The following is a 72089-nucleotide window of genomic DNA, read 5'->3' as shown; positions in this document are numbered from 1 at the left end:
AAAGAGCTGAGATTAGAGGTCTCACACACACACACAGGTGTGGGTTGTAGATGACGGAGTGGCTTTAGGTGTGTGTTTCTGATTTCTGGCTCTGGTGTTAGTCTAAAGTCCACACTGAGTCTTTGCCAGAACCCATAAACTCCTTGGCCCTCCGTCGAGCTCTCAGGTAATGTTGCTTGTAATTGGGAGAGCCGATGATCATGATGCAGCGTTTTCTCCCAGCTGGGACACACCTTTTCTCGTGTTGAACATTTGACCCACTGAGCTTTTCATGCTGTCATCATCCGCCTGCTGAGAGTCGGTGGAGCCTGGATCCTGCCTCGGCCTTCAGGTGGTCTAAAAGACTTGAAGGTGGGAATTAAAACCATCACATCAAAAGTTGACATCAAGAGAAGTAAATGATCCCTGGGCTGCTTCATTTTTGAAGCTTTAAAAATAACTAGGACCTGTTTTATTATTGGATCTGCAGCGTGGGAGATGCCTTCAGTTTTTATTCAGCCCCTGAATCACCTGAGACTCCTGCGGCTTCGTGAGAATCACTCCCTTGAAGGCATATTTGTTCATTTTTAAGGGTTTCGGGGTTTAAGATGATGCAATTTTACCTTTTGTAGACAGCTTCCTGAACAGCCTCTGTTTAGAGAAATAGCGCTGACACCAGAACTTCCAGAATTCCAACTTCACTAGAATTTCCAGTAACCGTCAGTTTGACAGCAGCCATTTTGGCCATTAAATGCAGGCTGGTGATGACAGGAACAAAACGGTTCAAGTGTATTATTAATTAACTCTTTATGGATGTGTGAACCTAATAATGAGGTATGGAAATATCCTTTTAATCCAAACCTTGAAAAGAAGTCTCCGTTGTTTGCTGGGCGACCGACATGGATCTTTTTCGTCTGACGGCTTGTGGGAAACAAAGACAAAAACAACCGTGTTTTTGGACACATTATTTTATGGAAATTCTAACCCAAATAAAGAACAAACAGAAATAGGAAAAGCCCGGAGATCCATCTGACTAAAGTTATTACATCCAAATATGAAAACAGTCAAAACGACAGAGTTCTAGTGTTAAAGCTGCAATGACCAATTAGCCTAAAAATGGTTTTCATGCCTCCTAACGTTCTACATGAATGAATATGTTTATTTAAGTGTCATGCACAACACGTGCCCAGACCAGACAGGCTCATAAGACACTTTTAAACATAAAGAAGTGGCCGTACATTTACACAACCTTTATTTTACATCAGGGGTGGAGTAAGGGAGGCACTTATGGGGCTTAAGCCCAAGCTGTTTTTGCAGAAGCCCTGTGTCTTTTGTGATGCATGGCCATCTTGTTTTCCATCAGTTCCAGTTCTGAAGTCCTGCTTTTGAACCAATACCATTTCAGTCCTGGTGTTTGATGTTTTCTTTTCATTCATGATGGTTTGCCTTAACAGTCCTATTACGGATCAGCACCTCCAAATCTGAGGCCATGGTCCTCGACCGGAAAAGGGTGGCTTGCCAACTCCGGGTCGGGAGAGAGGTCCTACCTCAAGTGGAGGAGTTTAAGTATCTCGGGGTCTTGTTCACGAGTGAGGGTAGGAGGGATCGGGAGATCGACAGGCGGATTGGTTCGGCGTCTGCAGTGATGCGGACGCTGAGCTGATCTGTCGTGGTGAAGAGGGAGCTGAGCCAGAAAGCCAGGCTCTCGATTTACCGGTCGATCTACGTCCCAATCCTCACCTATGGTCATGAGCTTTGGGTAATGACCGAAAGAACGAGACCGCGGATACAAGCGGCCGAAATAAGTTTCCTCCGTAGGGTGGCCGGGCTCAGCCTTAGAGATAGGGTGAGGAGCTCGGACATTCGGGAGGGACTCGGAGTAGAACCGCTGCTCCTCCACATCGAAAGGAGTCAGTTGAGGTGGTTTGGGCATCTGGTCAGGATGCCTCCTGGACGCCTCCCTGGGGAGGTGTTTCGGGCATGTCCTGCCGGCAGGAGGCCCCCGGGTCGACCCAGGACACGGTGGAGAGGTTGCATCTCCAATTTGGTCCGGGAACGCCTTGAAGTCCTGCCGGAGGAGCTGGTGGAGGTGAACGGGGAGAGGACGGTCTGGAGCTCCCTAGTTGGGATGCTGCCCCCACGACCTGGACCCGGATAAGCGGAGGAAGACGACGACGAGTCCTATTGCATTCACATTAGCCACTGGATAATAGCCAGCGTCAGGGCTAAGCCCCGGGTGAATGGAATATCTGGCTCCTCCTCTGTTTTCCATAGCAGGATAAAGTACCATTTGTCTGTTTCCACGCTCTCTATAAATTTTGCTAATGTTAAAATTTCTTGGTCAAAAAGCCAACTTAACATTTCACCATCTGCAGAACAAATGAGGATTTTTACTCTGGATCTTTTCCAACAGGGACATTCTTAGATCGTTATGTGATGGACTATAAAACAAGAAATGAAATTGAACTAAGTCACATAAAACACACTGACGTCGCACCTCCGCTAACCCTTGGTGTCGCCCCACTTCAATAGAAAGAGGCTGGTGTCACGGAGTGTGCAGGTGAGTGCAGCGGAGGTGAGGATCCAAAATGCGGGCAAGAAGGCAATTTTAAAGAGTTTATTAATCATGAACACACGGGGCATGCAAACAATAGACAGACAAGGAACACAGAAGTGGGAGGGTTTAACTCTGAATGAACTGCCAAATGAAAACAGGTGCTTCTTTAAATTATTAAATTATTAGATGAAATATTAAAGCTGAGATGGTCCTAAACTAAGCAAACGAGACAAACGATGAGTTCTGAAATCAACAACCTTTCTTCCTCAAATAAATTCAGTTCAGCGACAAAATAAAGTCTCAAAGCCCTGATCTGACGAACTTATCATAACGTACAAAGTAGCAAAGAAGGTGGAAAACAAAGCCGATGCCCACTTCCGGTGTTGCTATGGAAACAGCGTAAACACGTGTCACTACCCGATCCGTACCGGAAATCCGATCGGTACCACGCATGCGTGAATGTTACGTCATTTCCTCTCTTTGCCAACCTTGCGACAGTTACCGACGGCGGAGGGGGGGGCAAGATGGCGGACTAAGCAGTCGCATCCGTCTGAACTCCTCACTGAAGTCCCGATGTTTTAATCTTGAAGTTATAAAATCCACTCCTTTGAGCTATATTGACGACGTTTCAGCCCGAACATGAAGAAAACCAACAACACGAAACCTCCGGCAGTGAAAAACCTCCCTTTTACAACCCAGAGAAACAGCAAGCATGACTACCCAGCTCCGATGGAAACGGCTGATTCCAGCAGCAACAAGAGGGACAGACTGTTAACAACCCCTGATAATACTCCTGAGAAACCACATATGGAGAAAAAAGCAAAAGGTACGGCTAGTGATAATGACTCCAACACATCCACTGACACTATACTGAAAGCTATTGAGAGTCTTGGAAAACGTGTTGATGACCGCATGGACGAAGTTAGCAAACAAATTCAACAACATAGCGCCATGCTGGCTTCCATCGCTAAATCAGTGCAGTTTAATTCAGAGGAGCTGCAAGAATGCAAAAAGAAAATAAAACACCTGGAAAAAGAGATGGAATCAATCAAAAAAGATAATGACGATATTAAGGATCGTGTATTGAGCCAGGAAAGATACAAAAGAAGATGGTGTCTTCGTATCAAAGGGAAAAAGGAGAAAACAAATGAAAATATCAGAGAAGAAGTGGTGGAACTTCTAGGAAGGATTGCTCCGGACCTAAAGATGAAGATGGAAGAAGCAGTTGATGTTGTCCACAGAGTGGGAAGAGCGGTGGAGAATAAGCATCGACAAATCATCATTCTGTTTGTGAGACGTGCCGTGAGAGATGATATCTGGAGGCGAACAAAGGCTTCTCCCGTGTGCAAAGAAGAAGGCATCCGCTTTGCTGAAGACCTGACCCCAGAGGACTGGAGAGCCAGACAAGCGTTGTGGCCAAAAATCGACCAGGCTCGGAAGGAAGGCAAGGCTGCAGGCTTCAGGGGCCCTTTTGGTTTCATAGAAGGCAAACGTATCAGGGTAGAGACTCCAGGTACGGGCTGACATCTGACTACGAAAGGAATATACAGTGGAACATTTCGGATGATGGGACTTTTACCTCAAGATTTTCCTACTCCATCTCCTAAACTTCCTCTTTAAAGCTTTTCATGTGTTCCGTGTTCCAACTAAAAACTAATATTTCTTTTTTTTCCTTTAACACAAGGGGACTTAAAGACTCAATTAAGCGCAAAGCTGTTTTTCTGTTCTGCAAGGGGCAACAGGCAAATTGTTTTTTTCTCCAGGAAACTCATTCTGAGGAATCTGATGTGAAATTTTGGTCACAACAATGGGGAGATAAAATTTATTTTAGTCATGGTACAAACAGGTCAGCTGGGGTTGCTATTTGTTTCAACAGATGTCCTGGAAGATTTTTGTGCAACATGGCAGACAAAAATGGACATTGGGTTGCCTGTGTGTTAAATACTGATAATACTCTGATTATTTTGGTTAATGTTTATGGATACAACAATGATCAAGAGAATAAGAACCTGCTGCATCAAATTTCTACAGTTATAAAGGAACTTTATACCAAATTCCCTACTGATTATATAGTAGTGGGAGGTGATTTCAATGTGACTCCTGATGAATGGTTGGATAGATGGCCTTCAAAGTTTTCAAGAGAACGTATAAACCCAATATTTGAAAAACTCATTAATGATACTAAATTAATAGATGTATGGAGAGTGTTAAACAAAGATGTAAAACAATTCACCTGGCACAAACCTAATGGTCAAAGCAGGTCACGTATTGATTATTGGTTGGTATCCAATTCAATTTTACAATATGTTAAGGAAACAGTCATCTCTAACAGTCCCTTAAGTGACCATTGCGCCATTACTTCTGAGACTACAAAGCAAAGACCAAAACAACACATTTAAGGATTATTGGAAATTTAATTGTCAGTTGCTGAGAAATGAGGAGTATTGTAATTCTATTAAAAAATTAATTTTAGATATCCAGAATGATGAAGCCATCAATACACCGATACTCAAATGGGAATACAGTATCTTAAATTTAGAATCAGAAAAACCTCAATTGCATTTGGTAAAAAGTTAAACAGACAAAGAAAAGAAGAGGAATCAAATGTAGTAAAAGAACTTATGAATCTGTATGGCAAAGTGAATTGGACTGAGGAAGAAAAAGGGAAAATTAATAATTTACAATCTAAGTTGGACGAAATGTACCTTTATAGAGCCAAGGCTGCTTATTTGCGATCCAAAGCCAAGTGGATAGAAGAGGGTGAAAAGAACACTGCCTATTTTTGCAATCTAGAAACACGTAGACAAGAATATAACTCAATATGTAACCTAATAATCGACGGAGAGGAATGTACAGACCCTAAACGCATTTCAAATGAAGTATTTACTTTTTACAGTAACCTTTATAAGTCTTCATACTCAGAACAAAATGTCACCTCCTTCTTTGACAAAATCAGTAATTGGATTCCAGTAATTGATGATAATTTTAGAAAAATTTGTGATGAAGACCTGACTATAGAAGAATTTGATTTTGCTATTAAGAGCATGGCATCTGATCGTTCACCGGGACCAGATGGCATAACAACTAATTTCTATAAGCACTTTTGGGAAGACCTAAAATTACTATTATTCAGTGCAATAAATGAATGTATAAATCAAAAGGAGCTTATGACAACAATGAAACAGGGAGTTATAAAATTAATTCCAAAACCGGGGAAAGATAAGAAAAAACTAAGTAATCTAAGACCTATAACACTTTTAAATACAGACTACAAAGTTTTTACAAAAGTTTTAGCAACAAGACTAAAAACAGGTATTTCTGAAATAATTAGCCCGACACAATCAGGATTTCTCAAAGGACGGTTGATCCAAAATAATATCCGCTTGGTTTTGGACCTCATCGATTACAATTACCTAATTAAGGATGATGGTTTTATGTTGTTCTTGGACTTCCATAAAGCATTTGATTCTATTGAACACTCTTTTATTATTAAGACATTTAAACATTTTGGGTTTGGTGATGCATTTCTGGATATGATCACTATGTTTTATACAGATATTAATAGTTGTGTTTCTCTTTTAGAAGGCACATGTCCCAGGTTCAGGGTGGAGAGAGGTATCAGGCAGGGCTGCAGCATCTCACCTCTTTTATTTATTGTAGCCACTGAATTACTTGCTATTACTGTCATAAACTCAAACATCAAAGGATTAGACATAAATAATCACAAATTAATAATAAGTCAGCTTGCCGATGATACAACAGTCTTTCTAAAAAATAAAGAACAAATTCCATTGGCCTTAGATACAATAAAGATCTTTTCTGATGCTTCTGGACTACGCCTGAACCTGGACAAATGTGAACTCATGAGTATCCACAATTGTTCTCACTCTTCTTTGTATGATATACCTGTCAAAAATGAAATCAAATATCTTGGAATCTGGATAACTAAATGCATGGCTGATAGTGAAGAAAAGAATATTCAGAATACAATTAATAAATGCAAAAAAAACTCTGAACCATTGGCTACAGAGAGATTTAACGTTGTTCGGCAGGATAATGTTGACCAAGGTTGAATCTTTGTCCAGATTTATCTATCCAGCTTATTCCCTAGCCATCCCACCAAGAATTATAAAAGACATCAATAAGGTGAATTTTAATTTCATATGGAAAAATAAACATCATTATGTTAGTAACAGGGACTTGATAAAAGATTATGAAGAGGGGGGTTTAAAAGCAATCGATTTTGAAACAATGAATGGCATTTTAAAGATTAATTGGCTACGATCTTTCTTGAAAAATGATAATGACATCTGGTTCTTGATACCATCTCTTATTTTCAACAAAGTTGGGGGGATCCAACTCCTTTTAGTATGTGATTTTGAAATTTCTAAACTACCCATAAAACTTTCCAAATTTCATCAACAAGTTTTGTTAAATTGGAAATTAATGTTTAAACATAACTTCAGTCCCCACAATGTTCCATTGTGGAATAATAGGGTGATATTGAATCGGGGGAAATCTATGTTTGTGGAAGAATGGATGACAAAACAAATTTGGTCTGTGACACATATAATAGATGAAAATGGAGATATACTTGAATTAAACAGGCTTAATGAGAAATATAACATGAGTTGCTCGCTCGAGCTTTATAAAAAGGTTTCACAAAATATCCCAACAGTCCTTGTAAATACGGTAAAGAACAATTTTTCAAATATGCAGACTCCAAATTTACATAAAATTAAACTAGATGGTCTTGACTTGGTTGATGGAAAATGCAATAATCAGTTTTTAAGGAAGTATTTGATTAACACTTTATATCCAGGAAGGACAAAACATTCACTCATTTTTAGAGATTATAACAAATCTGAGATTTCGTTGATCAGAACCAAATATTTAACATTTCCAATTCCCCCCAAATTTAAAGAAGTCCATTTTAGAACTACAAAAAATATTTACCCCTCAAATGAATTTATGAGAGACAGATTTAAATTTGTGTTAGACAACTGTTATATTTGTAAAACAACTTCGGAAACAACAGAGCACATGTTCTATGGATGTGTGACAATCCAGAATTTATGGAAATCTCTCCATGTCCTAATATTTTCCCAGTATGGATATATTGATTTTTGGTCTTTTCAAAATATTCAAATTGGAGTAATCCTTATGGACAAAAATAGTGAGTTTTTAGTTAACAATCTCATTATTATAACAAAGTATTACATACATAAATGCTGATATGCTAAATCCCCCCCTTCATGACCTGCTCTTAAAAACGAACTCTCCCTGTTCCGTAAATCTCTTAAGCTAATAAATAAGCCCCAAGCAATCAAATTGCATAGATTTTTAGAAGAGTTTGATTTTTCTTAGCCCCTTATTTAAGTTATGTGTCTTGTCTATGGATTGGAACCTCACTTTTAGAGATTTTTGATCCCCCTTGTCTTTTTTTGTTTCTCTTCCTTGTTTTTCTTTTTTCATTTTTCATTCTTTTTTTATTCTTATTTATTTTTGTATTGGTTATTCATCTTTTTATATTATTTTATATAGATGTGTGAATATGGTTGTGTATGTACACATGTGTATATGCAAATATATGTATATATGTGTGCGTGTATATGTTTACTATTAGTTATTGTCGATCTCACTGTGATGTATAGGAGATGTGACTCTGTTCTGTTTGTTTTAATATGTCGCTTTTCTCCTTGAGATTGGTATGGAAGCCCATTCCCGCCACTCAGATAAAATTTAAAAAAAGTATTATCTCATAATTATGACTTAGCTATCTCATTATTATGAGATACTATCTCATTATTATGACTTAGTATCTCATAATAATGAGATAGCATCTCATTATTATGAGATACTATCTCATAATTATGACTTAGTATCTCATAATTATGACTTAGCTATCTCATTATTATGAGATACTATCTCATTATTATGACTTAGTATCTCATAATTATGACTTAGTATCTCATAATTATGACTTAGCTATCTCATTATTATGGGATAGTATCTCATAATTATGACTTAGTATCTCATAATTATGACTTAGCTATCTCATTATTATGAGATACTGTCTCATTATTATGACTTAGTATCTCATAATTATGACTTAGTATCTCATAATTATGACTTAGCTATCTCATTATTATGAGATACTATCTCATTATTATGACTTAGTATCTCATAATTATGACTTAGTATCTCATAATTATGACTTAGCTATCTCATTATTATGAGATAGTATCTCATAATTATGACTTAGTATTTCATAATAATGAGATAGCATCTCATTATTATGAGATACTATCTCATTATTATGAGATAGTATCTCATAATTATGACTTAGCTATCTCATATTTATGACTTAGTATCTCATAATAATGAGATAAATTCTGCTGGCCTCCACGGACTTCCGTTTTTGCACTTCCGTATTTTTCAAACTGCAGCAGCAGCGCAGCACACAACTTCGTTCGCGCTGAGTGGTCAGAATGGCTATTTGTACGCGTTTGCTGCTAGACCTCCCAAGAATAATGGTTAACGATGTACACCGAATCTTTCTTGCCTCGTCCGAAATGCCAAAATCTAGTATGGACAAAGCTTGTATTGTATGTGCCCGGCTACATACACAGCTATGAAGGTAAGCTAACAAACTTCTGCTGTGAGTTACTAAAGATGCTACACGCTAGCTCTCCACTAGCCTAAGTTAACACAATAAGGAAACGTTATTGGAGCGATAAGTAAGGTCATGCGTGTTTTTCGTGTCTGAAATTTAAAAAAAAAACAGTTTTTATGTTATTCTCAGTTTTAATCATGCAGTCAGGAGAGGTCACGGTTAGGTCCGAGTGTTTCAGGTCAATGAGGAAAAACCAGAAGCCCCACCGTCTGAGTGTAGGGAAACGTTTCCCTGCAGGTTCAGTGCAGGATTGATTCAGGTTCAAAAGAAGACTGTTCATGTTTTTAAACGTCACATTTTTGCGAGTCATATCATTGCTTTTAGTTTGATAACAGGTTAATGACATGCCTGAACTACGTGTGTCATGTGGTATCAGAGATAAAATGTGTCCCAGAAAGAATATAGTAAGTAAAGTTTGTAGCATGTCACAGAAAGTCAAACATTAGATGACTCGCAGAAGCACAACATTGTTTACAGTTATTTTATTTTTGTCCACTACTTGTTCTACTCTTCTATTTTAAAATGAGTTAAGTGAAGTTAATCATCAATGTTTGTCTCTCCTTAAATGCAGTTGTACTCTAACAAATATTCTGTGTTGTAACAGATTGTGCTAAGGGATTCAAAGCCGGTGGGGGTGCCAGTGTATGTGTGGCAGGTGCAGCCTTGTGATGTCATGTGGCAGCTCAACTCTACCAGACGGCACATTTCTCCTAGCTGAAACTTACATCGGTCCCCCCCCCCACACACACACACACACACAGTGTTCAGCTGCACAGAAACTGAACAACAGTGGCACAAAACGGGGACCAAGGTTACAATCTTTTAATGATACTATTATTATGTGTATACATATTTCTGTTATAACATTTAAACTTGTTTTTATTTGGAAACAAGGTATTAAACCAGGTCCAGTTAATGACATGGTCATCATATCAGCCAGACAAAGAGAGAAGAGACCGGTAGAATGAACAAGGTATGTTTTTCTTTCTGGACTGCACGCACACACACACATGCACACACCCCATTTGACTTTTGTTTTTCTTCCCAAGAAGCAGTTTGTAAAAAGGAGTCAGCTTCCCCGATGACAGCTTCATTCTGAAGGTGCAGGAGGCGTACCACAGACTTGGTGCAGATGAGGCTCCGGTGATGACAACCATGGCTGTCTCTGGTGATGTACCTCTGGTTGGGTCCACGTTTGGTTCGGTGCAGGAGGGAAGCGGGCCATCTTACCAACTACCAGTGAGGACGGCCCCCAGGACGCGTCCACACAAAGACAACCCTTCTCTCCCACAACTGTCTCTCTCATTATAGACTGGGACCCTCTGCATGTGCATTTGTGTTTACTGAACATCATCATTTCACATCCCTCACAACATCATTGGGGAAATCATACAAAGCTGAGAACAGAACACAATCGCAGAGTTTCTGTGTGGAGGGGCACCAACTAAGGAGATGCCACATCACTTCGTCCATTTGTAGCAGCGAATATCTCCTCGCTGTGCGTTCTCCTTTTTTAACACCTTAATCTACCAGTAGAAACGTCTCCCAGCATTCCTAGTTGTCTACTGGAGGGATTCATCACTAAATTAAACAAACCAGCTGGGTTCATAATCTAAAACTTGCAGGACAGCGGACCGGGGATGAGAAGCACTGTGTTACTCAAAAAAGTAAAAGGGGACGGGAATGCCAAACTCTAAATATAAACTGGATAAATTGCATTTCTTGTGGTAATGCTGTTTAATTGCTGACAGCTCAGCAGATCCATTGGTAACGTGTTGTGATTTTAGTGTTGGGGGCGAACTGGAGCTCCCAGAGAAAACCCCCATGCAGCACAAGGAGACAGAAATAATCTGTTTCCTGTGAAAACTTGTGCTGCAATATTTTTTATTTTGTTTAGGTTTTTTTGTACTCCGTGGTTCAAGGAGGCACTTCCTTGACGCAATCAACTACTCGGCTCTCTTCACGTAATACTAACTAGACCATTCGGCCGAGCCGCTCCTTTTGATGTATAATTAGTGGGGGTGCCCTCTGCCCTTCGAGCCACATTAACATCCGGAAGGAGAATAAAGAAGGGCTAAAAATCCTCCGGTGAATAGCAATTATAAAGAGCTCAAATCTTCTAGTGCAGAACAATACGTGGCTTTCAGGGTCAGGGCCTTGAATAAAGAGGAACAGGGAAAGAATGTTTACAGCGTTCAAATACTGAGTGAAATTCTGTAGTGTTATGGATTAGGAAGGATCAGGTTGGTCCCACTAGACCTGAGTATAACTAATAGCAGACCTTTTATCAGCGCTAACTTGTATTAAAGGGATACTAGGCAGTTATGCTTGCTTTTATCACCCCTAGTGTCCTCTTCTTTTAAACATCTTAATCTACCAGTACAAACGTCTCCCAGCGTTCCTAGTAGTCTACAAGAGGGATTCATCACTAAATAAAAAAACCAGCAGATGAAAACATTGCAAATTGTCCCTCAAAAACTCTAAAAACTAAATTGGATGTGACTTACCCTAACGGTTTGGGCCTAAAATAAGAACAAACTTGGGCAATCCTATCTGAACGCTTATTCAGTCACAACGTAAGACCCTGTTTATGGTATGGTTGTGAGTGTGGTGTACGGCATTTCAAACGAGGTTTCTGAGTTGGAGGTGTTTGACTCCGTGTGTGGGGCGATAGTGGGGGCTGTTCGGCATCTGGGGTTTAACGCACGTGATGTCAGGGCTATGGTCTCATTTGCTTAGTTTAGGTTCATCTTACTGAGCAGTTTTGCTTGCTTTTATCATCCTCTAGTGTCCATTTGTAGCAGCGAATATCTCCTCGCTGTGCGTTCTCCTTTTTTAACACCTTAATCTACCAGTAGAAACGTCTCCCAGCATTCCTAGTTGTCTACTGGAGGGATTCATCACTAAATTAAACAAACCAGCTGGGTTCATAATCTAAAACTTGCAGGACAGCGGACCGGGGATGAGAAGCACTGTGTTACTCAAAAAAGTAAAAGGGGACGGGAATGCCAAACTCTAAATATAAACTGGATAAATTGCATTTCTTGTGGTAATGCTGTTTAATTGCTGACAGCTCAGCAGATCCATTGGTAACGTGTTGTGATTTTAGTGTTGGGGGCGAACTGGAGCTCCCAGAGAAAACCCCCATGCAGCACAAGGAGACAGAAATAATCTGTTTCCTGTGAAAACTTGTGCTGCAGTATTTTTTATTTTGTTTGGGTTTTTTTGTACTCCGTGGTTCAAGGAGGCACTTCCTTGATGCAATCAACTACTCGGCTCTCTTCACATAATAATAACTAGACCATTCGGCCGAGCCGCTCCTTTTGATGTATAATTAGTGGGGGTACCAGTAGAAACGTCTCCCAGCGTTCCTAGTTGTCTACTAGAGGGATTCATCACTGAATTAAACAAACCAGCTGGGTTCACTATCTAAATCTTGCAGGAAATATCCTGAAGCCAGACAGCAGCGTCAGGAACCTCAGCTCAATTTTTTCTAAGTCTCAGCAGACCGCACCGGAAACGGTGAAGTTGCAAGTGGACTATTCTGGCCGTGGGGGGGGGGCGATAGGGGCTGGGTGGCCTTTCATTATCCCTCTAAAGGGTCACTATAGCACATAAAGGCTCAAGAAAATTATTTAAAAATACAAATTTGTTGAAAATTGTCCCTCTACTTCAACCTTGATCAAACATTCTAAAAACTAAATTGGACGCAACATACCCTAACGGTTTGGGCGTAAAATAAGAACAAACTCGGGGTGTCCTATCTGAACGCTTAGGCATTCGGTCACAACGTAAAACCCTGTTTATGGTAATAGTCTGAGTGAAGCGTTTGCTCTCTGTAAATATCGCCACAACAGTGTGATTTAACCGTCATGTGTATGCAGAGAAAATGAGCTTTCTGATTTGTGACGTTTCCACACTGTTAAATATGTTCCACCTGAGCTTTTCTACTTGATTCACTCATCCTTGCTTGGTCTTGGCTGACCGTCTTGCCCTTGCAAGTTGAAACTCTTTATGAGCCAGTTTATTCTTCAGCTCTCCATTCTCTTTCTTTAGTTCAGCGAATTCTACTATAACATCAGCGCACTCTTTCTGCAGTTCAACTTGCAATTTAATTTTCGTCAATTCAAACTGCTTTTTGAGTTCAATGATTTTATGTTCAAATGAGTTTCTGACGCTCTCCACATCTCTTTTGTGGTTATCCAGTTCATTCTGGTGGCCCTCAGACCACGTTAGAAACCTGGACAACTCTTCATCTTTGCTGTCTACATACATTCTCATTATATCCAAAAATGCTGATTTAAATTTGACTCTGCTATCTATTACTTTATGACAGCTGGTCAGATCTCGCTTCATTTTCAGAAACTCGAATTTCAGAGGCTCCACTTGTCCCAGGATTTCTGTATGTTTCTTGTGTAACTTCTGGTAGTCCTCCAGGAGCTCACGGTGTGTGCTTGAATACTTTTCCTTTTGGGCAGCTGCTTCTAAAGCCACTTTCTGTTTAGCTATTTCATTACGCAGCTGTTTCTCCGTGCGTTGAGCCTGAGCTAACTTGTTTTGGCATTCTTCCAACATTGGATTCTGTGTCATTAATTTGTCCTCAAGGATAGCAATTTTCCTTTCTTTTGTTTGGAGTTCTGTTGAATGATTGTTTCTGGTTCCTCTGAGAAAATCCAGTTCACGAAGAAGTTTTTCTATGTCTCTAGACTGGTTCAACCTAACTTCTGTCATTTGCATAATTATTTTTTCATACCTGTCCACTCTTGTGTCCAAATCTATTTTCATTTCAGACAATTCCAGCTCATATTTTTTTCTAAGAGGTCGTTCAGTCAAGACTTTCTCGTTCAGCTGTTTATTTTTATTGCGGGTTTTACTGAGAATTGTCGTTAAGTTCTTAAGTTTGGTGTCATTTATTTGAATTTTCTTTTCTTTTGACCTCTTTTCTTCTTGGCATTGTGAGGTACAATTGGTGATTTTCTGGTCCAGCTGAACCTTTAATTCTTCATTCCTTTGTTCCAATTTCATTATATTCTGCTTGGCTTCTTCAAGTTGACGTTCACAAACTCTAAACGGTGTGTTAAATCTGTCTGAATATTTTAAGTCCTGTAATTCTTTTGATAATTCTTCTACCTGCTGTGTCAGATCCTCAGTCCTCTGACGAAAACACTCATTTAATCCAGTAGATTTGTCTAAACTCTCTTTCAAACTCTCTAATGCTTTACATGAGCTTGTCTCTCTCAATGTCGTGAAGGCATTATCCAATGTCTGATATTTATTTTCCATGGCTCTGATTGTCTCCTGGAGAGTAGAAATTTGAGAAAGGAGTTTGTCTTCAGCAAGCTGTTTTTCGTCTACAACAAGCTGTTGTTCCTCTAATTTCTGTTGCAGGATTTCTACCATACGTTCAGCTTCTCCTGGATCGGAGACTTTCTTTGACCATTTCGACAAGGTCGACCCTAAAATGCGATTATATTTACGATTTATGTCTTCATATGACTTTGTGAGTTCTTCAATTTTCAAAGTCAGTTTCTGTTCTGTACTCTTTTTCTCGTCTAAAGTACGTTGCCAAGTTAAATTAGAGCATTTAGAAAGTTTCTCAGCCGTTTTCAGATCCCCTCTAAGTTTTTTAACTTCTTCATTGTGGGCCGCCTTCATCAGCGCTATTTCCTCGTTTTTCTTTTGTAAGATAGACTCCAATTCCTTTATTTTAGAAGGCATGTTTATTCCTCTTCTCTCAGCGGCTAGCTGCGAACTGTGGTGTGTGCTAGTTGTGTGCAGTCGGTAAGACGGCTGTCTTTGATGACGTCACGCGCTCTTTGCTTTAATTTGTCACGCGTCACGTGATGTACGGTCGTCCAGCGTCAGCGTAAGAAGTGATCGGTACCACGCATGCGCGACAGGCGTCTACTTCCGCTCGAAGCATTTTACGATAGTTACGGGTCAGAGTATCTGTTAAGACGTTAAAAAATAATAAGTATCTATTAAAATGTTTGCAATAGTGAAACATTTCAATATAATGTAGATAAAAAGAAAAAAAAAGAAAACGTCGGACCGTACAGATCGGGTCTACCGCGCATGTGCAGATGCTATATTCGTCTTGTGATCCGTTCAATGGCAGTTTACTCCGCAGTGTACGAGGATACTGCCACTTGCTGACCGAGCGAATAAGCCCGATTGTAAACTGAATTTGCGTTGTTACAAATCGTGTTTTTACATGCGTGTTAAATTTGATTTAGTGTGTTTATGCTTGTATGTGTGGAGACGATTGATTTGAATTATCTTGATGTTCTGTTGATAATGTTCACTGTAAATTGTCAGTAAACACTGGCTGATTAGTCTTCAGGTAACCTATTACATGTTTGTTTTTTCTCCACACAATAGGTTATATTTTCATTTAAAAGCTGAAAATATGTCACTGTGATACAGCAGATATTCTTAATTTGCACTACATGTCCTATGAATGTTTTCCCATATGAAATGTAATATATTCTTGCACAAAAGCCAATTTGGCTCATCACCTAAAATTTTACTTTCTACTTTTGTGTTAGATTTCTTAGTTTGCCACTTTGTCTTGAAATAACTTAATTCTTTGTAATACCATAGTGATCATTTTCACAATGTTGCAAAATTAATGTTTGAAAATAGTTTCTCAAGGTATTCATAGGTTAAACATGTTAAATACAGATTTAACTACACTCATGTTTATATCCATATAAAATAACACAGGTCCACTTTATAATTTCCACAGGTTTACTGTAATAATGCAGAACACAAACAACAGATTACAAGAGCATGAACAACAGAAAAAGGATTGAGAGGATGGTTACAACCCAGATTATTTGAATAAGGAGACACATATTGATGGAAATAAAAAGCTTTTTATTTTCAGCCTGTCCTTTCTGGCGGTGTGGTACTCTGAGTACCAGGTACAAGCCCAACAGATTCACTTTCTCAAACAGAGTGTTACAGTGTGTGTCCTGTCACAGTGTCCCGATTGATCATGCGCCCTGGCTACTTGATCAAGGGGATGTCCCTTTGGCTGACTGGTTAGAGTGTATGACTCTCACCCGGGAGTCTGGAGATCGAATCCCGCCCGGGCCCTCGTTTATCCACCTTGCCACAAGAGCATTACAGTTTTTGCTATAGAACTCCCAAGAAGAATGATCAAAAACTCTCACAAAGAAAAACAGGCATCAAAGCACAAACCAAGATGTGGGAGAACCACTGATGGGGAACCTGGTCACTACAACCAGTGTGGTGTGTGTGTGTTCTTGTACATACTACATACTGAGGACCATTTTGACCATTTTCCCTACAAAGTGAGGACATTTTTTGGTCCTCGCTTTTTTTAGAAGCATACCAGAAGCTTACTATACCAGTTAGAGGCATAGTGTGAATTAAGTTTTAGTTAAGGTTAGGGTTAGGAAAAGATAAGCGTTGGTTATGGTTAGGGTTGGGGTATGGGTTAGGCATGGTGAAATCACAAAAATGAATGGAAGTCAATGAAGGGTCCTCACTATGATAGAAAGACAGACGTGTGTGTGCGTGCGTGTGAGTGTGTGGTTGTGTGTGGAGACGGGGGCGGCGACAGAGCAGACACATTAATTGTTCATTTGGCTGCAAAAGTGGCTGCAGTAGCCTGGGAGCATCTCCTCCGAGTAAAGTGCCCTTAGTTCTCCTCTTTTTCCTCTGCCAACATATCCTGTAATAAAAAAAAAAAAAAAAAAATCAACCAGAGAAGAATAGGCTCCAAGTGGTATGGTTTTCATTATGTCATGCATCATTGAGATTTTTATTGTATGTATTGACAACAATATAAGATTATAGAGTGTTGCATCCCTCCGGGGCAGTGTTTGTATTGGTCTCCACATTGAAGGCAGATCTCAACAGAGTACATGTTAAAGTACTGTTCTCTGTACTGTTCTGAGAACCTGCTCCATGTGCAAACACCTGTGGAAAGCAGAAGTATAAAAACAAAATTACATTTACATACTGTCAGTGAAAAACATGTGACAACAGCAAATATAACTGTATATATAATTTCATTATTTACTGAAGTCCTCACTGTGAAGCCACTTGAAGTGTGCTCGTCTTCTGAAATATTCAGTAGACACAAGGTCTCTGAACATGGAGCACACCAGAGCCAGTTTGAAGATCGCTGTATCCCCTTCGAGAAGAACAACCTCTTCCAATATGTCCATGAGGACACGTTCTGGCAACTGTAAAATTTATGTCAGGTGACAACAGTGAAAATACAAAATTTGTCCATAAACTTTCAGAAATATGAGGACTGAAAACACATTACATTGAGTAGTGTTTCATAACTATTACTTCATTCTACTACTGAATAATGTCTCTGAAGGAGCTGCCTGTGAGTATAACTACCAATTCAGTTACATCAACAAATTAAAGAAACAGGAAAATAGATAGATTACCTCCAGTATAAGACACCTGTCAGCCTCAGCCTTTAACAGAAAACATGATTATCACATTAGACTGAAATGAAAATTACCACCATGTATGTAAAACTGCATTGTGATGAATAGTCTCAACATTGTTATCTGATTGTTGTCCTCTCTCACCGGTCTGATTAGACTTGGTGAAGGCTTGGAGGAGGTTGCCTTTGGTACCCTGAAGACAGGCTGGAGAGTCCCCTGGAGGAGAAGGGATGCTTCTTCTGTCCAGAAGGCAAATCTTTGTCCATGCCTTTAGAAAACAACGCCAGTCTGAATGGACTCTAGTTGTGTACTGCTGCTTTCTTCACTATGTTCAGTCTCAGGGTTTACAGTAAGCCACTTTCACAAACTTTTGTTTGACCTGATGTCTTGCCTGAACCAAAGCTGCAAATATGATGGTGCCAGTTTGTCTAAAGTGCCTGCCATACCCCTCAATGCCGAATCTCTCCATCAGCTGAATACACCACCACAGGCGAATTGCTGGCATTTCCTCCTGAAGACAAATATAATATAATGTTTATGAAGACTGGACACTGGTACAGATACTTTGGTGGTACTGTCTGAAAAAGCTTACCTCTGTGAAAGATGGTGGAGATGAGGTGCAGATGCAGAGAGCATACTGTAAAGTAAAATCAATCTTTAACATGTTAAAATGTTATATTCAAGTAATGGCAAGAAAATTCTCACCATCAGCATAAAGATGCCGCAGCAATTTCCCATGAACTGCTGGGGAAAGAACTGTAAAAAGAAAAATGTTTCATTAAATGAAGAGAGCTGACATGCACCTGCTAGCTGTTAATTGCATTATTATGCACCTGATGAGCTTTCAAACGTTTGCACTGAAAACATACCTCAAGGTCTCTTCCTGTTTTCTCCATCCAGAATCCAGAGTCAATAAAGGCTGCTACTCTCCTGGCATTGTAGAGAACACACATAACACACCAACCAAATGTTTGACATAAAACAAAAATAAATTCATGTTGTAGGGATGCAACAATACTTTTTCAAACCGATACGATACAGATAATTGGACCCGAGTACTTGTTGATACCAAGTACTAGTGCTAATAATTCTACCACACAATGGAATGGAATGAATCGGAAGGCAGTTTTATTTTCTTCAGTGCTTGTTACAAATAATGGTGAATTAGATTAAAAAAAACATATGAATTAAAATGACCACAAAATTCAAAGTTCAAGTGAAAAATAAACATTTTCTATGAAAGTTTTGCAGTTTCCACATATAAAGTATCGGTTCATAGTATCAGTTAACTAAACTATGCAGATACAAGTTAATTAGAACAGTATTGGCCTGGATATCAGTATTGGTGCATCCCTATCATGAAGTAGCCTTAGAACGAGGCTGCCTCCCGAATCTTTAAGCCTAAGAACGAGGCTGCTTTTAGATGATCTTTCCAAAGAACACAAGAGGCCATTGAACAAGGCCAGAAAAAAATTTCATTTTAGTGTCAACCTAAATGTGGTTCGGTAGAGATCATCTCCAAAACCATCAGGGCCAAATGAGTCCAGAAACAGTATCTGTCTCTCAGCTACCAATATAGCCTGAAATAGAAATGTTAGCATCATCCATGAAAACACGACACGTCAACCTCTGTTATTTTCTATCAGATGAAAAAACACAGAGCAAGAAAGATCAAGGGCACTCACACAGAGCAGATAATGGTCAGCTTCACCTGCCTGCCGACTCCAAGCAGGAAAAAGCAGGATGTCCTTGGACCTAAAGTTTTCCTACATGTATTGGTACAAATTAGTAAACATGCACATGCAGGAGTAAAACCAACAAAAACATACCGGCAAGCAACGCAGCAGGTTGACTTGTGGATCCTTCCAGGTGGCCACGACATAGAGGTCAGCAATGTGAACATCTTTTCCCTAATGGAAACACACACAAAACAGCAAAATCAATACACAACCACCATTCATGGCTATAACCAAAGAAAAGGTGTACCAGTACGACAGATTACATGTCTTTGTGCAGCTTCCCCCACAATCTTCAGACAAGCGTTGCCAATCTGAAAGAAATAGCAAAAAGCAATAGAATGCAGTTTCATTTACTATTCTTAAAATCTTGCATTTCATTATCTTTTCTCTGCAGTGCATTAGACTAAGTAACAAGATGTACTTACAGTAGATTCCATGGACTGTTCCAAACCCAGGCTCCAAAAGTCTTCCCGAGTTAGGCAGATTTTGTCTTCCTTCACTAGGAGTTCTCCTGGAGGTCGGTTTTGGTCCAAGACATATTCCACCTAAATGAAGAGCATTTCATGTGATTTTGCTTCAGTACAATATAGAAAATAATAAAGATTAAAAGGGCAACTACAAAATAAGGCTGGCATTGTTTCTCATACTTCAGCAATTCTAAAACTATCATCGACTTTGACTTATTGAGGTCTAACATGACTGCATAGAAATGTGCCGTACCAGACTGGACTGAAGAGGGTCCAAGTTTTTCTGCCACTTTGCTCCTGGACTGGCATACCGATGATCAATCTGCCATTCAGGAGTCCCATATAAGTGGTCCAGGAGAAACTTCCCATCAGTTGGTGGATCTGATAATATACAAATATGTGGCATGACATACAAACTTAAATCCATTTTTAACATTAAATCAATATTGAACTGTGACTTCTTATTACTTCTCATACTGTATGCTTACTTTTTGATCTGTGGTAGTTCCTCAGCCTGGACACATTTACCTTCTGGCAAGTTGCTCCCTTCACAATAGTGGCCACCCCCTTTGGTGTGATGCTGGCCACAGTGTACGGTCCCTGGTGATGGCTGGAGAATGCATCTCCCGTGCGTCTCCTTTTTGGATCTCCTGACAAAAGCACGTCATCACCTGCTTGAACAACACACTGCCTTACTAGCTTCCTTTTCCCTGTTCCAAAGGTCTTCCTCTGGGTGTCCTGTGCCCTCTCAATATTGCGAAGAACCTACAAAAAAATTACATGAAAAGCAGAGAGAGAAATATAAATATTTATTATTCACCAGGTCGCCATGGCAATGCTCATTCTGGAAATATAGAAATACAGAAAAGTTAGTTACTAAAGCAGAAAAATGTTGAATACACAATAAAAAATAAGAACTGTATTAACCACATTTCCCCTTTTTTCCCTTGACAAATCTCCTTTCCCTGTCAGTCAGCCCTCTTCAAATGTACAGACCGTTTCATTCAGAGCCGTCATCTCCTCAACTCTTGTGTCGATGTCCTCTTCTGGGTCTGCAACCTCCAAGTCGTCGTCCATGGGGCAGGTGTTCATCACAGCAGGAAGACGTGGATGTCGGTGGAAGAGCAGGAAATAGGGACTGTGGCGGGTGGAGTGCTGATCACACAAAATCTCTCCATTAATTCATTTTCTCTTGCACGTGTCAATAACTTCTTTTTTTTATAAACAAGTATAAAAACACATTCTTAAGACGATGCTACACTGTGAAGCAGCGTAAAAGTCATACAAAATGTCAAAATAGGAATACCTGCTTTGCAGTGTTGATGCCGTACACCACAGCAGCAAGGTGAACGTCCCAGTCGTCATGGTTCTGGTTCACGTACTTTCTGAGAGCACGCTTAATGTTCTGGTTGGTCCTCTCATCCTTTGAGTTGTATTGCAGAATAGATAAAGAAGCATGACTGATTTCACATGAGTTACTCAAGGTTAGATATCCAAATGCTAACCTGCCCGTTGGTCTGGGGGTGGTACGCACTGGAGACAGCATGTTTAATATTCAGCATGCTGAAAATGCTGTCGTTGAGCTGCATGAGCAGACTTGGTCTAAATACATCATCTCATATGTCAAGGTACGACTAACACTTTCACAAATTTTACCTGGTTCACAAACTCCTTTCCTTGGTCAGTGATGATCTTCCTCACCATGCCAAACATGTATAATTTAGACGTCATGACTGCAGAGACCTCAGCAGCAGTCTTAGACTTAAGAGGTTCTGCAATCACCCACTTCGTATACAGATCGGTCATGGTCAGGACATATCGGTTCCCTAGACGTGTTTCTGGGAGTGGTCCAATTAAATCCATGCCTAGCACCTCCCAAGGTTATTTTACCTGCAGGTCACAGAACTTATCAAGTGAAAATTTAAAGCTAGCCTGCAGCAGACAAGCTTATTAGCTTGAAAATTAAATGTAAATAGCTTTAAGATGTACCTTGACGGGATGTAATGTTGGTGCCACGGTCTTGATTGGGTCATTCATCTGGCAGTGATTACAACATCTGACCTGAAAGGTGTATTCCAAACAATATGTCTAGGAAAACCTAAACCAGTTGATGTAAACTGATAATAACATAAAAAGACAGAAACTAATGTTGAAATGTAAGTGTGCAAGTAAACACATTCAATTATATAGCCTACAGATGTTTTAGAAAAAATTATGACGACCCGATTTAGCTTCTTCACTCAAATAAGGCCATTACCCATTCACCGATGTCCTGGTTACATGTTGGCCAGTAACAGCCAGCAACAACCCTGTTTCGGGTACCTCTGACACCATTGTGGTTCCTGGTACCAGGGTTATTGTGGCATTCCATCAAAACAGACTTCTTCTTCTCCTCTGACATGACTACCAGGCGCATGCTCTGCATACTGGGGCCAGTGTAGAAGAGTCTGTTGTCTGGAACAAGATAAAAATGAAGAAAAAAAAAAGATGAGAGTTGCTGACTAAAGTAAATTGAAATGTCTGACAGATATTAAAGTTTGAGATCTGCACCAATATGGTACATTTACCTCCAATTGCAATTATCTTTAAAAAAAAATAAATATATATATATATATATATATATATATATATATAGGCTATATATATGATATTGTATTTACGATTTTTTAAAATCTAAAATAAGACCACACACCAAGATATAGACCTATATATAGAGTTTCGATATTACAGATGATGCTACACTGTATACACTGTACACTGATATTACTCGTTACACCATCCTGAATCAACGCAGGCGTCATGCAACTTTAGAACAATAACGGAGAGTCTGTAGCAGCCATAGACTGTACATACAGTCTATAGCAGCAAGGGCAGCTGTAGATTCAGATTCAGATTTCAGATTTATTGGCCAAGTAAAATTACATTTACAAGGAATTTGTCTTCGGTAGATGTTCGCTCTCTAAAACATACAACAACCATAATAAATGAGAATAAAAATACCTAAAGACACATAAGAACATGTATACCCACACACATGTTCATTTACGCACACACCTATATACATATATACATTCCCACACACACACGCACGCACGCGCACACACACACACACACATCCATAAGCATACTGATTAAGTATTAAAAACTATAGTAAAAGGATGGTAAAAGAATCTACAGATTCAGGAGAGAAATGGCTGAAGGAAAGAAACTGTTCTTGTGTCTGGTGGTTTTTGTGTACAGTGATCTATAGCATCTGCCAGATGGGAGGAGATGGAAGAGAGTAGATGCAGGATGTGTGGCATCTTGGACAATATTCACTGCCTTTTTCCTGATCCTGCTGATGTACAGTTCCTGGACAGAAAGCAGTTGGGCACCAAAGATTTTTCCTGCTGTTTTAATAATACGCTGTAGTCTGCATTTGTCCATTTTTGTGGCTGACCCAAACCAGACAGTGATGAATGAGCAAAGTATGGATTCGACTGCAGCAGTATAGAAGATCAGCAGCTCTTGTGGTAGGCCGTACTTCCTTAGTTGCCGTAAGAAATACATCCTCTGCTGAGCCTTTTTGAGGATGGAGTTGATGTTTGTTTCCCACTTCAGATCCCTGGAAATGATAGTTCCCAAGAACTTGAATGAGTCCACCATTGACACTGGGCTGTTGGATATTGTGAGGGGGGGCAGCACTGTGGGAAGCTTCCTAAAATCCACGACCATCTCCACAGTCTTAAGGGTGTTAAGCTCAAGACTGTGCTGACTACACCAGACCACCAGCCTCTCAACTTCTCGCTGATAAGCAGACTCATCACCATCCTGGATGAGCCCAATGACAGTGGTGTCATCTGCAAATTTCAGGATTTTTACAGCTGAGTCATTAGAGGTGCAGTCATTGGTGTACAATGAAAAGAGCAGTGGAGAAAGGACACACCCCTGTGGTGTACCGGTGCTGATCAGCCTTGTGCCAGACGTAACATTGTTCAACCGCACATGCTGGCTCCTATTTGTCAGGAAGCTGGAAATCCACTGACACATAGCAGGGGAAACAGTGAGCTGAGAAAGCTTTGAGGTGAGGATTTCTGGTATAACGGTGTTAAAAGCAGAGCTAAAATCCACAAACAATATCCTTGCGTAGGTCCTTGGTTGATCAAGATGTTCCAGGATGAAGTGCAGCCCCATGTTAATTGCATCATCCACTGACCTGTTTGCCCTATAGGCAAACTGCAGGGGATCCAGCTGGTGGCCTGTGGTGCTTTTAAGATGGGACAGCACCAAGCGCTCAAAGGACTTCATGACTACTGATGTCAAAGCCACGGGTCTGTAGTCATTCAATTCTGTAGGGGAGGATTTCTTCGGTACTGGGATGATAGTGGAGCTTTTGAAGCATGATGGAACCTCACACAGCTCCAGCGATCTGTTGAATATCGTTGTGAAGACAGGTGCTAGTTGGATAGCACAGGTCCTGAGGCAGGAAGGAGTTACTCCATCTGGGCCTGGTGCCTTCCGTACGTTCTGTCTCCTAAAGATGTTGCAGACATCCTCTTCCTTCACAAGGAACGTAGCTTGTGATTTAGAGGAAAGAGGAGCAGTGTTGCCAGATCCAAAATCCTACAGTATCGTACAGAGAGGCTTAAATTATCGTTTTTCAGTACAAATTATCGTACATTATAAATTTGATAATAACGTTCTATAAACGACTTCTCACTCCAATATAATATAACAAAGAAGGTGTTTAATATTGCCCTGTTTAAATAAACATCATTAAAACCAGTAATATAATGCCTATAAACGTGCAGAGTGTGTCGGCACCACTCCGACTTCCACACATTGACACAATATGCACATTTGCGCAGTCCTATTTATTTCATTTCTACATAGGTTTTTCTTTTAAGATTACAAGCCATTGTCTTGTCGCTCTGTCATCCTAGACTAGACTTAACTCGGCGTGCTCGCGGGCAAACAGCAAAAACTGGCGGGACACTGCCACATTATATAACCTTACAGTTTCTCGCGAGAGTAGGCCCTATCGATGTGATTGGGCTATTTATAGTACAGACCCTGAGTCAGTTTTTGTAATAGACACAATAGCATAAACCTGTAAGCACTGAGGTGAAATCTGACTTCAGAACAGTTTAAAATTATGTAATTGACTTGGGAAAGCCACAGCAAAAGACGGTGTTACTAGATGCAATGTGAAATTATCGTACATTTGAGGATTTTTGAAACTATTGATCGTACATCGTACAGAGCCCAAAATTATGGTACAAATACGATAATTATCGTACATCTGGCAACACTGAAGAGGAGTAAGAGTGTCCAGGTGAGGGGTGGCGGCTGCCGCTATGCTGGAGTGGAGGAGGGGTGTCACGTTCCTTTCCTCAAAGCGACAATAAAAGCCATTTAGCTCCTCAGCAAGGCCATGATTAGCATCAGAAATGGAGGATGGTCTCCTGTAGTTGGTAATTTGCTGAATGTTTCTCCACAATAATGTGGGGTTGTTGGCTGTAAACTGGTTTTTCAGCTTTGCTGCATAGTTAACTTTAGCAGCTCTGATCTCCTTGTTCAATGTGTTCCTGAGTGATTTGTACAGGGGCCTGTCTCCTGCCCTATAAGCCTGCTCCTTTGCCCGTCTCAAATGGCTCAGAGTTGCTGTAAACCATGGCTTGTTGTTATGGCACTAAGGTCAGGCACTGTCTTCATGATGTTGCAATGACCATTCAGATCTGATACCTTTCCAGATAGGGAGGGGCTTTGATGCCATGGCGATTTCTGGCATGACGCCATGACCTTACGTTTGATCGTAACTTCCACAAACAGCCTCCCATCTGCACGAGACTGAACATGGCAATGAACAATCATGCCCTTTAGCCAATGAGACACAAATGGTTGGTGAAATTCATATAATAACACCACAGCGCCCCCTACACACCATTAAAACTGTAATAACTCCTACAGATGAGGTCTTAACTGCACCAAACTTGGTGTGCTCAGAGGGGATGCTCAGTCAGGGTGAGGTGCGGACGAGGTGACCGTTAGCTGTTTCTGGTGTCGGGGTGGTCAAAATTTTTGTTCCGCGGACGTACCCTGGTGCCCCGGGCTGCCGGCCAGGCCGGAGCGGCGCGGAGCTGCGAGGGCCGAACGACGCTGCTTGCAGCTTTAATTCATTTTATTTGTGGTTTTTGAGGAGCTGCGACGGCTCAATAAACGTCACCGGCCTTTGTATTTAAAGTTTAAAAGTCATTTAGTCCTGTTATCTGCTAGAGTTACAAGTAGTATACTCATGATCTCCTTTTTTGCATATATCTGAATGTTAGTGATGTGACAGCCGTCGATTGAGCCAGCCCAGCAAACCCTTTTGATGGACGATGCAGTGGTCAGTGAGATGAGGCATCCAGAAGCACCCTCTGCAGACCACTCTGTCTGATGTTCCACTTGCCAACCAGAAAAGTTCAGCCACGGATCTCGGTTCCTGCACTCCATCCACCTCGATCCATGTTTAGTAGATTTAGCAACACCACCAAAGACTCCCTGCTTTCCAAGTTTACTGTATATATTTTACTTTTATCTTTACTTTTATTCCTTACAGTGTTCCCTTACAATTTATTTACTATGTTGTTACTTGTTAAAAACTGAATAATAAAACTGTTAATGATCAAAAAAGAGTTATCAATTAATAGAAATTTTATTACATTTAAACAAATAACAAAAACATTCAAACACATATATAGAACCTGAACCAGAAGAAACTAAAAGAAAAAAAACCCCATTTCTCTGCCATCCTTTCCATCAATGCTAAAAATCTGTCCATCCTTCTTTCTCTCCTCTCCTCCGCTTCCCTCTGTTGTCTCATGTCCTCCCTGATCAGGTCAAGGAGCTCATCAGCCCTTCTCCTTTTTCTCCCTGATGAGGAGTCCGGCTTCCTTCCACCACTCTCCCTGTCCTCTGTCTCACCCACTGCTGCACTTGGCCCTGGAGTGTCCTCGGGAATGGAAGCAATAAGGACAGGAGGCATAGTGGAAGGCCTCTGTCCCAACACCTCGTCCATGGGGACAAACCAGGGCCAGGTTTCAGCAGTAGGCTTTCCGCTGACTCCCTCTCCTGACCCTGGATACTTGCAGTCCTACAGACAAAGGGAATTAGAATTACAAGGCTTTATTGTCATTTAACAACAGAGAACACTGGGCATAATGACATTACAGATGCTCCTTAAAGGTACTGGTTCTGGATGAGAATAGAGAGGAATAGAAGAACAAAGTCAGATTATAAATCATAGTTGATAAAACATGCAATAAACAATATTTTAATTTATCAACATGGGAGATGAAAATTGTGTTCTGTTTTTTTCCGCCTAAAATGAAATTAAAAACATTAAATCAGTAATGTGGTTTCTTAAAAATTAACTTAAATAAACATTAAACTTAGTATTCATTATTTTTGGCGTTCGTTACATTATTGCATAAGATGCAAGCTCTTTTACGGTGAGTTTTTTCCTATTAGACTTTCAAGCAAGTTTACGGTGGGGTGTTAACCTTAAAACAAATGATGAGAAGCTTTATTCGCTAAATAAACACACACACACACGGGAATTATGACGGGACCACCATACAAGCTCGTTCTCGCTGATTTCTGCTTAAAATGTACTTATACAAACGAAGAATGTCTATAAACAGAACCGCTTTCAGCTTAGTTTTCTACCGCTATTTTCTTTTAAAAAGCCTGCTGGGATGAAGCTAGTTTACGGTGGGTTTTTCCTATTAAACATTCAAGCTGGTTTTCGGTGGGGCATGTTTTAGCCTTAAATTACATGAAAAAAACAATTTGCGGTATTAGATCGTATATAAAAAACAAACCAAAAGTGCCCAAACACGTATTTTATTTTTTTGACCGCTATTTTTTTAACTAACTTACATTTTAAGCTGTACTGCTGTCCCGCTCCGTCCGCCGTTGTTGCGAGTGTCGAGTCCAGCGGCCGGCGCGCAAAGCATGCTGGGATACCCTTGCTACTGTGAGGATCCATCAGACCCATCCTCGAAATGTGGGTGGAGCGAGGACGCGTTTGAGGACGCGAGAATGAGGATTCTTGGAATTCGGACAGTACTCGTCGCTGCGCTTTGACGTCATCGACCTCAAAATGCGCACTCACAAGCATCCTACCCCTGGATTCGGACACAGCCTCTGTCTCTTTGTGGATCATTGTTTCATTGTCCAGCGTGTGATCATTAAATACTTTTACTCGTACTGGTTTGTCTGCCTGCCTGTTTCCCTCACCTGCATGTGGATCCTTACATCTGCTTCACTCACCGCCACGTGCTGACAGTTGCAATGTTGTTGAAAGCCATGGAAAATGTTTTAAGCTTGCTTGTTTTATAGATTTGCCATTGTAGCTTTAAGATCTAGAGTAACTAAAGATTTTCATCTGTATTCAGAAAAGGAGCTGAGAGACACCTTTGCAGACAAGATGCTGACTGAAGATGAGAACTTTGTGAGTGTTTTGAGTCCTGGGCACATCCTGGCATTTGCAACAGGGAGCAGCAGGGCCCCGGGTGTTGGTTTTCATCCACTTCCTAAAATAACTTTTGTACATGATGAGACCAAAACTCATCCCATTGCACACACATGTGCAAATGAACTTCAGCTTTTTGTGAACACGAAAACAACAGCAGATGATGATGAATTTAACTACTGCTTCCTTGTTGCACTTATGAATGGTTCTTTATTTAGCACAATTTGAACACAAATGTCCCTCACATCCTCAAATACATATGGTACAGGATCTACAAATCCACAATTCATGTGATTTCCTATTTCATTGTTTAAGTTTTTTTCAGTTGCTCAGTTTACGTACTAACATTTATTTACAGAAGTTTTTCAAAAGTGTAAGTGTTACATTAGTCAGACTTAGGAGTTCATTCATACAAGTTTGTTGAAAACAAACTGCTGTGTTCTCTGAAACAATGTTTTTCCATTATCATTGTCATTTTCAAGAGGGTTGATTGTAACAGAAAGTTCTTGCATTTCCATGCTGGTCAAGGGCATGAACTCACTCTGGTCGCTTACTGAGAGGACGTCTCTTGCTGACTGTTGTGGGTTGTGGAGCCAAAAACTGTTTAGTGAGAAAAGTTGAACTGGAGTTTTGTTTCCTTCAGATGAAATAGAGTGGTTGTTATATGCTGCTTTGAATTCCTCCAATGTGCGGTTGATTCTGGGTAAATATACATAATGAAGACAGAATAAATCTGTTGGGTTTTCCAAGTTAAGACAACCTAATGACTCCAAAGCATAGAATGTTGGTGCATAAACTTTGCTACAGTTGTTGTTTAAGTCTCTATTAAAACGCTCAATTCTCTGGTTGTGGACTGAACTTCCTGTTAAAACAGAACTTTCACCCCTGATTGATTGCATATCTTCCCAAATTCTGACATTTTCTCCTCCATGGTCAGTCCTAATATGAAGTGGTCGGCCAAAATGTCCAACCGCAACAGTGAAGAGGTCTTTAACAGTTTCAGCACGATTATTGTTGGAGCAGTGAAGAAACATTAGCATTCTACTGTACCCATCTATAGCACCATGGACAACAAACTTCCAACGAATTAGCTTATGGTTTCCATCTATATGCCATATGAAATTGGGATGTGGGACAGAATATACTCGTCTGACAATGGATGATCTTCTTGACTGGATACCCACTGGATCAACTCTGTGTAAAGATTCTCTTAAACGCCTTCTTTGAACTACAATGTCTCTGGAGCGCAGATGTCCCATAAGCATAACTTCCCCAATATTTGGATGTCCAGTTTTTATTTGTGATATGATAGTATCCAACTGTTCATCACTAATGCTGACATATTTTGAGGCTGGGATGTTATGATCTTTAAGTAACTTGTAAAATGTTTGCCTTGAAACAGAAAGAAGTGAAGCTGCTTCTGTAAAGGTAGTTCTCAGTGAAAGAACATTTTCCAACTCTTCTTTGGATATCTGATGCCTTCCTTGGAATTCATCCTTGAAAAGAAAAAAAGAGTATTAGAATGGAACATAAAATTGTCTCCTCCTTGAACCGTCACCTTATCGTGGTGGAGGAGTTTGAGTGCCCTAATGATCCTAGGAGCTATGTTGTCTGGGCCACTTAGTGCCCCTGGTAGGGCCTCCCATGACAAATTGGTCTTAGGTGAAGGGTGAGACAAAGAACGGTTCGAAGGATCTTTCATGGCGGTTAAAACGAAGAGTCGGAGTACCCGGCCCGGAGGGTTACCGGGGTCCCACCCTGGAGCCAGGCCTGGGGTTGGGGCCCGTGAGCGAGCGCCTGGTGGCCGGGCTTTCGCCCATGGGGCCCGGCCGGGCCCAGCCCGAACCGGATACATGGGCTCGTCCAACTGTGGACCCACCACCCGCAGGAGGAACATGAAGGGTCCGGTGCAATGTGAATCGGGTGGCAGACCAAGGCGGGAGCCTTGGCGGTCCAATCCCCGGACAAGAAAACTAGTTTTTGGGACATGGAACGTCACCTCGCTGGCGGGGAAGGAGCCGGAGCTTGTGGCAGAGGTTGAGCGGTACCGGCTAGATATAGTCGGACTCACCTCGACACATTGCATTGGCTCTGGAACCCGAGACCTGGAGAGGGGTTGGACACTCTACTTTGCTGGAGTTGCTCCGGGTGAGAGGCGGAGGGCTGGGGTTGGCCTTTTGTTAGCCCCGAGACTCTCTGCCTGTGTGTTGGGGTTTACCCCGGGGGACAAGAGGGTAGCTTCCTTGCGCCTTCGGGTCGGGGAACGGGTCCTGACTGTTGTTTGTGCTTATGGGCCAAATATCAGTTCAGAGTACCCACCCTTTTTGGAGTCCCTGGGACGAGTGCTAGATAGTGCTCCATCAGGGGACTCCATTGTCCTGCTGGGGGACTTCAATGCTCACGTGGGCAATGACAGCTTGACCTGGAGGGGTGTGATTGGGAGGAACGGCCCACCTAATCTGAACTCGAGCGGTGTTTTGTTATTGGACTTCTGTGCAAGCCGCAGTTTGGCCATAACGAACACCATGTTCGAACATAAGGATGCCCACCGGTACACTTGGTACCAGGGCAGCCTAGGTCACAGGTCGATGATAGATTTTGTAGTCGTATCATCTGACCTGCGGCCGTATGTTTTGGACACCCGAGTGAAGAGAGGGGCGGAGCTGTCAACTGATCACCACCTGGTGGTGAGTTGGATCAGATGGCAAGGGAACATGCCACGTAGACCTGGCAGACCCAAACGCATAGTGAGGGTCTGCTGGGAACGCCTGGCAGAAGAACCTGTCAAGACGGTCTTCAACTCCCACCTCCGGCAGAGCTTTGACCACGTCCCGAGAGCAGTGGGGGACATTGAGTCCGAGTGGGCCTTGTTCCACTCTGCGATTGTCGAGGCGGCTGTTGCTAGCTGTGGTCGTAAGGTGGCCGGTGCCAGTCGTGGTGGCAACCCCCGTACCCGCTGGTGGACACCAGAGGTTCGGGGAGCCGTCAGGCTGAAGAAGGAGGCCTACAGGGCGTGGCTGGTCTGTGGGTCTCCGGAGGCAGCAGACAGGTACCGGATAGCCAAGCGGGGTGCAGCAGTGGCAGTTGCCGAGGCAAAATCTCGGGCGTGGGAGGAGTTTGGGGAGGCCATGGAGAAAAACTATCGATCGGCTCCAAAGAGGTTCTGACAAACTGTCCGGCGCCTCAGGAGAGGAAGGCAGCAACTCGCTCACACTGTTTACAGTGGGGATGGGGAGCTGCTGACGTCAACTGAGGCTATAGTCGGACGGTGGAAGGAATACTTTGAGGAGCTCCTCAATCCCACCAATGCGCATTCCGAGGAGGAACCAGAGCTGGGAGGCCTGGGGATGGACTGTCCGATCTCGGGGGCAGAAGTTGCTGAGGTAGTCAAACAACTACACAGCGGCGGAGCCCCGGGGGCGGATGAGGTTCGTCCTGGGTATCTCAAGGCTATGGATGTTGTAGGGCTGTCATGGTTGACACGTCTCTACAACATTGCGTGGTCATCGGGGGCAGTTCCTAGGGAGTGGCAGACCGGGGTGGTGGTCCCCATCTTTAAGAAGGGTGACCTGAGGGTGTGTTCCAACTATAGGGGGATCACACTCCTCAGCCTCCCTGGAAAGGTCTACGCCAAGGTACTGGAGAGGAGGGTCCGATCGATAGTTGAATCTCAGATAGAGGAGGAGCAATGTGGTTTTCGTCCTGGCCGTGGAACTGTGGACCAGCTCTATACCCTTGCAAGGGTGATTGAGGGGGCATGGGAGTTTGCCCAACCAATCCACATGTGCTTTGTGGATTTGGAGAAGGCTTATGACCGTGTCCCCAGGGGCACCCTTTGGGGGACGCTCCAGGAGTATGGGGTGGGTGGCTTTCTGTTAAGGGCCATTCAGTCCCTTTACCAGAGGAGCGTGAGTTTGGTCCGCATAGCCGGTAGTAAGTCGGACCTGTTCCCAGTGAGGGTTGGACTCCGCCAGGGCTGCCCTTTGTCACCGGTTCTGTTCATCACTTTTATGGACAGAATTTCTAGACGCAGCCGTGGTGTGGAGTGTGTCGAGTTTGGTGGCAGGAGAATCTCGTCTCTGCTTTTTGCGGATGATGTGGTCCTCCTAGCTTCATCCAGCTCTGACCTTCAGCTCTTGCTGGGTAGGTTCGCGGACGAATGTGAAGCGGCTGGGATGAGGATCAGCACCTCCAAATCTGAGACCATGGTTCTCGACCGGAAAAGGGTGGCTTGCCACCTCCGGGTCGGGGGAGAGGTCCTACCTCAAGTGGAGGAGTTTGAGTATCTCGGGGTCTTGTTCACGAGTGAGGGTAGGAGGGATCGGGAGATCGACAGGCGGATTGGTTCGGCGTCTGCAGTAATGCGGACGCTGAGCCGATCTGTCGTGGGGAAGAGGGAGCTGAGCCAGAAAGCCAGGCTCTCGATTTACCGGTCGATCTACGTCCCAATCCTCACCTATGGTCATGAGCTTTGGGTAATGACCGAAAGAACGAGATCGCGGATACAAGCGGCCGAAATGAGTTTCCTCCGTAGGGTGGCCGGGCTCAGCCTTAGAGATAGGGTGAGGAGCTCGGACATTCGGGAGGGACTCGGAGTAGAACCGCTGCTCCTCCGGATCGAAAGGAGCCAGTTGAGGTGGTTTGGGCATCTGGTCAGGATGCCTCCTGGACGCCTCCCCGGGGAGGTGTTTCGGGCATGTCCTGCCGGCAGAAGGCCCCCGGGTCGACCCAGGACACGTTGGAGAGGTTACATCTCCAATCTGGTCCGGGAACGCCTTGGGGTCCTGCCGGAGGAGCTGGTGGACAAGGCCGGGGAGAGGACGGCCTGGAGCTCCCTAACTGGGATGCTGCCCCCGCGACCCGGACCCGGATAAGCGGAGGAAGACGAAGACGAAGACGAACATAAAATTGTGGAACATCAGATGCTATGACCCCATTTGTCAACTTAAATTAAATTGGTAAAAAGAAATATTAGACATTTTTTACCCAAATTTTTTCCAGTCATTGACAAAATGGCCTGTTTTTGATATAGCGCCTTCTAGAGTCCTGGAACCCATCAAGGCGCTTTACAACATTCACCCATTCACACACACATTCACACACTGGTGGGAATGAGCTACGATGTAGCCACAGCTGCCCTGGGGCGCACTGACAGAGCCGAGGCTGCTGATCACTGGCGCCACTCGTCCCTCCGACCACCACCAGCAGGCAAGGTGGGTTAAGTGTCTTGCCCAAGGACATAATGACAGCGACAGACTGAGTAGGGCTTGAACCTGCAACCTTCAGATTACGGGGCGAGCTCTTAACTCCTGTGCCACCGTCGCCCAAATAATGTATTCTTGTTACCAACAAGGTAATTATTAGAATAAGCAATTAAAAGTGGTAACACAATCAACTCTAGAAAAATATCCAACACTCACCGAGTAATTGGCGTCTTGCGGGAGTTCTGGGTGGTTAGTGTTCTCATGAACCTAAAAAGCAGAAAAATAAAAATAATATTTGTGTTAATTAAATTGTGGATCATTAGATTAATATCTAATGAATGGAGTGAGGTGTAAACGTTGTCACCATAAATGTGTTTGTAAACAGTGTAGTTACATTTAATATTAGAAGCAGCAGTATTTTACTTTTTGCTTACATTTGAGCATTTATGGTTCTTTCTGTCTTGAATGGACATTATAGTAGAAACTGAAATCTTTCTAGTTGAAAATGTTTTTGATTCCAATTTCAAGCTGTCAAAAACAGCATTATGGATAGGAGGAATGAACAATTCCAAAACAGATGGTCAGAATATAATTATGCCATTTAAGATTGTAGTTCTGCCCATCTAAAGTTAAAATAGTACAAGTTGAAAAATATGTTCAGATGTAAAATACAAAAATAGATAGCTGGAATGATGTTTATATGCGACATTTGTCTTAGAATTACTTTCAAGATATCTTAAATGTGCATTGTGAATAGTAATAATGCTACTGGCTATTTGGAATATTTATTTTTATTAAAATCTAATGGATTTATTGATATCTGGAACATATCCAGCCTGCCGAATAATTGTTAAAATTGCCTCCTTTGAAGTTAGGGTTAGAGTTAGGTTAGGGTTAGGATCTTGAGATTTTCCGGACAGCCAAACTTCCAGGTATTATATGGATGACATTAAATATAATTTATAACAGTATAGTAGTGTATATCTTTATTTTCAAATATGACTAGTAAATATAATATTTGTATAAGCTAAAATAGTTATTACAATATTAAAAATTAATAGTTGATTAATGTTCAAAGGGCTTGTCAAATAATAGGAAACTTGAGAAAATGCTTACCGAGCGGCTCGATGCTCCTCCATTGGAGGTGGTTGCAACGATTGGTCTCAGATTTGCATCGGTGGCCCGAGAGGAAACCTGTTTTTAAAAGAAATATCATTTAGCTAGATAAAACGTTAACCCAATAGTCAGAAATACACAAATTCCCCGCTAAAAAAATAATTTAAAAAGCATTTATATAACTGTTTTAGCTTAGCTAGCGCTATAGCTAGCTGGGCTAAGGCTAATACAGGTCGGTCATGAACTTACCACTGGTTGCGGTGGTTCTGTGACGGATGCTGGTGCCGATCCATTTGTAAAAGACCGTATTGCTGTAAGAACGGCTCGTCCTATGTTTTCAGCCAACACGTCAGATATGTTCAGAAGAATAGAACCGGAGACAAAACAAGTTCTGGTTCGGAGCAAGAGTTCACAAAGAGGTTAGCGAGATCCAGCTTTTATTTTGGTAACCAACTTCCGCTTATTGGCAAGCGAATTTGCATATTAGCTAAATGTTTAAGTACCAGCTAAATATTTATTTTCCACAATGTTATTTAGCTCCACACTATATTTTTGGGTCAGACTTAAATATTTATTTCCCAAATACTGATTTTGCAAACTAAATGTTTAGCTCCAAAATAAATATTTAGCTGGGATCTAAATATTTATTTTGGAAAATAAATATGTAACTAACAAAATTAATATTTAATTTACAAATTAAATATTTAGTTCCAAAATAAATATTTAATTAGTAAATTAAATATTTAGTTAGTGAATTAAATATTTATTTTACAAATTAAATATTTAGATCAGACCTAAATATTTAGTTTGCAAAATAAATATTTAACTGTAAATTAAATATTTAGCTTGCTAACTAAATATTTATTTGGAAACTTTAACATTTATAAATGTATGAATAACATGGTGAAAATATGACTTCGAAAAAGTGAACTCCCAATTTTTTCTCTTACGATATGCTAAATAACCAAAAATACTGCTGTTAGATTATGACTGTTTGACTTTACAAATGGCACCCCATACACTTTGAGAATGGACCGTGCGCTGGACGCAGCAGCCTGGAGCGCTGCGCACCGATCATCGCTCTGCCACTCTCTGCTGAAAAGAATCCATGAATGATAATATAGTAATATAGGTGGAAAACTTTTCTCCGGCTCCCCTGGATGTGTAGGATATACAGCTCCCCCCATCCCTGCTCCTGGATGAAAAGCCGGACATTTTCATCAATACAAGAACCCGAACATCCCGGACAAAGTGAAAAGCGGACATGTCCGGGGAAAACAGGACGTATACGGTCACACTAGTTTAATATAAAGCGGGAGATTACAGATACAGTATTTTGCTCGTGCCCTTGCTGCCCTGGGCCCTTTAGAATTTGTGGGCCCTGGGCAATTGCCCAGTTGCCCATATGGTTAATTCGGCCTTGGGTATAAGCCATTATCAGGAATCAAGTCACTGAGCCACGTTTCCGTAAAGCAGAGGGCAGCGGAGTGTGCAAAGTCTCGGTTGGTCCTGTTCAGAAGGACCAGCTTGTCCATTTTATTAGGTAGGGATCGGACGTTCGCTAGGTGTATTGCTGGGAGAGGCATACGAAATCCCCGTTGGCGGAGTCTCACCAGCGATCCTGCTCGTTTACCCCTCCTGCGCTTCCTTCTCCAACAAACAGCAGTTCCTCCGATCAAAACTTCCAATAAACTCCCCGGGTCCTCAAATTTTTGAAAATCCGTTTCTGTGGTTTGTTGCCTGATACCCAGTAGTTCATCTCTACTGAAAGTAATCCGTTTTGCATCGCTGATTTCCAAAAAATATATACAATAACAACACAAACAAAAGAGAGCAATGTACCGAGGCTGCCATCTGCGGCGCCATCCTGCATCCTGTAGACCATGATAAAAGATCATCTTTAATTATCGTACTTACCTTTAAGTCTGTAATTAGGCGCCATTCTTCTTATTTTACAGCGCTTTTGTTCAATCGCCGGAAGCTCTCCGTTGAGGAGAAAATCATGAATTTCGTTGTATAGAGCTCCGGACCCCACGTGGCTTTCAGTTAGTGGACGCCATTTTGGCATGCAAAAAAGGTAAACAAACACGGATGTAACCATGAACATGAACGGGATCCGCTTGGATTTTACTTCGTCGGAGTTTACTTCACACTTTAAAACAGAAGAAATCGTTTTATATAGTCAGAAATTAAATAGACTAAACATCTCCGACCCTTACCGTGCCCCTGGGATACTTTTTAAAAACGCCAGAAGCTGTCGTAGCGGACTTCTTACCGGCACAACACCGGACCTGGCCGGGGAAACCCCTTGGGACTTACCCGGAGGAGCTGGCTCCGGCGGCTGGGGAGAGGGAAGTCACGCTACTGCCCCCGCAACCCGACTCCGGATACGCGGATGAAAATGGATGGATGGACGGACAAATAACAGATTTACACGTAAGTAGTCTCGGTGACACAGATAATAGCAATCCAAAGTGCTTTTTATGTGTGATCTGACGATTGATCAACCATTGCTTAAAAATTAAATACAGCTTAGCCGGTTAATTGCTGTCATCATAAAACACGTAAACGGCAGCACGCAGAACTCACGAGGCAACGTTTTACGTGATGTTTACTTGCTGCTATGAGTAATAAGACAGAAAAAGCCACGCCAAAATAAGTTTAGGAAGCCCACTAAGAATCATAATAAAAACATTTAAAATAAATACCATACACAGTTGAGGAAACGTTGGTTTAAGTACCTGATATGAAGTGGTCACTGCATAAGCGAAAACCTTTACTCTCGGGATCCCACAGCTTCATTTTCGTCCGGTCACTAGTGCGTTTTATTACAATGATCCAACGTTTGCGGCGCTCCGGATCTTGGGGAATCCTGTAGATGGCTCATTCCTTATGTCGTCCGCGTCTATTCTGCATCCTGGGGCACAACAGGAATCTACCATATTTCCCGTTTGATTGAGTTTTCTGACAATAATAAATAGTCCAGCTGCCGGCTTCTGCATGCCAATATGGCGCCGTTTCGATTTGAACTGTTGCATGCCGGGAGAAGTGACGTCAGCTCCCGGAGCTCTATACGGAGGTATCCATTGTTTAAACGTCCCGCCATCGGTAACTGTTTTTTTTTTAATGAACTTTATTTAGAACAGTAACAATGACCATATTATGGAAGCCCATTCCCGCCACTCAGATAAAATAAAAAAAATTATTATCTCATAATTATGACTTAGCTATCTCATTATTATGAGATACTATCTCATAATTATGACTTAGTATCTCATAATTATGACTTAGTATCTCATAATTATGACTTAGCTATCTCATTATTATGAGATAGTATCTCATAATTATGACTTAGTAACTCAAAATTATGACTTAGCTATCTCATTATTATAAGATAGTATCTCATAATTATGAGATAGTATCTCATAATTATGACTTAGCTATCTCATTATTATGACTTAGTATCTCATAATTATGAGATAGTATCTCATAATAATGAGATAAATTCTGCTGGCCTCCACGGACTTCCGTTTTTGCACTTCCGTATTTTTCAAACTGCAGCAGCAGCGCAGCACACAACTTCGTTCGCGCTGAGTGGTCAGAATGGCTATTTGTACGCGTTTGCTGCTAGACCTCCCAAGAATAATGGTTAACGATGTACACCGAATCTTTCTTGCCTCGTCCGAAATGCCAAAATCTAGTATGGACAAAGCTTGTATTGTATGTGCCCGGCTACATACACAGCTATGAAGGTAAGCTAACAAACTTCTGCTGTGAGTTACTAAAGATGCTACACGCTAGCTCTCCACTAGCCTAAGTTAACACAATAAGGAAACGTTATTGGAGCGATAAGTAAGGTCATGCGTGTTTTTCGTGTCTGAAATAAAAAAAAAAAACAGTTTTTATGTTATTCTCAGTTTTAATCATGCAGTCAGGAGAGGTCACGGTTAGGTCCGAGTGTTTCAGGTCAATGAGGAAAAACCAGAAGCCCCACCGTCTGAGTGTAGGGAAACGTTTCCCTGCAGGTTCAGTGCAGGATTGATTCAGGTTCAAAAGAAGACTGTTCATGTTTTTAAACGTCACATTTTTGCGAGTCATATCATTGCTTTTAGTTTGATAACAGGTTAATGACATGCCTGAACTACGTGTGTCATGTGGTATCAGAGATAAAATGTGTCCCAGAAAGAATAAAGTAAGTAAAGTTTGTATAAATAGCATGTCACAGAAAGTCAAACATTAGATGACTCGCAGAAGCACAACATTGTTTACAGTTATTTTATTTTTGTCCACTACTTGTTCTACTCTTCTATTTTAAAATGAGTTAAGTGAAGTTAATCATCAATGTTTGTCTCTCCTTAAATGCAGTTGTACTCTAACAAATATTCTGTGTTGTAACAGATTGTGCTAAGGGATTCAAAGCCGGTGGGGGTGCCAGTGTATGTGTGGCAGGTGCAGCCTTGTGATGTCATGTGGCAGCTCAACTCTACCAGACGGCACATTTCTCCTAGCTGAAACTTACATCGGTCCCCCCCCCCCCCCCCCCCCCCACACACACACACACACAGTGTTCAGCTGCACAGAAACTGAACAACAGTGGCACAAAACGGGGACCAAGGTTACAATCTTTTAATGATACTATTATTATGTGTATACATATTTCTGTTATAACATTTAAACGTGTTTTTATTTGGAAACAAGGTATTAAACCAGGTCCAGTTAATGACATGGTCATCATATCAGCCAGACAAAGAGAGAAGAGACCGGTAGAATGAACAAGGTATGTTTTTCTTTCTGGACTGCACGCACACACACACATGCACACACCCCATTTGACTTTTGTTTTTCTTCCCAAGAAGCAGTTTGTAAAAAGGAGTCAGCTTCCCCGATGACAGCTTCATTCTGAAGGTGCAGGAGGCGTACCACAGACTTGGTGCAGATGAGGCTCCGGTGATGACAACCATGGCTGTCTCTGGTGATGTACCTCTGGTTGGGTCCACGTTTGGTTCGGTGCAGGAGGGAAGCGGGCCATCTTACCAACTACCAGTGAGGACGGCCCCCAGGACGCGTCCACACAAAGACAACCCTTCTCTCCCACAACTGTCTCTCTCTCATTATAGACGGGGACCCTCTGCATGTGCATTTGTGTTTACTGAACATCATCATTTCACATCCCTCACAACATCATTGGGGAAATCATACAAAGCTGAGAACAGAACACAATTGCAGAGTTTCTGTGTGGAGGGGCACCAACTAAGGAGATGCCACATCACTTCTACAAAATTTAGATAAGTGTGTCACACCAGGGCAGAAGGTTCTGCTGAGAACCTTGTGAAACAGCCTATGTGAACAAGTAGTCAGACTGATGACAAATGTTGGGGTCTTGCTTTGGAGCCTACAGCCATCAAGGAGTACTGCAAGGTAATAGAGGTAAACCACTACCCTTGTGGGGTCCTGATCCACCTTGAGGCACCATGGATGGGTTCAACACCAGATGGGATTATGTATGATCCTGAGGGCAGCCTGAGTGTGGCCTGCTGGAAATAAAATGCCTAAATGTGTGTAGCTTTGTGGATTATTATGCTCAGAAAAGGTTTACTCTCTGTGGCGATCTCATCCTCATTACTGGCAGGTCGGTGTTGACTGTTGATTTCTCCATGTGAGTGGTGTGACTTTGTTGTTTACACCACAGATGACATGTTTATTCAGCGAGTTCCCCGTGACATGGAAGTCATACAGACACTATTGTAATGTTTTCATTGCTGTTTAAATGTAAAGACTTACTGTGGGGGAAATTCAATGTAAATCTGCAGTAAAATTAAATAGTTCTGCACTTTCTTGTTTGTGATGTTTTGTTTGCTAGCTGAGTAATCATTTTTAAATGGCTTCAGTTTAGTTTCAAAAGATAAGATTTAAATTAAACGAATTAAAGAAGACTAAACAAAAACCGATGACTTATTTACCACAAAAGTGTTTGAAACCATAAACTTTCAATTTCTTTTTTTTATTACAAAACCATTTTAAACATACAAATACACATTTAAGCATGATATAGTTTTTTTTTTAAATTTTAAGAACTCTATCAATTGAGAAATTAATCATAACTTACTTTATTGCTGAGGTTTTGTAAAGGTTTCTTCACTTTGTGCTTTTTTTCTCCCACCAGCCGTCAGTTTGACAGCTGCCATTCTGGCGATTGTTGTTCGCATCATAAAGTAAAATGGTTTTATGGCACTATAATTTAACTCACTGTGGATGTGTAGACCTAATAATGTGGTAAAATATATAATTGTAATCCAAACTGTTAAAAGAAGTTTCTGATTTTTCTGCTGTCCACTTACTACGGGGGTGTCAGAATTGCCATTTTCTTTTTATCAGGTTTCCCCTCTCTGCTGTTCTCCAAGATGTCTGGAACAACATACCAACCCAGTTCTTCCAACACCTGCATTCAAGTGTACCTAGAAGAATTGATGTTGTTTTTGAGTCAATGGGTGATCACACTGAATATAGATTTACATTTCTATTAGGTTCATTGACTGATTTTTGCTGACTGATGAAAATGAATGATTATCACTTCCATTTTTGAAAGCATTATTTTCAGCATTTTCCACACCTGCCTAAAATGTTTCCACAGTAATAAAATACAGTATATGTTATTAAATAACATATACTGTATTTTATTAAATTAACATATATATGTTATTTAATGTAAATAATGGCAACCTGTCCAGGGTGTACCATGCGAGTTTGCTCACACACACACACACACACACACACACACACACACACACACACACACACACACACACACACACACACACACACACACACACACACACACACACACACACACACACACACACAGAGGCATCAGCAAGGTACAATTCTGTATTTTTTTCATTCCCTCTGATGGGGAGCTGAGAAGTATGTATGTGGGTTATTGCTAGTTGCAGAGACAGATTTTCTGAAACACAACTGTAGTCGGTCTGATGAAAATCAAGAACTTGGCTCTGTGAGGATCTGGATACCAGAGGAGGAGATAAGGCCAAATCTGCCTGCAGACTTTTAGGACCACCCAGACACCACAGTCATTCTTGACTGCACTGAGCTGATGTGTCAATGTCCATCTTCCCCTCTCCTCCAGAGTGAGGTGTTTTCCTCCTACAAGTCACTCCCACAAAGGAGCCTGATGTCTGAGCACCTCAAGTCATGTAGGGCAACCACACTGTATATTTACACACTTCCATAAAGGTACTGCATTTAAAGCTTTCACTCAGATGATCTTCAACGGTGCTGTGCCCTTCTGAGGGCTTGAGATGCGGTACCTTTACAAAACCTCAGCAATAAAGTAAGTTATGATTAATTTCTCAATTGATAGAGTTCTTAAAATTAAAAAAAAAACCTATATCATGCTTAAATGTGTATTTGTATGTTTAAAATGGTTTTGTAATAAAAAAAGAAATTGAAAGTTTATGGTTTCAAACACTTTTGTGGTAAATAAGTCATCGTTTTTTGTTTAGTCTTCTTTAATTCGTTTAATTTAAATCTTATCTTTTGAAACTAAACTGAAGCCATTTAAAAATGATTACTCAGCTAGCAAACAAAACATCACAAACAAGAAAGTGCAGAACTATTTAATTTTACTGCAGATTTACATTGAATTTCCCCCACAGTAAGTCTTTACATTTAAACAGCAATGAAAACATTACAATAGTGTCTGTATGACTTCCATGTCACGGGGAACTCGCTGAATAAACATGTCATCTGTGGTGTAAACAACAAAGTCACACCACTCACATGGAGAAATCAACAGTCAACACCGACCTGCCAGTAATGAGGATGAGATCGCCACAGAGAGTAAACCTTTTCTGAACATAATAATCCACAAAGCTACACACATTTAGGCATTTTATTTCCAGCAGGCCACACTCAGGCTGCCCTCAGGATCATACATAATCCCATCTGGTGTTGAACCCATCCATGGTGCCTCAAGGTGGATCAGGACCCCACAAGGGTAGTGGTTTACCTCTATTACCTTGCAGTACTCCTTGATGGCTGTAGGCTCCAAAGCAAGACCCCAACATTTGTCATCAGTCTGACTACTTGTTCACATAGGCTGTTTCACAAGGTTCTCAGCAGAACCTTCTGCCCTGGTGTGACACACTTATCTAAATTTTGTAGAAGTGATGTGGCATCTCCTTAGTTGGTGCCCCTCCACACAGAAACTCATTGACCTGAAACACTCGGACCTAACCGTGACCTCTCCTGACTGCATGATTAAAACTGAGAATAACATAAAAACTGTTTTTTTTTTAAATTTCAGACACGAAAAACACGCATGACCTTACTTATCGCTCCAATAACGTTTCCTTATTGTGTTAACTTAGGCTAGTGGAGAGCTAGCGTGTAGCATCTTTAGTAACTCACAGCAGAAGTTTGTTAGCTTACCTTCATAGCTGTGTATGTAGCCGGGCACATACAATACAAGCTTTGTCCATACTAGATTTTGGCATTTCGGACGAGGCAAGAAAGATTCGGTGTACATCGTTAACCATTATTCTTGGGAGGTCTAGCAGCAAACGCGTACAAATAGCCATTCTGACCACTCAGCGTGAACGAAGTTGTGTGCTGCGCTGCTGCTGCAGTTTGAAAAATATGGAAGTGCAAAAACGGAAGTCCGTGGAGGCCAGCAGAATTTATCTCATTATTATGAGATACTAAGTCATAAATATGAGATAGCTAAGTCATAATTATGAGATACTATCTCATAATAATGAGATAGTATCTCATAATAATGAGATGCTATCTCATTATTATGAGATACTAAGTCATAATAATGAGATACTATCTCATAATAATGAGATAGCTAAGTCATAATTATGAGATACTAAGTCATAATTATGAGATACTAAGTCATAATAATGAGATAGTATCTCATAATAATGAGATAGCTAAGTCATAATTATGAGATACTAAGTCATAATTATGAGATACTAAGTCATAATAATGAGATAGTATCTCATAATAATGAGATAGCTAAGTCATAATTATGAGATACTAAGTCATAATTATGAGATACTATCCCATAATAATGAGATAGCTAAGTCATAATTATGAGATACTAAGTCATAATTATGAGATACTAAGTCATAATAATGAGATAGTATCTCATAATAATGAGATAGCTAAGTCATAATTATGAGATACTAAGTCATAATTATGAGATAGTATCTCATAATAATGAGATGCAATCTCATTATTATGAGATACTAAGTCATAATAATGAGATAGTATCTCATAATAATGAGATAGCTAAGTCATAATTATGAGATAATACTTTTTTTAAATTTTATCTGAGTGGCGGGAATGGGCTTCCATACCAATCTGAAGGAGAAAAGCGACATATTAAAACAAACAGAACAGAGTCACATCTCCTATACATCACAGTGAGATCGACAATAACTAATAGTAAACATATACACGCACACATATATACATATATTTGCATATACACATGTGTACATACACAACCATATTCACACATCTATATAAAATAATATAAAAAGATGAATAACCAATACAAAAATAAATAAGAATAAAAAAAGAATGAAAAATGAAAAAAGAAAAACAAGGAACAGAAACAAAAAAAGACAAGGGGGATCAAAAATCTCTAAAAGTGAGGTTCCATAGCGCTGACGTCGTTAGGTCCGTTTTAGGGGGGCTTCAGCCCCCCTAAAATAATCACAAGCCCCCCTATCTTTGAGTTTTTTAGGGCTGGGACCTTAACGCGTTATTTTGATTAATTAGAAAAAAAAACGACACGCTAAAAAAATTTCACGCATTTAATCGCAGCATGCATTTCGAGCACGACGGAACCTTTGTCATTGCACGACTTCCTCGTAGACAGAATATCACTGACGCACACAACAATGCACAGTGCTAATGGCTACTAAAACGGAATGCCTTGCTTGGACTGATGCAGGATTTAGGAAACACGTCCGCCTCTTTTCTTAACTTGAAAAAAAAAACTTCCAGGCAACAACGGAGTCCGTGTCGTGGACATTTTTCAGAGATCGTCTCTTCTTCGGCTGCCCGATGGCACTGGAAACTTTACAAAAGTTGCGGTAAGCTATATTTTTAACATTTACGTAACATCTGTGCAGCGCTGAAAGCACCAGACAGAATAATTCTGTGCCTTAACAGTAGTTCATGAAAGTAGTTAAACAAACGAGAGGCACCTGGCTGCCGCTGGGAGAACGCTCCGTGTTCTCACTACTCTAAACAATCACAAACAACGTGAAAGTTAAAGTTGAACACAGAAGTTTAAGTTAAAACAGAAACACTCTAAAACTTTTCTGATGATTTTCTAAACAATTCTGTCGGGGAGTTATACGTTTCTGAGACGAGTCTCTGTCTAAACACCACATGCATTACTATCATTAAGCAACGAGGTGTGTTGAAGCTGTCATCAGCTAAGGGGCGGATGATTAAGTGCATCAGGGGCAGCGAGGAACGAGGAAGTTGTGATCAGGCTGGAGATCACACCAGATTCGCTGCTGCAGGTGTGAATCTGCGGGTCTGCAGTCAGAGGCGGAGCTGGCCTAAATGGCGCCCTGTGCGAGATCCCCCTGTGACCCCCCCCCACACACACACACACACACACACACACAAGAAAAAACATTACACCTACAACTTTGTTTCAAATTGCGTGGAGTGTATTATATATAACAACGTTTGCTGACTGAATACAACATCCAGCTCCTGGCCACCTTCTCACCACTTGTCAAAGTTCTACTGAAATAGACACACTTAACGCAACATGATGGCATCATCGACTTGTACAGTACAGATGTGCTGAAAGGCGAGAGTCTCAACTTTCAGCTAAAAAAAGAACGCTCTAGCTATTATAGTTTTTATTTTATGGCAGTTTTCAGTTTAAACGGGATCTTACTAGCAGGGCACCTCCAGCAGCCCGCTGCCGCTTCGTTTTTCATGGGGTAAATAATAGCTCATTTCCCGATTCCAAAAAGAAAGAATGGTCCTACCAGCTCGCCACTTCAATATGAAGAAGATCAGTTCAACATGGGGGAAAAAAACCTGACCTGTAGGCCAGAGAAACGTTCATTAGCACATCAAGTTCGATTCAGTTTACCGGTAAACATATCACGAATGTACAACAGGTCAATTATTAATCATCTTGGCTACGTAGCTTAATCTATACATTCCAGTAGCGTTTGCTACAAACAAATACAAAAACAACAATAAAGGAAAGCAACTGTCTGACAGACAACATAGCCGAATTCAAGGCAACACATAACAATAATCATTCGATTGCTCTTGGTTTTAAGTTAAGCCCATTAAAGTGCTTAAGTAAATAAAAGTGTTTCAAAAACAGCGTTTTTGAACCGGAGTTCTGCTCGCGGTGGGAACTCCGCCGAACAGGGTCATTTTTTATAGCGAAAACGATCGACTGGTCACTGACAAGTAAAAGGGTGTTATTGGTAGATGTTAAGAACACTTACCGCTGAGGTAAAATGAGAGTATAAATGAATTGAGGGGAGAAAAACGCTTTGTTTTTAGCCCGGAAGTATTTCCCCACAGCCAGCTTTCATTGTTGCCGCGACGTCGAAGGAGCCAATCAGGAGAGGGACCTCACATCAGCTGACGTGGGTCATGTGACAGGGAGTAGTTGATATGGGTTACACTTTGTTGTGCTTTTATTACAGAAATAGTATTATTATCATCACTATTATTAAGAACATGCGATTTCTATGTTTTGTTTATGTATTGGTTGATGCTTAAAAAAATTTTTTTAGAAGAAAAAAAAAAAAGGAAATTAAATGCCGCCCCCTGCAGACTGCCGCCCTGTTCGGCCGCACATATTGCACATATCAAGCTCCGCCACTGTCTGCAGTATCCCCGTATTAACGTGACATCAGGACTTCCCATGTAAGGAAGGTCCGCTCACCTGTTCGTCAGATCATTATTTCCTCGCCATGATCTTTTATCTTCCCATCATCCTCCAGTCATCCAACTGGAACCAGTTAGTGTTCCTGATCATTCTCAGAATATGTCATACCTGCTCTGGTGTTAAAAGAGCACATTTAAGTCCTAGTCAGGGGTGTCAAACATGTGGCCCGAGATGGTTGTGTGAACTTTATTTTCCTACTTTACAATGTAGAGTGAAAATAAACTTATCTTTGTGAGCAAGTTTCCTCTGTAATGAGTATAACTAAAACAAAGCTGCGCTCAAGGCTCACACAAGAACTTGAATCACACCCTGAAGTTGGCCGCCACTCAGGATGTGACTTCTGATGTTGATGTGCTGGTGAAAGCTAAAAGATGTAAAGTAAAATGAGTCAAATATACTTTAAGTGCTGCATGAAACTGATCTAGCCATGTGATCTGTAAGCTCTTTGAATCGCTAAGGAATGTTTTTTATTTTTATTTACTTTTCAAATTTTCAAGTACACTTCAGGTGTTGTACTTGTACTATTTTGGATACACTGTCTTCAGGCTCCAACTTTGTTTTATATTGATTGTATTAAAACAAAGAAAACAATCTGAAGTTGTTTTTAATTTACCGGTCCAGCCAACTTGGGACTAGATTTCCCTCAATGTGGCCCCTGAGCTAAAATGAGTTTGACACCCCTGTCCTAGATCATATTTGTGCCTGTTCTACTGTCATTTTGAAGGATTATTATTTATGTGTTTTTACTACATTATGAGTAGAAATGCTAATAAAAACTCCCAATTATACAAACAAGTAAAACTGGAAAAATTAGAATCTGGTGCAAAGTCAAATTTATTTCAGTCATTCAACTAGACAGAGAGACTATTTAAAGGCTCAGGAACCCTTTGCAGGCGTTTTCTATTTGTAATTATAAATTCCCTGTTACTAACATAATGATGTTTATTTTTCCATATGAAATTAAAATTCACCTTATTGATGTCTTTTATAATTCTTGGTGGGATGGCTAGGGAATAAGCTGGATAGATAAATCTGGACAAAGATTCAACCTTGGTCAACATTATCCTGCCGAACAACGTTAAATCTCTCTGTAGCCAATGGTTCAGAGTTTTTTTTTTTGCATTTATTAATTGTATTCTGAATATTCTTTTCTTCACTATCAGCCATGCATTTAGTTATCCAGATTCCAAGATATTTGATTTCATTTTTGACAGGTATATCATACAAAGAAGAGTGAGAACAATTGTGGATACTCATGAGTTCACATTTGTCCAGGTTCAGGCGTAGTCCAGAAGCATCAGAAAAGATCTTTATTGTATCTAAGGCCAATGGAATTTGTTCTTTATTTTTTAGAAAGACTGTTGTATCATCGGCAAGCTGACTTATTATTAATTTGTGATTATTTATGTCTAATCCTTTGATGTTTGAGTTTATGACAGTAATAGCAAGTAATTCAGTGGCTACAATAAATAAAAGAGGTGAGATGCTGCAGCCCTGCCTGATACCTCTCTCCACCCTGAACCTGGGACATGTGCCTTCTAAAAGAGAAACACAACTATTAATATCTGTATAAAACATAGTGATCATATCCAGAAATGCATCACCAAACCCAAAATGTTTAAATGTCTTAATAATAAAAGAGTGTTCAATAGAATCAAATGCTTTATGGAAGTCCAAGAACAACATAAAACCATCATCCTTAATTAGGTAATTGTAATCGATGAGGTCCAAAACCAAGCGGATATTATTTTGGATCAACCGTCCTTTGAGAAATCCTGATTGTGTCGGGCTAATTATTTCAGAAATACCTGTTTTTAGTCTTGTTGCTAAAACTTTTGTAAAAACTTTGTAGTCTGTATTTAAAAGTGTTATAGGTCTTAGATTACTTAGTTTTTTCTTATCTTTCCCCGGTTTTGGAATTAATTTTATAACTCCCTGTTTCATTGTTGTCATAAGCTCCTTTTGATTTATACATTCATTTATTGCACTGAATAATAGTAATTTTAGGTCTTCCCAAAAGTGCTTATAGAAATTAGTTGTTATGCCATCTGGTCCCGGTGAACGATCAGATGCCATGCTCTTAATAGCAAAATCAAATTCTTCTATAGTCAGGTCTTCATCACAAATTTTTCTAAAATTATCATCAATTACTGGAATCCAATTACTGATTTTGTCAAAGAAGGAGGTGACATTTTGTTCTGAGTATGAAGACTTATAAAGGTTACTGTAAAAAGTAAATACTTCATTTGAAATGCGTTTAGGGTCTGTACATTCCTCTCCGTCGATTATTAGGTTACATATTGAGTTATATTCTTGTCTACGTGTTTCTAGATTGCAAAAATAGGCAGTGTTCTTTTCACCCTCTTCTATCCACTTGGCTTTGGATCGCAAATAAGCAGCCTTGGCTCTATAAAGGTACATTTCGTCCAACTTAGATTGTAAATTATTAATTTTCCCTTTTTCTTCCTCAGTCCAATTCACTTTGCCATACAGATTCATAAGTTCTTTTACTACATTTGATTCCTCTTCTTTTCTTTGTCTGTTTAACTTTTTACCGAATGCAATTGAGGTTTTTCTGATTCTAAATTTAAGATATTCCCATTTGAGTATCGGTGTATTGATGGCTTCATCATTCTGGATATCTAAAATTAATTTTTTAATAGAATTACAATACTCCTCATTTCTCAGCAACTGACAATTAAATTTCCAATAATCCTTAAATGTGTTGTGTTGGTCTTTGCTTTGTAGTCTCAGAATAATGGCGCAATGGTCACTTAAGGGACTGTTAGAGATGACTGTTTCCTTAACATATTGTAAAATTGAATTGGATACCAACCAATAATCAATACGTGACCTGCTTTGACCATTAGGTTTGTGCCAGGTGAATTGTTTTACATCTTTGTTTAACACTCTCCATACATCTATTAATTTAGTATCATTAATGAGTTTTTCAAATATTGGGTTTATACGTTCTCTTGAAAACTTTGAAGGCCATCTATCCAACCATTCATCAGGAGTCACATTGAAATCACCTCCCACTACTATATAATCAGTAGGGAATTTGGTATAAAGTTCCTTTATAACTGTAGAAATTTGATGCAGCAGGTTCTTATTCTCTTGATCATTGTTGTATCCATAAACATTAACCAAAATAATCATAGTATTATCAGTATTTAACACACAGGCAACCCAATGTCCATTTTTGTCTGCCATGTTGCACAAAAATCTTCCAGGACATCTGTTGAAACAAATAGCAACCCCAGCTGACCTGTTTGTACCATAACTAAAATAAATTTTATCTCCCCATTGTTGTGACCAAAATTTCACATCAGATTCCTCAGAATGAGTTTCCTGGAGAAAAAAACAATTTGCCTGTTGCCCCTTGCAGAACAGAAAAACAGCTTTGCGCTTAATTGAGTCTTTAAGTCCCCTTGTGTTAAAGGAAAAAAAAGAAATATTAGTTTTTAGTTGGAACACGGAACACATGAAAAGCTTTAAAGAGGAAGTTTAGGAGATGGAGTAGGAAAATCTTGAGGTAAAAGTCCCATCATCCGAAATGTTCCACTGTATATTCCTTTCGTAGTCAGATGTCAGCCCGTACCTGGAGTCTCTACCCTGATACGTTTGCCTTCTATGAAACCAAAAGGGCCCCTGAAGCCTGCAGCCTTGCCTTCCTTCCGAGCCTGGTCGATTTTTGGCCACAACGCTTGTCTGGCTCTCCAGTCCTCTGGGGTCAGGTCTTCAGCAAAGCGGATGCCTTCTTCTTTGCACACGGGAGAAGCCTTTGTTCGCCTCCAGATATCATCTCTCACGGCACGTCTCACAAACAGAATGATGATTTGTCGATGCTTATTCTCCACCGCTCTTCCCACTCTGTGGACAACATCAACTGCTTCTTCCATCTTCATCTTTAGGTCCGGAGCAATCCTTCCTAGAAGTTCCACCACTTCTTCTCTGATATTTTCATTTGTTTTCTCCTTTTTCCCTTTGATACGAAGACACCATCTTCTTTTGTATCTTTCCTGGCTCAATACACGATCCTTAATATCGTCATTATCTTTTTTGATTGATTCCATCTCTTTTTCCAGGTGTTTTATTTTCTTTTTGCATTCTTGCAGCTCCTCTGAATTAAACTGCACTGATTTAGCGATGGAAGCCAGCATGGCGCTATGTTGTTGAATTTGTTTGCTAACTTCGTCCATGCGGTCATCAACACGTTTTCCAAGACTCTCAATAGCTTTCAGTATAGTGTCAGTGGATGTGTTGGAGTCATTATCACTAGCCGTACCTTTTGCTTTTTTCTCCATATGTGGTTTCTCAGGAGTATTATCAGGGGTTGTTAACAGTCTGTCCCTCTTGTTGCTGCTGGAATCAGCCGTTTCCATCGGAGCTGGGTAGTCATGCTTGCTGTTTCTCTGGGTTGTAAAAGGGAGGTTTTTCACTGCCGGAGGTTTCGTGTTGTTGGTTTTCTTCATGTTCGGGCTGAAACGTCGTCAATATAGCTCAAAGGAGTGGATTTTATAACTTCAAGATTAAAACATCGGGACTTCAGTGAGGAGTTCAGACGGATGCGACTGCTTAGTCCGCCATCTTGCCCCCTCCTCCGCCGTCGGTAACTGTCGCAAGGTTGGCAAAGAGAGGAAATGACGTAACATTCACGCATGCGTGGTACCGATCGGATTTCCGGTACGGATCGGGTAGTGACACGTGTTTACGCTGTTTCCATAGCAACACCGGAAGTGGGCATCGGCTTTGTTTTCCACCTTCTTTGCTACTTTGTACGTTATGATAAGTTCGTCAGATCAGGGCTTTGAGACTTTATTTTGTCGCTGAACTGAATTTATTTGAGGAAGAAAGGTTGTTGATTTCAGAACTCATCGTTTGTCTCGTTTGCTTAGTTTAGGACCATCTCAGCTTTAATATTTCATCTAATAATTTAATAATTTAAAGAAGCACCTGTTTTCATTTGGCAGTTCATTCAGAGTTAAACCCTCCCACTTCTGTGTTCCTTGTCTGTCTATTGTTTGCATGCCCCGTGTGTTCATGATTAATAAACTCTTTAAAATTGCCTTCTTGCCCGCATTTTGGATCCTCACCTCCGCTGCACTCACCTGCACACTCCGTGACACCAGCCTCTTTCTATTGAAGTGGGGCGACACCAAGGGTTAGCGGAGGTGCGACGTCAGTGTGTTTTATGTGACTTAGTTCAATTTCATTTCTTGTTTTATAGTCCATCACATAACGATCTAAGAATGTCCCTGTTGGAAAAGATCCAGAGTAAAAATCCTCATTTGTTCTGCAGATGGTGAAATGTTAAGTTGGCTTTTTGACCAAGAAATTTTAACATTAGCAAAATTTATAGAGAGCGTGGAAACAGACAAATGGTACTTTATCCTGCTATGGAAAACAGAGGAGGAGCCAGATATTCCATTCACCCGGGGCTTAGCCCTGACGCTGGCTATTATCCAGTGGCTAATGTGAATGCAATAGGACTCGTCGTCGTCTTCCTCCGCTTATCCGGGTCCAGGTCGTGGGGGCAGCATCCCAACTAGGGAGCTCCAGACCGTCCTCTCCCCGTTCACCTCCACCAGCTCCTCCGGCAGGACTTCAAGGCGTTCCCGGACCAAATTGGAGATGCAACCTCTCCAACGTGTCCTGGGTCGACCCGGGGGCCTCCTGCCGGCAGGACATGCCCGAAACACCTCCCCAGGGAGGCGTCCAGGAGGCATCCTGACCAGATGCCCAAACCACCTCAACTGACTCCTTTCGATGTGGAAGAGCAGCGGTTCTACTCCGAGTCCCTCCCGAATGTCCGAGCTCCTCACCCTATCTCTAAGGCTGAGCCCGGCCACCCTACGGAGGAAACTTATTTCGGCCGCTTGTATCCGCGGTCTCGTTCTTTCGGTCATTACCCAAAGCTCATGACCATAGGTGAGGATTGGGACGTAGATCGACCGGTAAATCGAGAGCCTGGCTTTCTGGCTCAGCTCCCTCTTCACCACGACAGATCAGCTCAGCGTCCGCATCACTGCAGACGCCGAACCAATCCGCCTGTCGATCTCCCGATCCCTCCTACCCTTACTCGTGAACAAGACCCCGAGATACTTAAACTCCTCCACTTGAGGTAGGACCTCTCTCCCGACCCGGAGTTGGCAAGCCACCCTTTTCCGGTCGAGGACCATGGCCTCAGATTTGGAGGTGCTGATCCGTAATAGGACTGTTAAGGCAAACCATCATGAATGAAAAGAAAACATCAAACACCAGGACTGAAATGGTATTGGTTCAAAAGCAGGACTTCAGAACTGGAACTGATGGAAAACAAGATGGCCATGCATCACAAAAGACACAGGGCTTCTGCAAAAACAGCTTGGGCTTAAGCCCCATAAGTGCCTCCCTTACTCCACCCCTGATAAAAAATAAAGGTTGTGTAAATGTACGGCCACTTCTTTATGTTTAAAAGTGTCTTATGAGCCTGTCTGGTCTGGGCACGTGTTGTGCATGACACTTAAATAAACATATTCATTCATGTAGAACGTTAGGAGGCATGAAAACCATTTTTAGGCTAATTGGTCATTGCAGCTTTAACACTAGAACTCTGTCGTTTTGACTGTTTTCATATTTGGATGTAATAACTTTAGTCAGATGGATCTCCGGGCTTTTCCTATTTCTGTTTGTTCTTTATTTGGGTTAGAATTTCCATAAAATAATGTGTCCAAAAACACGGTTGTTTTTGTCTTTGTTTCCCACAAGCCGTCAGACGAAAAAGATCCATGTCGGTCGCCCAGCAAACAATGGAGACTTCTTTTCAAGGTTTGGATTAAAAGGATATTTCCATACCTCATTATTAGGTTCACACATCCATAAAGAGTTAATTAATAATACACTTGAACCGTTTTGTTCCTGTCATCACCAGCCTGCATTTAATGGCCAAAATGGCTGCCGTCAAACTGACGGTTACTGGAAATTCTAGTGAAGTTGGAATTCTGGAAGTTCTGGTGTCAACGCTATTTCTCTAAACAGAGGCTGTTCAGGAAGCTGTCTACAAAAGGTAAAATTGCATCATCTTAAACCCCGAAACCCTTAAAAATGAACAAATATGCCTTCAAGGGAGTGATTCTCACGAAGCCGCAGGAGTCTCAGGTGATTCAGGGGCTGAATAAAAACTGAAGGCATCTCCCACGCTGCAGATCCAATAATAAAACAGGTCCTAGTTATTTTTAAAGCTTCAAAAATGAAGCAGCCCAGGGATCATTTACTTCTCTTGATGTCAACTTTTGATGTGATGGTTTTAATTCCCACCTTCAAGTCTTTTAGACCACCTGAAGGCCGAGGCAGGATCCAGGCTCCACCGACTCTCAGCAGGCGGATGATGACAGCATGAAAAGCTCAGTGGGTCAAATGTTCAACACGAGAAAAGGTGTGTCCCAGCTGGGAGAAAACGCTGCATCATGATCATCGGCTCTCCCAATTACAAGCAACATTACCTGAGAGCTCGACGGAGGGCCAAGGAGTTTATGGGTTCTGGCAAAGACTCAGTGTGGACTTTAGACTAACACCAGAGCCAGAAATCAGAAACACACACCTAAAGCCACTCCGTCATCTACAACCCACACCTGTGTGTGTGTGTGAGACCTCTAATCTCAGCTCTTTAACCTCTCCTCCCCAGAATTTTACCCGGTAATCAGGAAGTCACTCAGATCCAATCTGCTGGAGCTTCCTGTTGGATCCAGCAGAGATGCTCCTGACAGCTGGAGCGTCCTTCTGGGACAGCTTCCAATCAAATGTCACTGCTACTCATGGAAGATATGCATTAATAAAAACATAACAGGAGACATTTAAATGGTCATGACAGGGTCATTTTAAACTATCTGATGCCATCTGCTGGCCAGGGCAAGTGTTAATGATACTACAGCCAGCAGGTTTGTCTTATCATGATCTCTTCTTTCTAGAGAATGACGCAGGAAAAGTCTGCTCAGGAACACTTTTGCTCCCAAAGAAACAGACTGATTTTCCATGACCCCCTCGGGAAATCAAAGTCTGAGTAATTCCACTTCAGAACAAACTGAATAATTACTTAAAAAGACCAGAATCAAAAATGGAGGAAAAAGTTTAAGAATTAGTTAAAAAATGACAATAATGAAGAAGTGAACATGGGAGCCCAAAAATACAGGTGCTACAGAAACTGCAGCATGTGAGGAAGAGGAGGGTTGCAGAGCGGGTCTTCATGTGTTCATCTGAGATGCTTTAATAACATGAATAATGATTTTTAAATGATCACACGAGGCAGGACTGAGAGTGAAAACTTTATTTTTCATGTTGCAACAAGGAGTGGGTGGGTGGGTCAAAACCTCTGGAGAAGTCAGAGCAGCTTTGGAGAGGGTTGGAGGTTAAAACAGCATCAGCTGATCTCACATAAAAGCAACATTTTATTTTCAGAAAACACAAACGTTTCCCGGCTGTTGCCGACATCAGATACACGCAAACACGCAGCTTAACTGAAGCCTAAAGTTTGTATTTTATTCTGATTTAAATCAGCCTGAGCATTCTCTTCACAAGACTGTCCGACAACGGAAGAGTGCCTTCAGTCAGAGGCTTCTTCAGTTTGGCTGCAACACTGACCGCTACTGGAGATCCTTCCTGCCAACAGCCATTGTAATATACAACAACTCTTGGATGACTTGATTATTATTATTATTCAGAGCTACTACAGCAATCAATTTCCCTCTGGGATTAATAAAGTATTTCTGAACTGAATTGAATGTAAAGATTTTTCCTGCAAATAGAAGAAAGTAAGCCACTACTGTGCATTTCTTCTCCCCCTGAAGCAGGTCTGGTCTTGGTTCTCAGATCTGGATATTCTGTGGATTTTCTGAAAAATGACTTCTGAAATGACTTCTACTGGGACACCGCCAGAAAAACCATCCATCCGTCTACAAAGACACACTAGATAGGATACGTGGCACCAACCATACTGTAACAGATGTAGTGGTGGGGTGACTATGGTGTCAGACTGGTGTGTAGTTTTGTGCAGGTTCTCCTCCCGGTCGTGGCATCAACTTTTTTTTTCCTAGCTACTCTTGCCAATATTGTGTTTTCAACCCTTTATTGGTAAACGGTTTAAAATATAACAACTAATCAGTTTGTTTTTACCTTCTTTGTTTATTTAGCCAGTGTGGGTCCAGAGTTTAAACTAAAATGCTGCTTAGAAACAACCAAATTCAAATACCTTTTTAGAGACATAAAATATTTTGTAGAAAATAATCAATAAAACTAAAATATTAATAAATTAAATCTGTTTCAGTTGGCTAAATACATTACTGCCGACCCCAGTGAGAGTCAAACCAGCGTCAGCAGAGGGCAAAACGAAGCATAAGTCAGACCGTTACACCACTGGACTACCAGAGCTCATACAATAACCGGTTAGCCTAAAACGCTTGTTTAGGCGCATTTTGTCGGAGCGGCCGTGGGCAGAAATTTGCTGAAAAGAACCTTTCATTTCATGTAGCAAATTATACTTATCTTGCTTAATTGGAATTCAGTATTAACAACTGTAAACTAGTAACAGCCGTAGTTCATGTAGGTCAGGTTAGTTTGCAATAAAGTAAAAAAACAAAACAACAAAAAAAAAAAAAAACAGAAGAAGTCAGTGGGCTGGGCTGAGTTTGCGTGAATGGGCAGGGCTGACTCTGGTGCAGATCCACCTTTGTGATTCTGCACTACTTGAAAAAACACAAATTAATGGCATAAAAACCTGAAAGGAAAAAAAGTTAAGCAACTGGGAATGGATGGATGGTCCACTTTTTCCAGTTCCAGTAGTGAACCAGTTCTTCGTGTTCCCATTACCAAGAGCTCTGGCTGTTCTCCCAGCACCATCTGCTGGTTCCAAGAGAACAGCTGAGGAAAACATGAGCTCCAAGTCTAAAATCTCTGAGTTGGTTTCACTTTTACTCAGATCAGCAGCTCATTTAGAGACACTCAGAGCTTCTTTCCTCCAATAAATTCAGTTTTTCTGCTTTCAAGAATTGTATATGTTCTTACCTAAAATCCTGGAATTTGGGGGCGGGGGAGGGAAAAGCTACAAATGGGTGGTTTTCTTACAATAGTCGTGTATGTCTAATCTGTCTGACAGATATTATGGGTCACAAGACTATTTTTTAAGGACAAGCACAGGAACCTCTTTGGTGTAGAAACCCTGTTAGAGGCAAGACACTAGCAAGGTGGAGGTGGTGTAGTGGTTTGGGTTAGGGTAACCCTGTTTGAGCCAGGGTTAAGCTTGGTTTATGGTTGACGCATTTACTTTCCGCTTGGTGATGCGGCTCGCGGATGGAACGCGCTTCACAACTTGCAGAGCTTATGGTTATGCGGCTTGTCTCTGCGGTGAGCCAATATTCTCCCAAACTGAACGGGGCAGCATGGAGCTCTACGACATGCATCCAACACTACACCATAGTAGAAGTAAAAATTACTGTTGTTTACAACATGGCATTCCAGCATTTTTAACAGGGTCCTTGTCTTTTCTGACAGTGCGAGCTATTTCTCACCAAGAATTATTAACAACATGTTGATCACAGTGATCTTTGAGAGCTGAATCATACAAATGTCTGTATTTACGAACCTCTGCCATACTAGTTCTTGCCGGTCCGCCATGCTTTTCCGCGTCCGACCGTCCGCGTGGTTAGAAAATTTCCTAGGTGCGCGCTGCGGAAATTTTGGGCCGTGCGGAGGCGCGGTGGAGGGGCGTGGTTGTTGAAATGACGCAACTTTTCCGCGCGGAGCCGTGCGGACCTCACGGACGCGTCAAGCATAAACCAACCTTTAGGATTAGAGCCACAACAAAAGCAAGGTGGAGGTGTTGTAGTGGTTTCGGTTAGGGTAACCCTGTTAGGGCCAGGGTTAGGATTAGACCCAAGGTGGAGGTGGTGTAGTGGTTTGGGCTGTTACAGTTACTGGAGGAGACTGTGGTCGGCAACATTCAGCTGGGTTAGTGTTAGTCAGCATGGTCTACCAGGAGATGTGTTGTTCTTCTGAGCCATGATCTGCCCACAGAGGGGATACAGTGGAGCTCAACACATCATGGCTGTATTTAATAGTGGTTTTTTTTAGATGTCATTTATTAAAAAATCCTCTATATAATGGAAACAAGTAAAGAATGATTTCACATTTTCATTTAGGTGAAATAATTGTCCACAGACATGTGAACACCAGAGAACAGACCGTTTTTGACTGAGAGCTCTGCATTTGTTCCATTGTAATGTTGTTTATAACAACGACAAGAATATAGATGGATCTGTGTTCTCATCTCTGGGTCCCTCACAGCTCCACGGTGCGCAGATGTCCACGAGGAGAGACAGCAGCCAACACGCTCGGAGGTAAACACTCAGACTTCTCAGTGGTGCTGCCGCAGCAGGACCAGTGGGGCTTCCCGGGATGTCCCTTATGACCGTGACCACAGCCTTTAAACCCTCCTGCAGAGACACAGGAAGGACATGTAGACGGGCTCACGCTCTGGTCCATGTGAATGAAACATCTCACATTCATCAGGCCAACAAAGACCCTCATGATGACCCCAACAGAGATAGAATGGTTGGAGCGTTAGCTCGTGTTTATAGAGCGCCTGCTACAAACTAAAAGTTTAGAACTTGTCATTTCCACATCTCGGTAAGATACCAAAGACCAGGTGTGACACAGTGACAGCTTCCTGTGTGAGCGGACTTGTCCCCAGTACCTGACATCGTTCCTGCGCAGCCACAGATTGCCTCTTTGGCTCCTCCACTGGAGCAGAAGGAGCAGCAGTGGAACGTCCCACCGTGGTGTCTGAACTTCTTCTTCACATTCAGCAGGAACGGAGAACCCTGCAGGGAGGAGAGGGGAGCTGTGAGCTCCAGGTGAGTCCAGCACCTGTCTACCAGTATCCTTTGTTTGGGTGCAGCCCTTAGTACCTTCACATGCTGGGCTTTGACACAAACCCACACAGAGTAAGGTCCTGGTTCCTCAGGCTTGTATGAAACGCTGTACGTTCCATCAGCGTTGTCCACCACCACCGTCTCCACAGCGCTGAAGGACACAACCATTAATGGGTATTATAAAGTATACATACCAAATAATCATTACCAACAAAGCATCCCCCACAGAGGCGGGCAGAGCCCTCACCAGTTCTTCTTCTCTTTGTGGACGATGCTGACGAGGACCTGCTCTCCTCCTCGAGCCATCTGCTCCCCGGCTGAGTCTCGACACACCAGGCTAAAACGGCCCGGCTGGCCCTCGCTGCCCCGCCGCAGACCTGTAACCAGGCTAAAGGTTAAAGGTCACACAGCTGAACACAGACAATGTACTGCAGGACTAAGAGGATAAATCTAAACATAGCTTGTTCATGTGTAAGGGGCACCAGCCAGGAAGCTCTTTTAAGATCTGCTGTTGACTCTTAATGTGGATTTGGATGTTTAGCCTGCTGTAATGTGGAATTAACTCTCATTCCCCAGCCCACCCATGACTCCCGTCCTTCCTAACGCTGCCAACTGCTTCCAGATCAGCTCCGGATGCTGATCAGTTTTCCAGACTCTCCCGCTTTCACTCACTCGAGACATCCAGCTGCTGCTGCAGTCGTGTCACTGCTGACAGACTTTGTGTTCGCATCAATGATTAATGTCACGCTGGACATCTGTCAGACTGATTATCTGATCACTCAGTGTTGTCCACAAGCAGCTGAGATCCTGAAGCCGCTGATGTTGATGAAACCGCTGCTACTGCAGAAACGGTGGACAGAGATGCAGCAGATGTTAAACCGCTGATAGATGATTAATTTGGGTCAAAACTGAAATAACGATTATTTGTGTTAAAGTTTTTACATTTCTGAGGTCGTGAAGCCTTAAAGCTTAAATACTTTGCAAATTTTCAAGTCACTTTCTTGAGCCAGTGTGTGCTAAAACAACCCTTTACAGCACATATGTCAGAGTCAAGGCCCGCGGGCCATATATAACCCGAGCAAACCTACTGTGGGTTCCTGAGGTGAGAACATGAGTAGAACACGTTTTTGTTTCCAGACCTTCTGAAGAGTCTGCTCTAAATAAATGACTGTCTCCAGAAAGTGTCCTGAAGCTTTCTGTCTACATGTCTGGACCTGACAGCATCCTCTAAGGACATTCCCAGAAGGCATGTTGAGTCACACCGGCATTCCTTTGGTTCAGGAGGAATTCTGGAACGCCCACTGGTCTATCAGCTCAGTCTGACCACTGACTTGTTTCTGTGACCAGTAAAACAGGATGTGCAAACCCAGTCCCGAGATCACCTTCTCTTTATCTTACAGGAACACAGACAGAACACCACTTTGCCTTTGTTTACCTTCTCCTTCAATGGTGCACCTGCTGACATCCAGCGTCCTCCAGTTAATCACACCCACCACTGGGTAGCCCTCCACCTCTCCGGCTGGCTCTCTGGGCAGGAAGCAAATGCTGCTGCTATCGTCTGGGGCGACCACCGCTGGACAAGGGTTATAGCCTCTCTCTGCCAGGCTGGCGAGTCGTCTTAGAGTCACTCCTTTAGCGCTGAGGATCTCGGCGTCAGACCCACAGCTCAGGAGGCGCTCGGCAAACGCCACACTGCCTCGGACATCCAGCAGGCCCTGTTGCAGCTGCACGCTCTGCAGGTGGAGGACGTTTCTGTGGGAAACAGATGGGGCTTGGGTTCAGTGGTCCTGCTGTTAAAAGGTTACAGGTTACTGAAGAATAACCAGCTGCTCAGGGTCAGATTTGATAGGATGATTAATGGAAGGAGTTCCATAAACTCTGGTTCTCGCTACAGATTTAGCTCTGCAGACCGGTCTAGCCACTCTGCACTGTAGCAGAGACAGTCTGAAGGACAACTGTAGACTCCGTCCCACGGCTGTGTGGGTCATGGCCAGACAAACTGTGCATTTGATTTGTCCTCGGAAATCCCCACCTCCGAGTAGGAAAAATCAAATGATAAGCAGGATACTGGGAAAAAGGGGATCTCTGATTAGGCCGTTTTCCACCAATCAGTTCCAGCTGAGCAGCAGAAGACGGGTGGATAAATGTTTCCTAAGCATTCACTTCCTGTTTAGCTTTGATGTTTTTATCACTTCATTCTTTCTGTTCTGGTTAGAAGAGCTTCACGAACGCGGTTAATACGATTGTTCAGGGGTGGGAATTGAACGCATCATTTAGATTAATGTTTTACTCAAGTCCCACTCGTAGATGTTTAGTTTAAAGAGCTTAAAACCAAACAAAAAAACATTAATATAATTAAGGGCAGAGAAAATGTTACTACCAAACTTATTTATTAGCCTCGAGGGCCTTAAAGTAGCTTTTCCCCTTTCAGAAATGATGTATGATTGTCAGAAATCCGTAAAAGTGATTATCTCATCATGTACTGTGATGTAATGTAGAAACTAAGACAAGTTTTTTTTGTTTTTGCTAACCACGCCCCCTGCCCCACAGAGCTCTGTGCAATAGGAAACGGAGCGCAGACCAGAACTAACCAATATCATTAGACTACCGCTTAGATGCTTCAAATTTAAGGAATACCTCGACTGATGCAGAGTTGATGAACTTTTCACGAACAAGTAAGTCTCTAAGATATAAATATATGAGAACAAAACATGACATGAGAATAATACTTGTAAAACAACATGTTTTAGCTGTTTGTCGGCTACAGAAGAACATTTATAAACAGAAATGTGAAGTCACCATCTTAAAAGGAACTCCGGCTAAGAGGACGTGGATGCCCTAATAAGCCACAAGTTTTCTGTTGTATCAAACTATGTTGTTAGAAACACACAAAATATAGCCGTTTATTTATATATCTAAAATATTAAGTACATTTTTTGACATATGCAGGACGCCATGCTTTCTGCATGCAATGCACTCTAGGGGCAATGACGGATATTGGCTGCACTTGGAAGAATAGCTATTGACGCTAGTGTTTGTTTACGCGCTCACTGTATTAATTATTAAGTAAAATGCTGCATTGTGCTGCTTTTGGATGTAATTTCCAGTCAGAGGGCAACAAGGGGAGTGATGTGACTTTACACAGCTTTCCCACTGGCAAGAAGAGGAGAAAGCAGTGGGAAGATGCCTGTGGACGGACACAACTTCCCAAAGAAAGTTTCAGAATTCTAAAAGAAGGCTGTGTTCCCAACATTTTTCTCCTGATGCGTTTGAGGCTTATAGTCAACCACAAATACTTTAAGAGCTCACCGGAGCGGCTGGGTATAAGAGAGGGCAGAAACTAAATGCTTTACTGGCCATTTTCCCACACAAGGGGCCTAAACACCCTCGGAGAGACGAGAGACGCTGGACACTCTCCTGAGCCGACAATCAGCTCCTGCAGCTGCCGCTTCTGTCACGTTCAGCGAACCATCTGACACGCCACTCGCCACGGATGCAGCTGAACATTCACCTCTCTCGTCAGTAAAACAAGCAGTAAGTGTAGCAACAGTGTTCTCCAAATATATATCGTAAATCCTCTAATACAGGCAGGCATTCAATTAAAGGCCGGGTCTCCAATTTTGGCCGCGCCATCTCCAACGCCAGTTCAAAGCGTTCTAGAGAAGTTGTCGGAGTGGCCAATCCGTAACTTTCCTCTTCAGCCAAAAGAACCAACGACAAGCTGGATAAAATCTGTTGCTGTTCCAACTGCTGCAACGGTTCATTTCACAATAAAAGCTGAACCATCACGACCCAGGTTTGGGTCTCGCTAGATGCCAACAAACTGTCGTGACCTGGGAGTATCTCAAGACTGGTGGTCGGCTGCCGTGGCTCTTCTACATGCTCCGGCTCCACAAGGTCAAGCTGGACCTCTACACCTCCTGATCTAGACGGGTACGTAGACCGACAAATGGCGTTGAATGTGTTTATGAACCTTCTAACCAAAGCTTAATGCGAAGACATCACCTTCATTTCCCCTCAGAACTAATCGTTTCTTCGGATTTGCTGGTTCTGAGCAACATTCCACACTACACCATTCTCCGTCTCACTCACCTTAGTTACACCATACATTTAGTGTTAAAGTTAGTCTAGTTTAATTTGTTTAGTAATAAATCTTTAAACTTTTAAACTTGACTCGCTCTTCTGTTGTCTCTGAGTGAATTCGAAGCTGTTATCTAATCCCTGCAATAAAAAGTTCCAATCTTCTGGTTAAACAGTACCCACAGTCAGATCCATAAGGTGGATTTCATATTTACTATGGAATCATATGGCTTATGGCTTATTAAATAACATGTAATTTAAATCATTACAAAACACTTCTGGTAACCCTTAGCTACTTTCTACTGTCGCTTATAATTCCTGCAGGTCAGAGCGTCCTTCTGGACATTCGGAAGGGAATGCTGTAGTGAAGTGTTTCGTTTACAAAATGAAACGGCTCTAAGGCCTAGCTCCCAAGCCGCTGAGAAAATGTGCGTGCGCGGCACGCGCCGTGAGACGGGGTGGAGGGTTAAACTCCTTCAGTCATGAGCAAGTGTATCGGCTCCTTTGTACTAGGAATCAGTTGTTTTTGCGATTACCTTGTTTCTTTCTATTTATCATGTTTTTTTCTCTCTGATTGTGCAATCATATGAGCAAATACAAACATATAAACATAAAATCAACATTAATTTAAAAATCATCTTAAATAATCAAGATCTCAGTTTCAGTTAAATAATCGTGATGATCATGTCTGCCATAATCGAGCAGCCCTGGTTGCTACTACTGCGCGGAAACCCCGTCGTACCTGCGCTGGACCTGAAGCTCCTCTAGGCGCCGCAGCAGAGACAGACAATGGGCCTCCACAGCGCTGGCGTAGCCTCGAGCAAAGGCTCTGATCTCACTGGCTGTTGCCTCGACCCGTACCTTCAAATTCTCCTGGGAAGTTTCCACCTGTAGCAGGATATCAGGAAAAATTAAACAAAATAAAAAACAAAGCTTAACAAGCCGCACCACCAAGTGTGTTTTAGATAACAAAAGAATGGGCTTAGAGACGGCCTCTCTGAACCTTCTGTAGAACTTCCTCCATCTGCTCCAGTCGGGGTCGTAGACGCGTGCTGACCAGATCTCGAATACGGTCACCGTGATGGTCGATGACGTCGTGCGTAGGACAGCAGTGGTGGTCTCTGTGCAGCGTGGAAGCGCAGTCCAGACATACGGGTAGGTCGCAGAGCTGACAGAAGAGCCTGAGCTCCTGGCCGGGGTGAAGAGAGCAGAGGATGGGACGACCAAGACGTCCACGAGCCTTCAGGTCCTCCACCGCCTGAACAGAGTGAGACGCTGTTCGCTTCTGACGTCTGGACACGATGCAGAGAGCAGGTTTTCACACATCTGGATAGGCTCATGAGCACCACACCACTAGGTGGCAGTAACTCCCACATTAATGACAAATCAAAATACAAAGGAAGGTTTCAGCTTTGCTGAAGATTCTCTGAACACTTTAGTATTAATCTTTGTTGCTTAACTGAGTTCTTGAGGGTTTAAGTGGACGGGCCATGCCCTGGATCAACACAAACGCTTTGTTGAGTGTTAGGGTGAGAGCATCTGGACAAAATGAGACAAACTAAGGCCGTGTAATTCAACTATTTGTTCTAAATTACTACCTAAACAAGTTAGTTAACAAAAGTGTGTATTCTTATTGAAATGTTTTCACATTAAACTTTGTAAACATGTTCATATTGTCCTTCTGAAGGCTAGTCTGAAGGTGTTTTGAAAAAATGATCAGCTCAACAAAGGTGATAGAATGAGGGCAAAACCCACTGAACCGTTTATGACATGCATCAACTGACCTGTAGTAAAGCTTCCAGAGATATTATTTTGTACATTCCCATGCCCCGAGGTTCATGAAAAGCACATTTATACAAGTTCTAACCCCGTTTGGATAGTAGTGGCTCAGCTTTTGTTTAGATACATTTTAGGCATGTGCATTTTAATATAGTGGCTCCAAATCAGGAATGTCCGTAGGGCTATTTGTGGCCTTCTGTGATTTTGCACAGCCCCCAAATGCATATCTAGAAGGATGAACTTTGTTTCTTTAATAGGCTAGAGCAGTGGCGGCTCCAGAAATTTTTTTTCTGCAGGTGCTATGAAGGAGCTAGTTTTTTTTATTGAGGGTGCTATGAAGGAAGTGGTCATGCGTACCTATTGTTCTCTAAAACACCTTCAACACTAGCAGATACACATGCGTGCACAAAACCTCAACAACACCTGAAACAATCATTAATATACATCATAAACATATGAACAATCGCTGACTTGTCCATGAAATCATAAACACATACAGCCACACAGAAAACCATCTATAGTGTTGCAAGGTAAGCTAACGTTAGTGTTAGCATTTCCAGCGGCAAAACCCTCGACTACTGCGGCGGTTGAGGGTTGACTCTCTTCATCCAGATCCGTATGTTTTTGTGGGTCTGAGATCACTTCCAAAGATTCATTTGTTTCTGACTGAACCCGTGGAAATGTGGGCAACAAAAACCGATCCATTTTACCACTAGCTCTACCTTTCACTCGTTCGCAGGTGGAAAATGAGGTCAAAGGTTAACATCAATTTCCTGTTTTGGTTTAAGATTTTATTATCTACATGATAATTTCCTCATTATTTTTGTTTTGTATGTTAAATATTATCACAACCACACGTTACATTAAAATTAAATTGTAAAAAACGTATAAACGGAAGTCGCCTTTCCAGCTCACCACTCAGTCATCGTTTCTTCAGATTCACGATCAGAGTTTCCAACGTACCGATCAATCCAACGAACTATCAGCTCATAGTAAGTTATCTTACTTACTTCTGGAAAGCCCGGCATTTCCGTGTCACTTCGTTGACGCTCGAACGCTTGGGGGTTTCCTAGATCAGCCGGCGTTTCACCGACACTATCACTTCCGCGTCTGTGAAACCACGCTCCCTATTGAATTATCGTATGATCACATTCTCTTTTTGGGGGTAAAACTCAAGTGCCAGACCGTAGGTACTGACACGCGATCGTTCATGTCGGTTCATTTCCTTTAATGTTTTCTGTCTTTTATTTGCGCCTGATGTGTATCGCTGCTGTGGAGCGGGGCGCTTCACCTTGTCCTCCGACGCACAGATCACAGCAGGGAGCGCTCAGCTGTTTTCGCGGTCGGTAGATCTGCCTCCTGAGCACGGCCACAGTAACAATCAGGTGTCGCCACCTCAAAAACTAATTTAACACGCGATCGTTCATGTCAGTTCATTTCCTTTAATGTTTTCTGTCTTTTATTTGCGGCTGATGCGTTTCGCTGCATGCTGTGGAGCGGGGCGCTGCGCGCATCACCTTGTCCTCCGACGCACTGATCACTGATACAGCCGCCAAACAGCAAGCGCTCCGCTGTTTTTGCGGTCGGTAGATCTTTTAGAACTGCAGTTCAAAGGTAACTCATGAGGTGAATATATATGAACCCAGGTAGCAGTTTTTTTTAGGATTGAGAGGAGATGCAGGAAGATAATAAACAGACAGGACAGAAAAATAGTCAAATAAAAACAAGTTAGTTTTTGTACCTGCTGGTTGCAACAAACAGACACCATTGAAGGTAATCAGAAGTGAGGAACAGAAAATGAAATAATTATTTTAATGTTTAGAGCAGCAGGAACTCTGAGAGGCTGCAGGTGCATCAGTGAGTTTGCGGCCGCTGCGCAGGGGGAGGGGGGAGAGGGCTGAAGCAGAAACTACCGTTGTTAAAAGAAATGTGTTTAACTTTGAAAATGTGGGCGCAATTTTAATTGTCAAAAACTCCAGCGAACCATTAGTTCATTTTGCTCAAATAGAAATAGAGGCCTGCCTCTAATACTGGCCCCCTTCCAATAAAGGCCTGGAGCTTGATGAGCTCGAGTCAAATACAGGCCCGGGCCTGTATTAGAGGATTCACGGTATCCTCAGAAGTTTTAATCAACACCAAGCAGATAAATTCTACCTCCGGCTACTAAAACTCAATATCTGCAGTCTCTTTAAAAGTCGGACTCTGAAATGTTCTCCAACTCAATATCTATGTTTTAAAAAATGTGATTTTTAGTACCAAACTAGAGGTATTTGGATTTTGTTTCAACTCTAGAAAGGTTCTATCCCAAGAGCTGTAGCACAGCAGAGAAGGAAGATGAGGAGCTTGTGAGAATGTGCACCACCTGTGGGCTAAACTTTTCAATCTGATTGTGACATAAATAGACATGAAGCTAGGAGGTCTGGGCCTACTCCACCTGTGAGCTTGGCAGCAGAACTCGCAAAGGTTGACCGAGCAGACCTCACAGCGGCTCTCAGCGCCTCCTTCCCCGCACAGGTCGCATCCCAGCGGGCCGTTGGTCACCAGGGTCTCCAGGAACACTTCGTCCAGCGCCAGGTGGTCTGTACTCAGTCCGGCCGGACCCTGCTGAGGGAGGTCCACTTCGGAGTCACACTCGGGACACAGTACCGTTGTTGTGACGCTTTGTCGGCTTGTCTTCACCGCCTCTCCGCAACTCCCGTTCCCACGAGAAGACACCGAGAACGCCTCCAGCTGGCCGATGCAGTCGGAGCAGAACGTGTGAAGGCAGGGGAGGATTTTAGGGTCCCGGTAAAGGCGTTTACACACGCTACAGACCGCTCTGGGGTTCACCGGAGCGGGTTTAGGTGCATCCGAGCTCAGGGTGGGCTCTTTCTGCTCCGGCTGCGACATGGTTCGCTTTGAACGAGTCCAGGTACAGAAATCAGAGCAGTCAAACACCCAGCTCAGCAAAGTTGTCAAAGCTGGAAAACTTCCGTAAAGTCTTTTGGAGCATGTCCAGATAGCTATATAATCCGCTTCTCACGCGATAACCTGCGACATATTAAACGCCCCACACTAATAAACCACTTTTCTTCACCTCAACAGCCCCTTCGAAAAAGTTCGGTGACGTGTTCAGAGACGCCTGGGACATACGAACTTCACCCTGACAAACCAATGGGCGGCTCCCCCCCTGGCTGCATCCCGGAGATCGGGGCGGGGCTAAATGTGGGCGGAGTTAAACGTTTAGAGGTGGGTGGAGACAACTATTTGACTCCTGCCCCTCTCTCAATGGAACCAGGAAACCGCGAGTAGCCCCTTTCTAAGGATTAAAAAGCCCTAAAAACCCACAAAACCCATGTAAAGCATAACATTGGTAATCAAATGACTTATTTGCTGGATGTCATGATAATTTTAAAGAGCAGATAATTACAGGTGCCATTTTTGATCCAATCTGTTCTGATATTTTTATTCTTTTTTCTACTTTTGTATGGTATGTGTATTTATAGCACATAGGTATTTGTGTCTTTTAGCTATACTTTTGGTACCTATATAAAAGGTTCAGGCATTTGATAGACTATTCTTTAAACCTGTCAAAACCATTTTAATAGTTGATTTTATCAATGCCGCCTTTATTTTAATAGTCATTTCCCAAGTGAGTGTAAAACAGTACAGACACGGGTAAATTTGTTGTACACTCAGTTATATCAGCTACATTAAGAGGACCAGAGACTTAAATTGTGCTGATACTTCTTAAAACATGCCAGGGTTTGAGGCGGGGTGGTGAGACATTGTGTGAGACACCCAAGAATGCAGACTAAATTTTTCAATAAAGGTAAATTTAATAGAGCAAACAGCCAACACAGGAAAAAAAAAGTACAAACAAATGAACCAAAAAGCACACAAAAAGCAAGAGAACCTCCAAAAAAACAATGTGAGGAGGAAAAAGAATGCAAAAACTGTGACACCGCTGTACTATGGCATTTCAAAGCCAGAAAACACCCTGATCTTCCTTTTTTCCTCAATTTCTCTGCAGAACTCCTCATAGTCTGACTGAAAACTAAACATGAACAGGAACGGTTCCCTGCAATCGTTCATCTCCTCTTCATCTAGGCCATCACAGAAGCATAACCTCTCCACTGCCCTCCGGCAAGCTTCCCTGTCCATGGTGATGACCTGGGGAAGGGAAAGGAAAAAGAGGAGAACCAAGGGCACTTTACTCGGAGGAGATGCTCCCAGGCTACTGCAGCCACTTTTGCAGCCAAATGAACAATTAATGTGTCTGCTCTGTCGCCGCCCCCGTCTCCACACACAACCACACACTCACACGCACGCACACACACGTCTGTCTTTCTATCATAGTGAGGACCCTTCATTGACTTCCATTCATTTTTGTGATTTCACCATGCCTAACCCATACCCCAACCCTAACCATAACCAACGCTTATCTTTTCCTAACCCTAACCTTAACTAAAACTTAATTCACACTATGCCTCTAACTGGTATAGTAAGCTTCTGGTATGCTTCTAAAAAAAGCGAGGACCAAAAAATGTCCTCACTTTGTAGGGAAAATGGTCAAAATGGTCCTCAGTATGTAGTATGTACAAGAACACACACACACACCACACTGGTTGTAGTGACCAGGTTCCCCATCAGTGGTTCTCCCACATCTTGGTTTGTGCTTTGATGCCTGTTTTTCTTTGTGAGAGTTTTTGATCATTCTTCTTGGAGTTCTATAGCAAAAACTGTAATGCTCTTGTGGCAAGGTGGATAAACAAGGGCCCGGGCGGGATTCGATCTCCAGACTCCCGGGTGAGAGTCATACACTCTAACCAGTCAGCCAAAGGGACATCCCCTTGGTCAAGTAGCCAGGGCGCATGATCAATCGGGACACTGTGACAGGACACACACTGTAACACTCTGTTTGAGAAAGTGAATCTGTTGGGCTTGTACCTGGTACTCAGAGTACCACACTGCCAGAAAGGACAGGCTGAAAATAAAAAGCTTTTTATTTCCATCAATATGTGTCTCCTTATTCAAATAATCTGGGTTGTAACCATCCTCTCAATCCTTTTTCTGTTGTTCATGCTCTTGTAATCTGTTGTTTGTGTTCTGCATTATTACAGTAAACCTGTGGAAATTATAAAGTGGACCTGTGTTATTTTATATGGATATAAACATGAGTGTAGTTAAATCTGTATTTAACATGTTTAACCTATGAATACCTTGAGAAACTATTTTCAAACATTAATTTTGCAACATTGTGAAAATGATCACTATGGTATTACAAAGAATTAAGTTATTTCAAGACAAAGTGGCAAACTAAGAAATCTAACACAAAAGTAGAAAGTAAAATTTTAGGTGATGAGCCAAATTGGCTTTTGTGCAAGAATATATTACATTTCATATGGGAAAACATTCATAGGACATGTAGTGCAAATTAAGAATATCTGCTGTATCACAGTGACATATTTTCAGCTTTTAAATGAAAATATAACCTATTGTGTGGAGAAAAAACAAACATGTAATAGGTTACCTGAAGACTAATCAGCCAGTGTTTACTGACAATTTACAGTGGACATTATCAACAGAACATCAAGATAATTCAAATCAATCGTCTCCACACATACAAGCATAAACACACTAAATCAAATTTAACACGCATGTAAAAACACGATTTGTAACAACGCAAATTCAGTTTACAATCGGGCTTATTCGCTCGGTCAGCAAGTGGCAGTATCCTCGTACACTGCGGAGTAAACTGCCATTGAACGGATCACAAGACGAATATAGCATCTGCACATGCGCGGTAGACCCGATCTGTACGGTCCGACGTTTTCTTTTTTTTTCTTTTTATCTACATTATATTGAAATGTTTCACTATTGCAAACATTTTAATAGATACTTATTATTTTTTAACGTCTTAACAGATACTTTTTTTTTATTTTTTTTTATTTTTTTTTTATTATTATTTTTTTTTTAATTGTACAGATTCACAAATACAGCGCATATCTTACAACTCAACAAAGTATGAATAAGTACAGTTGGTTAAGAACAAAGCAGCCATCCAAACAAAGAACAACAGCAACAAAAAAAAAAACAAAAAAAAGGAACATTATAGGTCAGAGATAACAAAACAGCATACAAGTGCATTAAATGACCTTCCATATGAAGTAAAGAAAACAAAGAAAACTAAACAAAAACATAAGTACGCACATACATTCTAGCTACATCAGTTGAAAAGCAACATCAAAAAATCAAGTAAGATCTTAGCCTTCTTTAATTTACACTTATCTAATGAAGCCTTCAACAGAAGGACTTCATTTTTAAAACCAGCAAAATTCGGAGTAATTTTTAAGAAGCGACATTTATGAATAAAAAATTTTGCAACTATACATAAGTTGTTAATCCCAGATTCTAATTTCTTATTTTCTGTTTGTAGGTCAAATCTTATTACTTGAAAGGTTAAAGAAGGGCAATCAATACTTTTAGAGGTTAACCAGTACTGAAAATCATTCCAAAAAGATCTGGAACTGTCACATGAATAAAAAAGGTGCTCTGTAGTCTCAATATCAGTTTTGCAAAAAGTGCATGTGTTCGTATCTATATTGAATTTCTTATGAAGATAGTCCTTGGACGGGTAAATGGCATTTAAAATTTTAAAGTGATTTTCTTTTGCTTTTGGTGGAATTGGAAAAGAGAGATATTTAGTCAAGAACCTAAAATTATAATCTTTAAACAAATATTTTCTTTTTAATTGAGAAGGAAAAAGTTGTTTGGTTAGAATCGTCCTTAAGAATTTATTATTGCATGACTTTCCATTAAATTGACAATCATCAATAACTAAGGATGGTTCACGAATTATAGAGGAAGAATAGGTTAAACTGGCTTTAGCCATCTGAATCATTGCAGGGGGAATGGCTTTCACAACTTTAATGAATTTACTTTGAGTACATGATACGCTATAATTATCTATGAATTTATTGTACGATAATACATTGCCATCATTGTCTAACAAGTGTAAAACTGTCCAAATTCCATGATCCATCCAATCCTTATAAAAAATGGATTTTCGGTTTATCAATATACATCTGTTGTTCCAAATTGAATTTGTATGTGGAGAAAAATTGTGCTTGTAAATCATTTTCCAGTACTGAAGAACCTGTTTATGAAAATTAGATAATTTAATAGGTATTTTGGAAATTTCAAAATCACATTTTAAGAGAAATTCAATGCCACCAATCTTCTCGAAAATTATTTTAGGGAAATAAAACCAAATACTGTTTGAGTTATTTATGAAAGACTGCAACCATTTGAGTTTGATGGAACCATCCATTGCTTCAAAATCAATCGCATTCAAACCTCCTTCTTCAAACGATTTCACTACATCATTCTTCCTAATATAATGTTGTTTGTTTCTCCAAATGTAATTAAAGTTAATTTGATTTATATTAGAGATTAGTCTATTGGAAACATATAAGCACTGTGATGGATAAATCAGTCGAGAAATACCTTCTGTTTTGGTAAGTAAGACGCGTCCAAAGATGGAGAGGTCTCTTTGTAACCAGCTGAATAGGATCTTTTCAGATTTCTGGGTAATATGCTCAAAATTTAGATTTTCTCTATTGTTTGTATTCTTTGATATTATAATGCCCAAATATTTAATTTCAGTTTTAATAGCTATGTTAAGAGAGATACTGGGTTCACAAT

General features: G+C 41.5%; 2 protein-coding genes and 2 long non-coding RNA genes across 6 annotated transcripts; 2 read left to right on the top strand and 2 right to left on the bottom strand.

The window, feature by feature from the left end:
• Positions 1-16070: 16070 nt before the first annotated feature.
• On the bottom strand, positions 16071-46151 carry LOC129159996 (gypsy retrotransposon integrase-like protein 1). Of its 2 annotated transcripts, XM_070547855.1 has the most exons (14): positions 20110-20151; positions 19815-19934; positions 19653-19700; positions 19480-19560; positions 19336-19416; positions 18520-18580; positions 18356-18406; positions 18243-18287; positions 18097-18161; positions 17795-17918; positions 17648-17677; positions 17266-17431; positions 17054-17162; positions 16071-16916 (listed from the first exon to the last, which is right to left on the bottom strand). In XM_070547855.1, coding segments are annotated over exons 3-14 (918 nt in total). In that variant the 5' UTR covers positions 19655-19700; positions 19815-19934; positions 20110-20151; the 3' UTR covers positions 16071-16813. The 2 variants fall into 2 exon arrangements, with proteins under 2 accessions (XP_070403956.1, XP_070403955.1); XM_070547854.1 differs by lacking the exons at positions 16071-16916; positions 17054-17162; positions 17266-17431; ... (4 more) ...; positions 18356-18406; positions 18520-18580 and adding exons at positions 18587-19230; positions 20345-20621; positions 20853-21011; ... (3 more) ...; positions 21846-22310; positions 45622-46151 and having other exon boundaries at positions 20110-20237.
• On the top strand, positions 39198-39711 carry LOC129159997 (uncharacterized). 2 transcript variants are annotated; one of them, XR_011517860.1, is made up of 3 exons: positions 39198-39288; positions 39372-39450; positions 39527-39711. It is a non-coding gene; the product is annotated as an uncharacterized lncRNA (long non-coding RNA). The 2 variants fall into 2 exon arrangements; XR_011517861.1 differs by having other exon boundaries at positions 39530-39709.
• Positions 46152-54931: 8780 nt separating the features above from the next.
• On the bottom strand, positions 54932-67559 carry LOC107393532 (E3 ubiquitin-protein ligase TRIM45; the record flags this gene model as incomplete). The annotated part of the gene is given in 8 exon segments (XM_054737666.2): positions 54932-58106; positions 58367-58493; positions 58581-58695; positions 58792-58921; positions 59980-60296; positions 63367-63512; positions 63628-63916; positions 66838-67559. Coding segments are annotated over 8 exon segments (1734 nt in total). The 3' UTR covers positions 54932-57951.
• Positions 67496-69529, top strand: LOC139064861 (uncharacterized). Its single transcript, XR_011517858.1, has 2 exons — positions 67496-67631; positions 68416-69529. It is a non-coding gene; the product is annotated as an uncharacterized lncRNA (long non-coding RNA).
• Positions 69530-72089: the final 2560 nt, after the last annotated feature.

This window comes from Nothobranchius furzeri, unplaced genomic scaffold, assembly GCF_043380555.1.
Source record: "Nothobranchius furzeri strain GRZ-AD unplaced genomic scaffold, NfurGRZ-RIMD1 Scf059, whole genome shotgun sequence".
NCBI classification, from domain to species: Eukaryota; Metazoa; Chordata; class Actinopteri; order Cyprinodontiformes; family Nothobranchiidae; genus Nothobranchius; species Nothobranchius furzeri.
This window is presented reverse-complemented; position numbering and strand designations above follow the sequence as displayed.

Bases quoted from the DNA above. Each gene is read 5' to 3' on its own strand.
- LOC129159996 (XM_070547854.1), bottom strand. From the start codon at position 21,719: ATGGATTTAATTGGACCACTCCCAGAAACACGTCTAGGGAACCGATAT. The intron at 21,440-21,512 runs GTAAAATTTGTG...CTGCTCATGCAG, and splicing joins GAAAGGAGTTTGTGAACCAG to CTCAACGACAGCATTTTCAG. The intron at 19,231-19,335 runs GTGAGTGCCCTT...TTTCTATTTCAG, and splicing joins CTGACCATTATCTGCTCTGT to GCTATATTGGTAGCTGAGAG.